The sequence below is a fragment of the Lactuca virosa genome, chromosome 7, assembly GCF_052849685.1.
Source record: "Lactuca virosa cultivar CGN04683 chromosome 7, Lactuca_virosa_CGN04683_v6, whole genome shotgun sequence".
Taxonomy (NCBI): domain Eukaryota; kingdom Viridiplantae; phylum Streptophyta; class Magnoliopsida; order Asterales; family Asteraceae; genus Lactuca; species Lactuca virosa.
The window spans coordinates 158303362-158375450 of NC_136432.1; the positions used below are offsets into that span (position 1 = coordinate 158303362).

At 37.8% G+C, this 72089-nt stretch overlaps 1 long non-coding RNA gene across 1 annotated transcript; it reads left to right on the forward strand.

Moving 5' to 3' along the window:
- The first annotated feature begins 4432 nt into the window (after positions 1–4432).
- On the forward strand, positions 4433–34211 carry LOC145125589 (uncharacterized). Its single transcript, XR_013716065.1, has 3 exons — positions 4433–4946; positions 8493–8569; positions 34139–34211. It is a non-coding gene; the product is annotated as an uncharacterized LOC145125589 (long non-coding RNA).
- The last annotated feature ends 37878 nt before the right edge of the window (positions 34212–72089 follow it).

A 72089-nucleotide genomic window follows, 5' to 3' on the forward strand; every position in this document is an offset into this window, starting at 1 on the left:
TCGATGTACCTTGAAGATATCGAGACTCGATTCAATCACCTTGAAACAAACGAGGATGTTGTCATAGAAGAAACAAAGTTATGGGTGTTTCAATCTAAGTGTGGACCGGCTAGCACAAAGAAAATGAAAAATCTCAATCTAGAGGAGAGAGAACGTCTACATTGGTTTGTACTTGATAGTTTTGAGGAAGTCAGAAAGTATATTGCGTAAGTGTTCTTATCTTTTAATTCATTATCTATTTCTAACTTCTCCTTTTTTACTATATATATATATATATATATATATATATATATATATATATATATATATATATATATATATATATATAGATATATATATATATTTCATCAATGTAGTGAATTCAAATCATCACATCCTGAAAGTGATGAAAAAACCGAATTCCCTAAACGGTTCGTTCATAAGGTCTATGATATGCAAAAACAAAAATCTCCAGAGTTTAACAAGGAGTTATCGGCTCTATAAATCGGTGCACATGTGAATGCCTTTACTTACACTGCTTGCACAATGAATGGTGTTAGGTTTATGATACTTATGTGCCATGCCCAACAATCAACACAAAACTCGGGGGTTCTAACTGAGGGAGAGAATAAGCAAAAATCTTATGGTCAGCTAGAAGAGATTATCGAGTTGCACTATCCTCATAAATATTCCACCGTACTTTTTCATTGCAATTGGTTCGATACTGCAGGAGTTAAATATGATAATAATTTCACTAGTATCGACCCACAACGCGAATTGAGAAGCAAAGATCAACTCATATTTGTATGCACGCCAAGCAAGTATTTTTTATCCAAGAACCTTCTCGAAATGACGAAAATGACAACCAACAGTGGGTTGTTGAAAATGTTAATCATAGAAGAATTTGGGATCTAACGATGAACGATGCCGACCATGATCCCATTGAAAATGTCGACAATGATTCAACCGATGTCATTCTTAGTAGTGCTTCTTCTAATTTCACTATCTCAATCGACATTAGTCAGTACTTTCAAAATTCTCAATCGGTTGAAGATGATATTGAAGTTGACCCACCAACAAGTATGATCAATAATGTGTCTGATTGAGAGACTGATAATGATGAGGAAGATTTTGATTATGATAGTGATGTTTCAGCAGACACTGAAGTGTCTGAGGGCGAGAATGATTAAAAAAATCTTTACATTTGACTAGTAAAATAAGGTTTGTATTTGTTGTAATCATATCATATTATATGTATATATATTCATATCGTGTTATAATTTTTCAGGATGTCATTTTTTTTTGGATTGCATTGCTCCATCTCATGGCTGCTGTGATGGGCCATGGAGGTGACTGTGGTGACGAACCACCACATCCGTTCGGTGGTCACCATAACGATGGTAATTAATATTTATTCTAATTCATTGTATTTCATATTGTATGTATATAAAAAATTATTTTGACTAATATTTTTTTCTGCAGCGGTGCCTCCGAAACGAAGAGGCATGGGAGTAAATAAAAAAATGCACAAACTATTTGCAGCTAACGGCGACCGGCCTCTGAAGATAATATTCGACATAAATACTAACATGCCGATTGGGGAGGTATATGAATGTTTTATTCGGGATGTTGGGAGCTATATGTGGCGGGACATCGGTTTTGATAAGGATACATGGAATGACGTTTCTGAAGCCGAAAGGGTTGGCATGTTCTAGTATCTTTCGGTAAATTATTTATAAAGTTATATATTTAATATTGTTTAATTTGATTTATTTTTAATTTCTCTATTTTTTTAGACATGGTTTGATTTTGGAGCGTTTATAAATGATCTCATGCCTCCAACTTATTGGGCATCACTGAACAATCGGATATGTGCGCGGTATAGAGGCCGCAAAAATGTTGCAAAAAATCATTTGACTGGTTTTGTAGGGGATGTGGAGGCAGCAAGGGCTCAAGCCCCTCCGGGTATGGATCTGTAGCGTTGGAATGTTGCTATTAACCACTTCTTAACAGAAAAGCATCAAAAACGGTCCGCTGGAAACAAAGAATTCCGGAAGAAGCAAGTAGTTAAGAATCGTGGATGCACGTGCAACTACGGTGGTGCTTGTTTTAAGAAAGTAAGTTACAATAATGCTTGTTTAGTTATAACATATTTTTTTAATGTTTATTCAAGTATAACATATTTTGTAATGTTAAACAGAATTTTAATAGACTTGAAGCATTTCATCGTGCGCATGTGAATAAAAAAGGGGAATTTGTTGATCCTTTGGTTGAAGACCAATATGTAAGTTATTATTACTTAAAAATGAAGTAAATTGTTGGTTTTTTTTGTTTGTTAGTTTTAACATATGTTAAAAATCTTTGTGAAATACAGAATGTCTTAGTTGCTGAGGTTGCTCTACAGACTCATCACATAGCCGACTCTAGTGGTGATCCAGACACCATTGATTGGATCGTAATATTTGAGAAGGTGTTAGGTAAACGAAGGGAGCATGTGAGAGGCATTGGGCCTAAACCTTCTTCAATTGCGGGTACAAGTGCTCCATCCCAATGGCAGTCACAGTCACAAGCACCGCAACCAACACAAGTACATATTAAATTCTTAAAGAATTTTGTAGCTTTGTTACATTGTTAAGAACTTGATCTATTTGTAGTAATTTTTGGTAGCTCGGTAGTTTTGTTAAATTGTTAAAGACTTAATTGATTTGGTCGTTTAATAGTTTGTTAAATTGTTAACGACTTAATTCATTTGGTTCTTTGATGGTTTGATAGTTTGTTGAATTGTTAATGAGTTAATGTGCTTGTGACTTAATTGTAGGATGTTGATGTGAAATCTTTTCTTCAAAACCCGACATTTGTGATGGCCATTGGAGACATTATTCGTTCATTTAAAAACCAAGTCAACAACGAGGAAAACAACGGCGGGGAAGACGAAGACACATAGTATTTCTTGTTTTATGTTATGAATGATGTTATTTTGGATTTATTAGATAGTTTATGAATGATATATTAGATGTTTATTTGGGATTTATTAGATAGTTTATATAATATGGTATGTTTGATGTTTTATGTAATGTGGTATGTATGTATTTATTTATGTATTTTTATCAAATATGCATTTTATAATATATGTAAACTAATATCATAAAAAATATGTTTTTTCTCAAAAAAAAAAATTAATAAATAAATAAAAATAGTAGCGGCACCTTTAGGGACGACGTGGACCAATTGCGACGATCCGTAACTCCGGGAAGCTCTGCCGGAAAAACTCCGGCCGGTGGCCGGAATTTTAATAGAGATGACATCAATAGCGACGACAAACGAGTATTAGAGACGACACTATTTGAGATGACAAACGAGTATTAGCTACGAGGTATAGCGACGACCCTTTAGAGATGACATGTCGTCGCTAATAACTTTAGCGACGACAAGGGACATCAATTGCGACGATTTATGTCGCCGCTAAAGGTTATGTTTTTTGTTGTGACATCACACCATTTCTCTAATTCGGAAAAAAAATACACTAATAATTATATTCTTATTTTGAAATATTCTAATTGTGAGAACACATCTCCACTCATCAAATTGAATTATTCAAAGCAAGCACCATACGTTTCTTACCTTTATGGTCAAGGGAGAAAACGATGTTTGTGAATTTTCCCCATTAATCTATGGCGCAGGTTTGACTTGGGCAAACGTGAGAACGATTAATAGATGAAATCAACAACCAATTAACACGTATTATGAATGGTACTTTTTTTATGTAGAGATCATATTCTTCATAGTTGTAAGACACAACGAGACATGATAGAAAGTTTGCCACTCACTAAATATGACATGTATTGAACTGAAAACGAAAAAGACTATCAAAATACTTGTTTAAAAATATTAGACGTAAATCAAGTTTGTATCAAATCATAAGGTCAATTGTTACTTAATGGTGTTTACTAGTGCAAAGTAAGAAATGTTTTAAAAGAGGCTGAATATGAAAATGCGTCCATAGGTGAGGTTTTTCTGATGATCCGGTGACAGTCCACGTTATCTCAAACTATTAGGATTAAGTGAAATTGGTTTGTAATGGGGACACATCCAAAATAGTCATTGAGTTGACTTCTAGAAACAATCATACAGGGTTGTAAGGCTGAGCCACATGAGAGCTATGGTAGGTCAAAATTCTCATATATATGAACAAATACTGAAATCGTGGCTGTATTCGGTAAGAATTGCACGTTTTTCCGTAACGTTTTTTTGTACTCGGATGGTCCTTAGGTTTTGATTTTGTTACGTGTTTGGTCACTTACACACATGAAAAGACCATATTGCCCTTATGCTTCTTTTTTAGTTTTTTTTATCTGTTTATTATTTATTAAAATTAAGAAATTATATTAAATGATTTATGAATATGTGGACCACCCCTAAAATAAAGAGTCGATCTCCCTCCTTTCACATTTTCCTTTCTTACTTTCTTCAAACCCACAACCATCACTTCCCCCTCACCGACGACCACTCCAAGTCTGGAGAACCCAAGCCCAACGACCACTCCAGGTCCGGCGACGACCCTTTCAAGATCTGATATCTTTCTATCCCGCTCTCTTCTGTAAACTCAACTATAAAATCCACCCATTTGAACCTCCTTTGATCTATATCTCTAAAGTAATTAGAGTTCTGCACCTTTAAAGTTATTTTCGTTAGAGTTTTGCACCTCTAAAGCCGACATCGAACCTACACCTATAAAGCCGACGGATTAGAAGGGTTATTTGATTTCCAGGTTTGATGTGAGATTATGTTTTGAGGTTAGATGCTTTTGTGTGTCACCCTAGCTTCTCTGCTTCCTCCTCGCATAAAAAATGTTAGCAACAACCACCAACGTCTACTCTGCTTCACATTTACTCAATGTCACAGCCCCAACTCTACAAATTGAAGTGCCTTTGTGTGTGTACATCCCTAACTCCGCAGATTGATCCTAGGTTTGATTCGGATTTCTAAAATTTGAAATAAAGACACAAGTGATTTCGATTTTCATCTCTTGAAATCACGTTTGGTGTTTTATTGGTTTGTTCTTGATTTTCATCTCTTGATTTCTGAAATTTGAATAAGAAAACAAAATTGGTTTTGATATCGATTTTACTGTCAGGAACTCATGTTTGTTGTTTAATGTTTGATTTAGGTGGTTTGGTTTGTTTATCATTTTGGTGTTTGGTTGTATAAAGAATTAGAAATACTCACACATGTGTTGGGTTCCGGAGGTAAAAAGGGTGGTGGTTGAAGAGGTAAAAAGGGTGGTGGTTTTCGGAGGTAAAAAGGATGGTGGTTGCCGGTTCCTTTAGCAAGATGGTTGTGGTGGTAGTGGTTCCTACTTATTCATAAATCACTTAATTTATTATCTATGTATAATATATAATAAACAAATTTAAAAAAAAATCAAAAAAAGAAGTATAAGGGCAATATGGTCTTTTTGGTCTGCAAAGGACCAAACACGCAACCAAAATCAAAACCTAGGGACCGTCCGGATACAGAAAAACGTTAGGGACCAAACATGCAATCGTTACAAACCACAATGACGATTTCAGTAATTAATTTATGTGGGTGTGTGTGTATATATATATATATATATATATATATATATATATATATATATATATATATATATATATATATATATATATATATATAGGTTCCAGTTCCGGTGATGACTCTTTTTTCAGTAAGGACACCTTAAAAAAAGAAAAATAAAAATACAAATCATAAAATCGAGCATAGTACAATATTGGAGAGAAAAAAATTGGAAATTTTTTTTGGATCATTAAAATTGAATCATGGATCATAAAAAGTGAGTCACGGATCATAAAAATGATCCATGCTTCAATTTTAATGATCCAAAAAGAATTTCCAATTTTTTTCTCCCCAATATTGTACTATGCTCGATTTTATGATTTGAATTTTTTTTTAATTATTTTCAATTTTTTAAGGTGCCCTCACGAGTCCTCACCGAAATAAGAGTCCTAACATGATCCTGATTCTATATATATATATATATATATATATATATATATATATATATATATATATATATACACACACACACACACACTCACACACACACAATTGTGATAGATATTGTTGGGTTAGATTACTACTTGCACATTTATGGGTGTGGCTCTTATATGGTGGAATACCCACGTCAAGACCTTAGGCATAGACACAACCTACATAATTTCTTTTGGAAGAAATAAATAACATGATAATAACATAATTTTTGTTGTAGGAAGGACATTATAAGAATAGAGCAAGAGGTCCGTCACCTAATTGCGAAAGAGGCAAGCTTGGCATCATATAACATAAGATTTGAGGACCAAGCCACCATATGTCCAAAATTTATAAGCTCTGAGATCAAGAAGATCGAAACATATATCAAGGGGCTACCACTATAGATTCAATGGATCATAGCCACGACCCAACCCGACACCTACAAAAGTGCTAAACAACTAATCTTTAGCCTAAAATAGTTAGGCTCCAGAAAGAATTCGTCAAGTACAAGGGATAATAAAGACAAGGTCAAGGGTTTCTAAAAACAAGTGGGAAGGAGATCCTAAAGGAAAGTCCAGTAGAACTTCATAAGAAAGATATAACGCCCTGTTCTGAATCGTTTCCTAATTCGGGGTTATGGCCCGGAGATGGGTTATCATCGGCCTTAGGGCCTTTGGGGAAAAAGAGATTTAGACCCGAATATGTGTGGGTAATGTAATTTAGCTGATCCAGGAGTTCGAGTTGTGTTTTGAAGCCAATAGGTATATCCATAAAGTGTCATTCCATGCTTTTATGAAAATTAGATTTCAGTTTTTGACGTTTTAACGCAAGTATGAGTTGATAGAAGCGTACGACTTCTCGTTACCTTTTCGTGGATAAAAGGATCGTCGAAAACGGACTTATAACGAAGAAGTTATGGCTTTCATAAGTTTGGTGATTTTTGGGTTTAACCGGGTACGCGGGGCGTACACAAGTGTACGCATGGCGTACTAGTAAGAATACCAGTATGTGGGGCGTACATTGACATTCGTTGGGCATAATAAGAAAAATGATCCGGGATTCTTTAGGGAGTATGTTGGGCGTACCAGAAGTACGCATGTCGTACTCCGGTCAGATCCATACCCTAATTTAGGGTGTTGGACCCTATTTAAGCTCCTTAACTCACCACCAAATCCTATTATCTTCAGCCCTCATCCCTCCAAACCGTAGAAACGAAACCCTAGCCCCCATTTGAGTGGTTTTTGAGCTTCTGGAGATATTTCATGCTTTTTGGCGCTCATAGAAGAAGAAGGAACTTCTTGGAGAAGTGTGAGATTGCTTAAAGCTTTTGGATCCAGGCTTGTTGCATCTTGATCTACATGTTGGAGATATAAAGTTTCTATATTGATGACATTAGCTATTAGATCTAGTTTAACGAGTACTTTGGGTTCATTTTGGTCCTTAGAGTCATCCTTGTGAGTATGAGCTACTCCAAAAGCTTAGAATGTTGGATCTTGGCCTTTGGGAGGTCCCTTGTTCATTTATTTTGGACCATGCATGAGTTTGGATGTTTATTATGGATGTTATTAAGGATTTGATCCCATTAAGCCATGCAAAATAGTAAAGTTTCCAACTTTACGTGTTAAGACCTCTCTTTAGGGTCATATCTGAGTTTGGAAGTCATTGTCTTAACCATTAAGAGCTTAATATGCATTTTGGCTCTCTGCTGAGTACGTTGGGCATACCTAGGAGTACGCTCAACGTAATGCATTGTTTGTGCATCCGCGGCTTGTATATTGTGCTTCGAGGATGGATACGCGGGGCGTACCGTTTAGGTATGCGGGGCGTACTCTCCAGTCTGTCTTTTGGGCTTTCTGACATTTGGGCCTTGTTGGGCCATTGGACTTCTAACTTTTGGGCCATGGATAGACTAAGTGTTTTCTTGGAAGTAGGTCCATGATGGTTTGGGGCCCAATCGGGTTATTGGGCCATAATGGGATTTTGTTGCTTTTGATTTGGGGCCCAATCGGGTTATTGGGCTTTTGTGATTTTGGGTTGGACCATGGTTTTGGAACAAGTAAGAAAAGGGTAATATGGTCTTTTATGCTTTAGGAAGTTGGTTTATTTGGCTATCATATGGTATGGCTGACCGCGGACTGAGGTGAGTTTCATCACCATGTTTAGCGAGTCGAAGGCACCAATGTCGGCCCATGGTTTGTTATGTTAGGATGCTAGATGTCTATATGACTCTTGCATGTGTATGTGCTTGTATGCTTACTGGTTCGGGCCCGACAAATATCGTGTATGCTATTACCTGTGTTATACTTGTATGTTTTGTATGTTGGACGGAGCCCGTTATACCCATTGGGCGGGCCCCGTTATACTCATTGGACAAGACCCGTTATACTCATTGGGCAGGGCCTTTTATGTTCTTGTTATGTATGGTATGTGCCATTTTGGGGAACTCACTATGCTTTGTGCTTACAGTTTTATGGTTATGGTTTCAGGTACTTCCGGTTTGAACGGGAAGGGCCCGACTTGATCGCAGCGCATCCACCCATGTTTCCGCATTATGATGATTTTGGTATTGTACTCCGATAACTATTTTTTTACCAAGTACTTTTGAATATTATGAAAAGGAATATTGAATGTGGACTTAAGGATAATTAATGTTTTGCTTGGATTAAAAATGAAAATTTTACCTTATAATTTTGGATTGTTTCAAAAGATGGGACATTAAGACATCCTGGAACAAATCAACTACTCCACCTAGGAGATCCTTGGGAAGTTTCCCAAAAAATTTCCGTCACTGTATCTGAATAGGACATAAGGACCAACAATGTCGGAGTAGGTTAAACGCTAGAATAAGGATAGATACGAAGAACGGATGTTCAAAGTAATAAAAGCAAGGCCATGCAGAAAGATGCTACCCAGAAGCTAGGCAGGTGGAGAGATACTTGAAGCATGGTATTTGGGAACGACATAAAATATGTAACCTAGAAATTTGTTGAAACACTAGAAAGTCCTATGTAAGATATCTATGTGTTAAGTATGTTCAATAAAAAGGAATTGCAATCGTTGAAGTTTAAGAAATCATAAGATCGGTAAGATACATGATATACAACTACAAAATTTATTCCATTAAAAAAATGAGAAGTTCGATGTAAAATCAACGTCTATATTTAGAGACGAGATCATGAGAACCTCTCTAGAGGATTAACCTGACTATAATTGTTTGACTTAACCAATATAATCCAATGAAATATCAAGGACTGATATCACTTACTTCCTATCATCTAAAGATCTTGAAGAATTAGAAATAGAAGCGATAAAAGCGAACATCAAAAAGTAATACAACCAACGAAGAATCAGGTGTTCCAACTAAAGAAAACGCTATGAGAGAATCTAGCATAGGTTAAGGAACAATCCTCCCAGTATCCTAGTGCGAAGCACTAGAATCTAAATTTCAGTACGTAATTCTTTAAACAGTGGAGAATGTGACAATTACAAAAATTGGCACCAGCCGCTAATTACATTAATTATAAAAGATTTAAGATGTGATAGTTAGCAAACTGCAAAGTTTCGAGGTCCAACATGTAAGAAAAACGAGTTAAAACGTACGAAAGTCTTGAAAATAAGTTCCCAAAAAAGTTGTATTAAATTGTATGGAAAATAATATATTCGAAAAGTATTTGTCCACACAATTCCAGAAATATAGGCTACGAAAGATCTGTCTTCGTATAGAGAAGATATCATTTTTATCAAATATAAAAATCAACTGTATATATATATTTACATGGTAAAAGTGTATGGAGATACCGGTTGAGTTTTGGCTAAAGTCATAAAAAGGAAAATCATTGTACTCCTCGCGATAAGAGTTTTGAGACAAATAATGCCAAAACGGAGCCCGTATGGAGGAGTCATGTTTTTTATAAAATTATTTTAGAATACCCCCACCCCACAAAATAGCACGCTAAAAAATAAAGTTGGAACTAGCTGAAATAACCTAAATAATAGTTGTAGTACTCTTCCAGACCAACACATGAGTATAAAGAATAGTGAAAACAAGATTTCTATGAAAAAGATACGAATTTTATGAAAACATAATCTTGTGTGCATCACGTGTGCCAAGCGTGGAGTGCACATCTGACGAATGGATTCGCTGAGATACGAGAGACGTGCGCGAATGAGAGAGTGACATGTGTAATGTTTTGAATGGAGCGACCCACGTGTGTGTGAAACGCACTAGAAGGTGTGTCACGTGCGCCAAAAAATGCCCACTATCAATAGAGGCTCTTGCCTCTTCATTGTTCACACCTCAAAATACTCTCTCCTCTCTTCTCTTATACTTGGGCTGAACATTTTCCTTACTCCCGGATGGCTCAAGCCTCCCGATGCAAATGCCACAAACCAGTCAAAACACGCTACAAGGGTGAATTCACGGCCCCACTTTTACGATTTTCAACAGTTTTATGAGGGGGGGATACATTTTAGATAAATGTGTTATTGATTTTATAAAATATTAGTATTTATATTATATTAGAAATTTATAAATTTGATGTAATGTTAGGATGATAGTATGCTCGGTAGATACCCTCTTAATGTTCTAGGAATAATATTATGCCTAGTCGTTATGCTGCCCAAAACCTTAGGATAATATTATGTCTAATAGATCTGCTCAAAATCTTATGATAATATTATACATAGCCGTTACTCTAACCAAATTTCTAGGGTAATATAGTACCCACTCATTTTGCTAGTCAAATCAAAAAGATAGCATTGTACCTAGTCGTTATTCTGCCCGAATATCCTATCAAAATAACTAAAATATGATATATATATATATATATATATATATATATATATATATATATATATATATATATATATATATATATATATATATATATATATATATATGTGAGAACACCTAAAAGGTTGAGAACGCGAGAACATGTATATTCATTTGTGATTCCATGTATTCATTTGTGGAGAAATGATAAATTTTTACGCACAATCAACATGAATATGTTTTTTCTCTTTAATTGAAATTAAAGGTGTAAAAATTTATTATTTCTCCACAAATGAATACATGGAATCACAAATGAATACACTTTGTTCTCGCGTTCTCAACCTTTTTAGTGTTCTCATTTGATCCTACTCCTATATATATATATATATATATATATATATATATATATATATAAGTAAAGTATATATACCAGTATAATTATGGAAAGAAACCAAAATAAAGGAAACTAAAACTATAAGATCAAGAAAACAAGAAGTATACGATAAGGCTAAAGAAGACAGATGCCTAATGAGAACGGTAGTATTTATCCTTTAGCCGATTGATTTTCAGTTAACCTCGACCTATATCTATTAAATCTTATGTGAGCAGGAAATATATGTATAGATCTATATGGGGCTAACACCCCCACCAATGGTGGTTGGCTACAACCTTAATGGTCGAATCACAACAGACACAATTTTCTAAACTATTTTAGGACTTTCAATGAAGCGTCCTGCAGGGCAAATATCAAGTCGAAAGCTCGATTATAGGAACTCATTGTAGAATTGTTCGGCTAGCCTTAATTAATTAAAATACTTAGAGGGGAACGTCTTGAAGTAGTTATAGTACACTATAATAAGTGAAAGGATTGAACAACTATATAAGAGAAGTATGCAAAACAGCGAATACTATAGAAAAGTTACGACATTATGATTAATAATATTCAATATAAAACAATATTGTTCTGGTATAAGTGTATAAAACTATCTTTGAAGAATCTAAGAATTACGAAAAAAGTGTGATAAATATGAAACCAATATAGTGACGGTATGAAATATAGCTAGGAACAATGTCAGTACTATTTTAAACATCTTATCGAATATCTATTCATAAACAAACATCCTATATTGGAAACTATTTAAAGAGTATTTTCAATGTTTATAAAAACCTTTGAATTCACAAAAATTATGTTGACCATTTAAAAAATTACATGTATTCCTAGTAAATCATAAGGGAGAGAAGATCACAACATGAAGAGTCAATTCGCAAGGTTGTAGATAGTGTATATTACAGAAAGATGAAATATATTCTCTGTTTTAGTAATAAAAGATAATATCTATTGTTCTGTATATGACTGTAATGTTAAACGAACGTCCATCAGCCTGGATTTTGCGTTGTCGGTCGGGGGTGTGACAGATGGAGATCTATTAATAATATAGCAAGCCGTGCTAACTATTTCTGCCTAGAAATGCTACGACAAATCAACAGGTAATCACATGCACTGAGCACACTCCACCGGTGTTTGGTTCATCTGTTCTGCTACTCGGCTTTGTTGTGGTGTTAGCCATATTGTATGATGCCTCATTTTACCTTCGGTTTTGATCTGATTCTTTCTTTCTTTTCTACACAACAAAAAATGACCTTTCCCTCTAGATGCATATCCTAGAGATATGCAGTTCATTTCCCTCGACTCCAGTTTACCATCATTTGCATGAGATAAGCAGGTCATCCAAAGATTCGTAAACCAAAATAACTCGAGGGTTTCCTAGACCACACCTCTTAAGTAGTCTTACAATCACTTACATTTGATGTAGATCTATTCACCATATAGCAAGCCGCACTAACTACTTCCGCCCTGAATTGCTACAATAAATCAGCAGATAATCACATGCCCTAAGCACGCTCAATCGGTCTTTGGTTCATTTGTTCTGCCACTCCAATTTGTTTTAATGTTAGCCATATAGTGCTCTGCCTTACTGTACCTTCTGTTTATTATAAGTTTTCAAATGAATCCTTGCAAAATTTCAACCTGTTTTGTTTTCTAAGTTACCATACTTGGTTCCCGGTCTATTTTTCAATCATGGTCTTCCACTCCATGAACCTCCCAAACACTTCATCTTCATCTTTTTTCTTCATAAATTACGCCCATGTCTTCCTTGAGTAATCAACACTAAAATTCACAAAGTTTTGATATCCACCATAAGAATTTATAGGAGAGGGACCCCATAGATCGGAGTGAACACACTTGAGCATCTCCTTACTGGAGGGTTGAACCGAACTGAACTTCACGTATGTTGTATCTCTTAAAAGCAAGCTTCACCAAGTTTATCATTTCCAGTTACCTCACAACCAAATAACCTCTTCTATCTCATATATCCCAACTTATCATGCCACAACTTTCTTTTATCGTCACATTGATCCAAGGATTAGGATACAGTCATCGTTCCTCTTACCGTAGAACCTTCCAGGAAATACATCGCATGATTTATTTTCTCCTTCGTAACCACCAGGGCACCCTTAGAGACTCTTACCCAGTCACCCTTTCCAGAATACATCAGTCCATCCATCTCCAAAAGCGCCAAGAGAGATCAAGTTATGTCGAAGATCTGGGACAAACCACCAATCTAGCTTCCTGACCATACCATTGTGCATCTAGATATGCATTGTGTCAGTAACCTTGATACTACTCACCCAATCATCGCCCATCTTTACTGTTCCATTCAACTCTTTGAAGAAGTCGAACGAGTCACGATTATATGTTATATGATAGGATGCTATAGAGTCTAAGACCCAAGCATCAATAAAACTAGTTTTACATACAGTCAAAACTTCACCATCATCCCTTTATCAAAATTTCTTTGAACCATAACAACATTATCGTTGTTTCTTGATTCAACGCCATTATTCCCTTTCTTCGTCAATGAACAACCTCTTCCGAAGTGACCATTTTCCTTGTAGTTATAACATCTAATGCTGGCCATAGATTCGAAACTTGACTTCCCTTTGTTACCTCCACCTTTATTGTAACACAGTTGTTCCATTATGGTTCGGTTTAGGGATTTAAGGAGTCAAAAGCTTGGTTTTTTGAGGAAAACATGATGTGACCATAGGGTGGTAATGACATGTGTCACACCCCGGCCGAGGCGGCAGAATATGTCGGGCTGTGGGACTAAGTTCATGGATCACAAATAAACTGAATATATCGCACAAGTAGAACAATTAACAATACAACATTTGTATTCCATCTTTAAGTTTGAATACAGAGTTCTTACAGATAGTAATAATACATGAATTGAAGAGATCATTAAGCTCTATAGTAAAACACATTTGGGATTTCTCTTAGGTGGATTTTTAGACAATATTTTCATGAAAAAGAAGATCATTATTTCATCCCTTACAATTGCAATATGGATTGCACCCGACCCCACGTCTGCTTGGAAGGAGAACGAAGCATTTCCTTATAAGGGGTATGGATACTTTCCCTATCATAACGCGTCTTAATTACGTGAGTGCAGTAGATCCCATAAGAACTCTACAGTTTAGCATGCATATGCGAGAGTAATTCAGGGATTAGCGAACACCCTAGGATGTTTTCGTATCGAGATACCAAAGTGGACAATATTGTGATATGTGCCTGATGGGGATATTACAAATGGTATAAGAGCTGGGGCACAACTCGATGTATTTGACATGGATGTCGAACCCTATAATGGGGGGTGAAGGTGGATTGAACCTGATCCCACATCGGCTTGGCAGAAGAACAAAGCATTTCCTTAAAGGGGGTGTGGATACCTTCCCTATCACAACGTGTTTTACAGCTATTAGGGAAGCAGATCCCATAAGAACTCTATAGTTAAGCGTACATGGGGGAGAGTAATTCAGGGATGGGTGACCCCTAGGAAGTTTTCATGTCATGAGCCCAAAGTGGACAATATTATAATGCGTGCCAGATAGGGATGTTACACGCAACAAGTTTCACCGTAGGCTCGCACTGAAACGTCCCGCCATTACGGTGAAGTCTACTATTATTACGGTGAAACTTGTTCCAAAATAATTGTTTTTCGCCTTTATGTTTAGAAACCTTCTCAAAACCTTTTAAGCATATATTTTTATCATACTCTAGCTTCAAAAAAGTTGACATCCTTAAGTTCTTTTAAACTTCACTCACATTGTATAGGTGGTGTCTAAAGAGTGTTTGCTCATGGATTAGATCTTGAAAGGGTAGCAATCTATATTGTTGGCCTAGTTGGGTATGTGTTTGCATTTTTCCATTTTGGGGTTCTTTGGCAAAACGATTTTATGATAATGAAATACAAATACTTTCGTATATGAAACATTTTGAAATGAAAGTGTTAAATACCTTTGAAATGAATATTTTGGAAATAATATCTTTAAGATAAGATCATTTTGAAATCACAAGATGTTTTGGAAGAATGAATCTTCTAATAACATGTTTGAAATGTTTTTAAATATATATGTTTTACTTTTGAATTGAGTATTAAAAGTAATATGTTGGAGTATTTTGAAGATAATGTCTTGAAAACAAGAACGTTTTGAAGGCTATTGATGTTTTGGAAGAATGAATGTTTTGATAATGTGTTTGAAATGTTTTGAAATATATATGTTTTACTTTTGAATTGAGTATTTTGATACTAACATATGGAATGTGTAAAGCATGAAAAGTATGGATAGAAATGTATCGCTCGAGAAAGATATTTCCGTAACGGGATATAGATGAATCTATCAAAGTGATGCTACCCCTTTGCGAGATAGATTACCTACCATATATAATTCTAGGGTGAACGATTATGTTCTTTTCAGCTGGGTATAGACTTAGGGGTATTGCTAGACCCTAAGTATAAAAATGGCAATGGTTCAATACCAAAATTAACCTTTAATGATAGAAGGGAATGGAATGTGGAAATGTCTATTTGAAATATGTTTTGTATAATGAAATATTTTTGATGAAAATGTGATAAATGTTTAGGGGAACAAACGAACATATCTCACTAGAATTTATTGTCATACACATATCTTTTATTTCATGTATATAAAGTTATACACAAGGATAGAGTGATGATTGATAGAAGTTGGATGATGTGTCATAATAGATGGTGTGGAACTTGTTGAGTTCTTTAATATTGGTATTCATGCAATTCGTATTTGCTTGTTATTGTTTGTATGATGCTTACCGGTAACACCCAAAGTTTTAATTGTAAATTTTTTGTGGGACAGTTTTTTATTAAATGTGGGTTAGTAACCGAATGTTTTTATAACCATAGTATTTAAAAACATCGAAATTTTTTGGTGGTTACAAATTGCTTTGGGAAATTTTCTTTTAGCTGTCTTTGTTGTTCTGATGTATTTCTTGTTGGATGAGAAGATGTTGGTACTATAATTTGTCTTGCAAAACACATCATTACAATTAGGACCTCGTGAAAATGTTGATGAATCGTTTTTGTGGAGTGTTGAAATCTTCCTTTAGATGCTTAAAAACTTTCATTATGTCATCTAACATGTAAAAATATAGCCATCTTCTTTTCAACGTTTAGTGTCCTACTACATTGCAACCAATTTCATTGTGTCAAATGATTGCATAATAGTAAAAATGCATCTTGTGAAAGACACATCATATCGTAACATTGTGTAGGACATCCTTGTATCAAATCTTGCATATATGCATACTCATTTACAATCAATTTGTTAGCTCTTATTCTTCCAATTCTTTTTTCCTTTTTCGGACCATTATCAACCAATACAAAGACATAAAGGTTGATTTCGTCACATCAACTTGTGGAAATTTTACATCAAGAATGATTTCATCACAACAGTATTTCAGTTTTAGTTGGTTAATTCGATTTTAAAGAACATGTAGACAATAATACTTAGAGAAGGTAATAAGTAGGAATAAGGGAAGTAGTTTTGAATATAATCTCATAGTCCAACAAGATTAATGAGGAGTATGAATTTGATAGAAGAAAAGAACATACCCGAGGAATAAATAGTGAGGATGAAGAAATTGGTTGTGGGCATCATTCTTTTCCTTGCAACATTCCTCTAATAGGGTAAAATGGACACATAGTTTTTTTTCACTAATCGAATGAATCCTACCTATTTTTCAATCAGACAAGATTGGAAGTAAATGTAAGGTCCGAGTCCCATGTTTGGAGGGAGTCCAATGAGACTATGCAAACCAAACACTCGATTTTAGACTGAGTCCAAAATTGGACTCAATCGAAAACGCATCACTCAAACGTATCAAACACGCCCTTACAAGCTCCTCAAAAAGTTAGGACCCCTTAACTTTTCAAGATCAACGTTTTTAGGGGGTAGAAATATGTCAAAAAGTTGGTAAATAAGAACTTATCAATATTTATATATATTTTGTATTTATTGGATTTTTAAAAAAACCAGTAAATCAATAAAATATTTTGAAACTCAATTTCAAACATCTTGTAAGTCTAAAATATGTATTAGTGGAAGATATTACGTCATACATGGTGGGGTGAAGAGGGGATGGGACTTAATTCAAATTACATATAGTTAAATGGAGGGAATTAAAAATAATTAGCGGGAGGGATTAAATGTAATGCCCTAAATTTCAACCAAAAATTTTCAATTAAAAATTTAAGTGTTTATTGAAATTACAACTAAAGATCTTAAAACATTTACCAGAGTATCATTAAAAGTTACCATGTGCACAAGCGCCCATTGATGCGATGAAATCGAGTTGTGCCCTTCCTTTAATATGAGAAAACCTGGAGACTATCAGCAGTCCCAGAACACAATATCACATATTACAGTAACAACAAGCAAGGTGCACCATGCACACTCTAAAGTACTCAAACACACCTTCTTTTAGCTCACAAGGCTCAAACTAGGGTTAAGGTTTCATGGGAGGGTGTTGGAGAGGCAGAGGTTGAGAATGGAGTGGGTTTGGGGAAGTTAAGGAGATTAAATAGGGCTCAAACCACGAAAATAGGGTTTAACCTCTGATCGCGTATGCCCAGCGTACTCTTGGTATGCCCAGCATACTTAGGGGTCCCCTAGTACGGCCAACGTACTTTCCCGAACACCTAGCGTACATGGCTTAACACAAAACTGCCCAAACTTCAAATGATCATAAATTCTTCGTTTCAAATCCGATTTCAACGATCTTTATATCCACTGAAAGGTATTGAGGAGCTCTACTGTCTAATTACTTTTGATTTAAAACATGTCGAACTAAAATCCATAATTCATAAAAGAAGTGTAAAATACACTTTTCCCATTTTACCATTAATCTACGTTACCCACATCCAAATGGGTTTAAACCTCCCTTTACCAAACCCCGAATCCTTATGATACTTGATCTTCAAGTCACGTCCCACATTATGAAACGACCAATAATAGGGTGTTACAACCCTCCACCACCTAAATTAGATTTCTTCTTTGAAATCATTCATTACTATCTCTTCTACCGAACCAAACGATCCTGACTGAACTCCTTGAATCACGAAGACGACTGTGAAAGTCACCTCACTCCGAGACCCATCCAGCCTTACAACCGTCAAACCCAAAATAGTGGAAATCACAAGCCCTAACGAACAATGGACATCAACTTTCCCTAAGCCCACGAGTGTCCAACCACTTTCCATGAAACTGAAAACGTTGATCGATGTTTGACTCCCAAGAAGACAGAACCACTCCAAACATTCCCACAATGATTCAAATTCATATCCCGAACTGCACAAACCTATCCGTCCTGAACAAAATTACGCATCCCTGAAATATATACGCCCCAACCACTTACCGGTACCAAAAAATCCCCATCAAAAAAGCAATCAGCTCCAGACTTAAGAACTGAACAAGCATAGGTGGTCCTGGTCTATTTGACAAGACGACTCCATCACCCATTCACTCCCAATGAAGGACAACTCAACAAACCAATGCTCGAACGATCACTAAGTCCGCTTAATCCAAGTGATGGCTACAAACCGAACCGAGTATTCACATCACATTTGGCCCTAACCCAACCTACGATTCCCCAAGTATTACAAATGTTGATGCCAACTCACAATCCTGTGATGATCTAAATCATCCTAGAGAATGCCACGAGCCAATTCATAGACTTCCATCACTGTTACCACCGCCTACCAACCTAGTGAATGCCATGGCTGCTCTGCAGTCTTATAATACTTCCACAACCGCATCTTATCCTAGTGAATGCTATGGCTGCTCTGTAGTTCTTACATAACTTCCACAACCACACACTAACCTGGTGAATGCTACGGCTGCTCCGCAGTCTTACATCACTCCTAAAACCACACACTAACCTGGTGAATGCTATGGCTTCCCCGCAATCTAACATCACATAAACAACCACACACTAACCTGGTAAATGCTATAGTTTCTCCGCATTCTTACATCATATCCACAACCATACACGAACCTGGTGAATGCTACGGCTGCTCCGCAGTCTTATATCACATCCATAACCACACACTAACCTAGTGAATGCTACGGCTGCTCCGCCGTATTACATTACATCCACAACCACACACTAGCCTAGTGAATGCTATGATTGCTCCTCAATCTTACATCACTTCCACAACCACACACTAACCTGGTGAATGATATGGCTGCTCCGCAGTCATATATCACATCCACAACCATACAATAACCAAAAAAACACTGGGAGTCAAAACCCCGCCTATCAGACTCTATCAGGTGTCCGGGTCCTGCTTCAGACCCCAAAGCCTCCATTAGACAAGAACAGGCAGAGAGGTCCTAACACAACCCTCAACCTGATCCTAGTAATGATTTCATATCATTTGATCTGATGCTCACCACTAACCAAAGAACACTATTCCTTGCTTAACCCTGAACCCCCTTGCAACCAGAACTGGATCTCTAGTTGACTTAGGATCATACCATATTGATTAGCCTTCTCAGTTAATCATTAATCAAACAATATCCTATCTGTACCACCCGATTAGTCTTTCAAGGCCCCACCGTCCAATAGTAGTTTGCTCCACACTCATAATCCTGGCCAATCTTGGATCCTTCCCAACCTCAAGGAACCCTCGCACTCCCTCCAAATATACCGATCCAAATCCCTAACATGGGCACATATTCTACAATGGATCGCACTTGGAATTATCCTAGCGGTCCCAAGTGACCATTCTTCACTTGTATTCATCTACATTCTGATAATATCGTAATCATTGGATTACCTTGCCATCCCACAACCTTACAACTCAATTACCACCATACTGAGCTTACTGGACTAAGATCCCATGATCAAATGATATCGAGTGCTCATACCCCAAACTAAATGAAGCACTTTACTACTCTCGACAAAGATTGTTGTATCCAAGGTACCTTCCCTTGATACAATTCTAGATATTTCTACAATCTCAACTATTGACAAGGAACCCAAAAGACCCACAATTAGAAACACATAGATAATCACTTCAATGTTCTTCCTACTACAAAAACAAACTCGAGTATGTTGTAAACCATAATTCCACAATCCAGCAACTCAGGGCAATGTACCCAAAAGCCAAGTTATACCATAAACAGAACATGATGATTGGTTGTCACGATCAGTGACCTCTAATTATACAGCTCAAAACCTTCGAAGCATCCCCACCCATTGACGATGAACGAGAACAACCAGCAATCGTGAATGCACTAACAACAACCTGATAATCCGATGTTTTCCAATGAACTAAACTCATGCAGAACTACATATACCCAACCCTGAAGTTGATCAATAGATCAACCACTGCTTATCTTAGACTATTGGTAGCAACTTATACATCGAGATGACAAATCCTTCAATGACCGATGGTTAACCCGAGCGACCTAACCACCTCTTGTATAGATCATCGGCCTTCCCGAAAGGGACCACTGGCTACAACGAGCTCCTTGACCAACAACTTCCTATCGCAAAGACAACTCATGTATTTCTGAGCACATGTATTTGATGGCAACTTGCTCGGCACCCTCGACTCAAACCAAAGTCTTGCATACCTGAACTATCGATCCCTACAACCCATTTCTCTAGAACCACAAACTCAAACAGTTCGATGATCTTTCAAGTAGCATGCCCAGTTCTCCACCACTTGGTTTCGAACTATCACAAACTGTTGTTGCAGAAAAACTACACTTTGAACCAACTCAGCCAGATACATCCCATCCCTCACTCTTGGTATCTATTACACAACGCAAGATAATCTCCTAGATAAGGACCTAGCAACTCAAAAGAATTCTGAATAACAGATGGAGAACTCAGAAACTTCCTAGTCATAAACGCCACTATCATCAACAATCCCATGTAAATGCATAAGCAATAACTTTGATAGCCCATTCATAGCACCGAATCTCCATCTAAGAACAATTGGGCTACCACACACTTCGCCTCTGAATCCATGACCTTCACTCAATCGCGAGACTCAATCATAAAACGTGAGGCATCATACTCACAGTCGACATATAACATAGACAACGAAAGTTGTCGTTCTCGATTCACTTCTCCTGATCAGCTAGAACAACCTGCCAGAACACGCTCTATCTAAACTCAAGGAAAGCATACCCTCGGTCCTCATCTTATACATTCTCCACAAAAGTGACTCTCTTTCTACGCATGAAATTTTTGCGAGGCGATCAAACCACAAGAATCCTATCGTGCATTTCCACCTTTGTCATGGATACCGCAATCATCCAGTTTTCCCCACTGGGTCGTCCTCAGATCTTTGCAATAATGCACTTAGTCTCTCTTTCAACCAACATAGAAAACTGGAAGAACACAATCCTCGTTATAGAAAAATGAAATCCTAAGCCATCGGTCGGTCACTCAACCTCAATATTGAAATCCTCAAGCCGCTCATCCTAATCGTTCCGTTCTTGAGTCCCGCGACTCCAACTGTCACTTCCACAAGTAAGTCTGCTATGAACTGGAAATTAACTACTCATCCAGGTCTGCACTATTCAACTCCAATTGACATGGCCACTAAGGCCCAAACAATCACCCGACCCGTCTTCTTCCCAGACAGCCATAACTGAAAAGATGATAATACCCAAAATGTTGCAACAGATTCATGATGCCAAACCATGTTCCTACCCTCAACCAACTTCATAGAATTTTCGGGACTTTCCTTGATTCGAGTACAGTTCCTATGCTTCCAGTAGTACGGGCCCAATACCACCTTTCACACTTATCCGTACCTTCCTCAGAATAATCCTAAATCCTCTAAGTCTCTTCCTCATAATGATACCCTCCAAAATCTGCTAAACAAGTCATCACTCGCACTAAAGCGCTTCCTAGGCTCTCTCAGGATTCCCACCTCACCCTGCCATCAGCTGCTGAAGGACTCCCATCGATGTCAGCTAACTACTTTAAGAGTACAACTATACACAACAAAACCTAAATAATCGTCTAACTAAAAGACCCAATCCTACAACAGTTATACCCAGATAAGAGTTGCATAGTAGGGCCTGCTCAATCACTCTTAGATTATTTAACTTTTGCAGCATGTAACTTAACATATTAATGCAATAATTAACTAGCATCAATATGAGTCCTACAAAGTACAAAGCAAGTACCATTAGAGCATCTAGAACTAAAAGCTTTACATAAACAAGCAGTCCTATCTCATAAGCTCCTGAAGATCTTTCGGCAGTAGCATGCATCATTACTAGCTCATACAATAGACATAAAGGCATCTCATCTAATCAGGCATCATACCATGCAATACTGAGCATATCCTTATCCCTAATCTAGCATACAGTTCTCATATACTCACATCACACATCATTCATATAAGACGCATGGATATTTTGGGAAATACTTACTTAAGGTCGGCTGATTGCACGCATCACACCCCTTTTTATTTTAAAAACTTTATTAGAAAATCATTTTCTTTTAGAAAAATTTACCAACTCCTCAGTTTGATTTCAAGCATACCCGAGAGTATGCCTGAATCACTCAAACCAAGGATTTGATACCAACTAGTAACGCCTCAAATTTCAACCCAAAAATTTTCAATTAAAACTTTAAGTGTTTAATCAAATCACAACTACAAGATCTTAAAACATTTATCAGAGTATCATTAAAAGTTATCATGTGCACAAGTCCCCCATTAATGCGATGCAATCGAGCCGTGCCCCTCCTTTAATATGATAAAACCTGAAACATGTAAATCACAAATCGTACACATAAAGCTTAATGAGTTCCCCAAAATACCACATGCAACACAACACAAATAGACAGCTATGGGTTATCAGCAACCCCGGGGACTATCATCACTCCTAGTGGGCAACAACACGCTCAGAGGGTTATCAGCAGCCCTGGAGACCATCAGCAGTCTCAGTCGGCTAATAGCACGCTCGGTGGGTTATCAGCAACCCTGGAGACTATCAACAATTTTAGTACACAATATTACATATCACAATAACAACAAGCAAGACCCAACTAGTCATCGCACACACATACACACACACACACACACACATATATATATATATATATATATATATATATATATATATATATATATATATATATATATATATATATATATATATATATTATCACACATGCTCATACAAACATGCAAGAGTTACAAAGACAGCTAGCATCTAACATACACAATTTAGTGAGCCGATATTGGTGCCTTCGACTCACAATGGAGAAGGCTCATCTGAATCGAAGAACCTTGAAACACTACGACACGATCCCTTTTCTGTACTTCTTGAACCCGTGAATCTACTAATACCAGAACTAGATAAAATCTTAATTAATAGCCCAAAACCCTCAAGTTTGACCCAAGGTCAAACTTGGTCAAAAAGTCAACGGTCAACAGAAATCAAAGTCAAGAAGTCAACTTTAGGTTGAGTACGCCCAACATACTTAGCTCGTACGCATGGCGTACTCACCATCCAGAAACGGGACCCCATACGAGTATCTGTAGAATAGTCAAAGGTACACCCAACGTACTCGGTCTGATAGCACTTCTCCGTTAAGTGCTTAATCTCTAAAGCCATTTCATCCAACACTTAGATCTAGTCCCACAACATCATTCTAAGTCATAAAGTTTCCACCTTTATGACTTTCCATGTCTAAAATAGGTTGAAAAGCCAAAACCTTAACTTATTAATTCATTAAGACATCATGACACTTTCACGGAAGGAATAGAAGGATCAAAATCACATTTTTATGGATCCTAATTGCTCCATAATGGATAAAGTGTAACATCCCGATGTTAAGGTACTTCTAAATTCAACCCTATAATTTAATAATGTTGGATTTTGGTCTCTAAGTTCAAGAAAGTATGCAAAAGGGCCTTAATGGCATTGTTGTAAATTTTGGTATTCGGAGTATGCCATGTGTACGTGGTGTATGCTAAGCGTACTAGGGCGCACCCTAGTATGATGGGCGTACTTTCCAGATGAGAAACCCTAATTTTTAGGGTTTGGTTGGTATTTAAGCACTCTTATGGCCTCATTTCCTCCACCTTAATAGCCTCCACCCTCCCATACATGTTTGTAACCCTAATATCCTCTTGAGGAGCCATTTCTAAGCTTTTGTGTGTGTTTTTGTGCTTTTGAAGAAGGAAGGAAGAAAATACCACCTTGAAGGAGTAAAGCATTCTAGATCCATGATCACACCACCTTTTGACATCATTTTGAGGTATCAAGTTCTGAACTTGGTGTAGTTTCTTGTAGCTCTTGTTTTGGGTTATTTTTAGGGTCTTTTTGTCCCAAATGTGGTGTTTCATGAGAAAATCATGTTCTTTACCCATTAAGCTATTCGTTCAGACCCTTGGGAGGGTCTTGAGTCATAGAATTGGGTTCCAAATCGTTAGTTTTGCTTCATGCATCGTTTAAAAGGTCTTAATGGAATAAGACCTTGTGGTAAGCACTTATTAGACATGCTAGGTCATAAAGTTGGAGACTTTATGACTCCTAAGAGTATTTAGCCATGGATCTGAAGTTTGTACATAACAGCTTAAGCCATTAAGCTCTTAATGCGATGTTTTAACTTGCGAGGGTATACCCCACGTACTCGGAGTACGCCATACGTACGAGGTCTACCACCCCGATAGTGGTCAACATGCAAGGACAAAGTACGCCCAGCATACCTTCAGTGTACGCCCCTTGTACTCACACTGGGTCAATTCGGTTGAGTTGACTCGGTTGGGTTGATTTGATTGGGTTGACTCAGTTGACCTAGTTGGTTTGACCAGTTGACTTTTACCAAGTTTGACCTTAAAGGTATTTTGTGTATTTTGGGATTTTGATGGAAATTGGTCATTGGTAGGCATAGGTGTCTATTATAGAGCTGAGATTCGGGGTCGAGACCTCATCAGCTTCTGTTAAGATTGTGAGGTGAGTTTTCCTCACTGTACTTGCGGGTCAAAGGCACCAAGGCCGGACCATTGGATTGGATAACCTATTATGTGATAGTATGTTATTATGATGTATTGATCTATTAGATCGGTATCCTGGTATATATGATAATGCTATGCTTAGTGATCAGTAAGATCTGTCTGTTGACTGGTTATATGTATGTATGTTTATATGTTATGTATATGTCGACATGTTGTGTGTGGTTGGTTGAAGTGGACCAGTGTAGACTGAAGGCCAAGAGACCCTACGCGGCCCAGATAAATCCAAGGCCTGTGAGGCGGACCAGTCAGGCCGAAGGCCTGGAGAACGGTCCAGATACGTTGAAGGCCCGGTGAGGCAGTCCAGTCATACTGAAGGTTCTGTGAGCGGTCCAGATAGTCTGTAAGCCCGACGAGGCGGTCCAGTCATGATGAAGGCTATGTTTGTATGTTGTTTGTTATTATGTTGTGTGGTGGTACTTTGGGGGATCTCACTAAGCGTTGGCTTATAGTTTTATGTTATGTTTCCGGTACTTCAGATGACCGAAGGAAGGCAAAGGCATGACCATATACATCCTCGTGTTTTGTCTTATGATTTTGGGAGACTCTGATGTTGAAAATGTTTTGAAAGATATGTTTGTAAACTATATGTGAACTTGGGTTGGCTTTAAAAAGTTTAAATTTCTTGTGATTTTTATGGGTCTTGTAACACCCCAAAAACCAGATAAAATTTTTCATTTTAAAAATAGGAATTACAATCGTAATTTGTTTCCAAAAGTCTATTACATCATATCATGTCAAAACATCAAAGTATCAATATCAATAGATGCGAAAAATGTTGGAGAGTGAATGCTGTTCCATCAAGTCGGTTGATTCCTCTTAGTACCGAAAGTACTTGAAAACACCCAAATGAACTTTAATAAAAACTTAGTGAATTCCCCAAATATCACATAACATACAACCATAGAATACCATGCAACATACACATAGTTTCCATGGGCTACCCCCATGGTCTTTACCTGGAATGGCATAGGCCCCCCATGGTCTGACATTCAAGTACTATGGGCTACCCCAATGGTCTTTACCTGGAATGCCATGGGCTACCCCTATGGTCTGACTTCCAAGTGCCATGGGCTACGTCATGGCCTTTACCTGGAATTCCATGGGCTACCCCATGGTTTGAAACCTAAGTGTCACGCGCTACCCCCGGGATCTTCAGATAATTAAATACATAACAATTGTCAATCCACGTGTCAAATAATGGGGCGTCATTGGTGCCTTCGACCTAATGATATAGTGAGAAGACTCGCCTTAGACAACTGATAAATAATACTGCTCGGCTACCGATCCAGAAATCTCACACTGAATAAATATCAATTACCCTAGTTAGAATTAGGACACAAACCAATCATGGGCCCAAAATCTCTAAGTCCAAATTTTCCTATTAAGGCCCAAAATCCTTTCTCCTTTAACGGGCCCCACTATCCTTGATCTAAAAGCAATAACGGGCCGCAAGGCCTAATAATGCCCCTAAGGTCCATTAACAAGACACACAAGGCCCATAAATGAAAACTAGGCCCATTTATCCCAAACGGGCCAAGTCCCAAAACTAGATAAGGCCCAATATGATATTTTGGTGGCCCAACATGTAGACTTAAACTTCTATTGTAACATCCATAAACATTTCATGAAATTTAAACTTTTCAAAACAACCATTTTTCTATAGAAGTGTTTACAAAATCAAATGTTTCCAAAACATTATTTAAAAATTAGAATCTCTTTCAACATAATTTTCAAAACATTCACATTATTAGAGTTTCCCAGAAATCATAAGTCCAAAATGCGAGGATGTGTACGGTCACGCCTTCACCTTGCCACGATCCACCGTAGTACCTGAAACCATAAACCAAAATTGTAAGCACGAAGCTTAGTAAGTTCCCCCAAAGTACCAATACCCAAACAGATAACATATACAAATAACATCATGCATACAGAGCCTTCAGCATGTCTGGACCGCCTCACCGGGCCTTCAGCCTATCTGTAACACTCACAAAACGTTCGACATGTATGGACCGCCTCACCGAGCCTTCAGCCTGTCTGGACCGTTCTCTGGGCCTTCGGCCTGACTGGTCCGCCTTATAGGCCTTCAGTCTATCCTGGTCGACCTGGGTCTGTTGGCCTTCAGCACAAAGCAGGTCCGCCTCAACCCAACCATACACACAACCCATGTCGACATATACATAACATATAAGCATACATATAATGTACCAGTATGAACGTTATCAGGATTGTTGAATGGCACCACAAAGCAGTACAGTCTCAACCCAACCACACTACATCAACCCATGCTACTGGAAAACGTATAGCCAAAACAGATAACAAGCAGATCTAACAAATCACTAAGCATAACATCATCTTATCTACCAGGATACAGATCTAACATATCACCACAGTACTCAATCATAAGATAAACCATGATAACAATCCAAAGGGCCGACAATGGTGCCTTCGACCCGTAAGTACAATGAGGAAAACTCACCTCGAATGTATTAGCTTCCCGAAAGAAAATCCTTAGCTGCTGCCCTGCCGGCTTCCTGAGCTATCAATACCAACAAAACACCCAATTAGCAATTGGGTTCCATGCTATAATCTAGAATCCATACTTGGGGTAAAATGACCATTTTAACCCTGACCCAACATGAACCAAAACTAAGGCCCAAAACCAAAAGATCCACAGAGGCCCACTAATGCCCCAATTTTCCAAATTGGTCCCAACCCCTTATGGGCCTTAGCCTAAGTCCATAATTTTCCTTATTACAATTCATATTATTTCCAGCACCCCTTCGGACAACCTTGTCAAATACATAAATCGAAAGTCAAAGTCAACGTTCCAAGTTGACCCAACTCGTGACCGGGAAAACCAGGTCAACTCGCCGAGTTCCTCTATCAATCTGAAAATGTCGGTGACAATCGAGCCAACTCACCGAGTTTAACCAACAAATTTGCCGTGTTCTCCAAAAACCCACTCTTAACACATTAAGCGTTTAATCCATGAGCACATGACTCCAAAACATAGATCTGAGTTCCTTGAGCTGGAAAACCACGTAAAGTTGCCAACTTTACGTTCATGCATGTCTAAATGAAGCTCTTAAGCTTGGAATGGAATAATGCATGCATGACACCAAAATCCTCATAAAGTTTGCACCTTTACTCCATCATCATCCCAAAAAGAGTTAAAAACACAACAAAACCCCAAAATAAGGAGATCTAATCATCCATAAGTCAAGGTATGAACTTGAGACATTAAAGTGACTGCAAGAAATGGAGTGATTATGGATCCAAAACTTCCTTCTCCAAGCTAGAAATTTCAAGGTCTTCTAATTCCTTCACAATGCACAAAATAACATCAATATTCCTTCCAAGGCTCCAAAAACTTGATAATGGAGGCTACAACTACATTTAGGGTTTGAAGAACAATGGAGGTTGATAAGGAGGCCAGAAAAGGACCTAAAGACTTTAAATAGGGTGCAAAACCCTAAAAATTAGGGTTTCCTTCCCGGATGCCAAATCGTCGAGTTGAGGCTCCCCAACTCGTCCAGTTGGTTCATTAAAACCCCGCAATCCATCCATCTTCAACACGATGAGTTGGTCCCTCCAACTCGTCAAGCTAACCTAGAAATGGGGTTATTCTCAACAATTTCTCTTCAAGATTTCATATGTTACAACTCTACCCCACTTAAATTAGATTTCGTCCTCGAAATCGATCCTTACTAACACTCATAAGAAAACAACACTTGAGGAATGCACCCGAAAATTCTGCACATAAACGACCTTCCCAAAATGATCAATCCCAAATAGAAACTGCCAAACTAAAGAAGAAAAACCCTTAATCCCAAGCAAGGACCCAACCTTATATATCCGAGCTTGGGTATCGAACTGGTCAACTCCCTGAAAAACCTCCCAAACTGAACCAATTTCTAAAACCATGGCACTTATCCAACGAACAATCTATTCAACCTTAGATGATAACAATTCCATAAACACACAAGAGATACAAAATACAGACTTCCACGACTGTCAGGCCGATACACTGATGCTAAGAGCCCGAAACCTCATCACTTGCCCTTCATTAACCAAATGAAGCTACCCTAGAGCGCATACACATAAACTAGACTCTGAATCCTCCAACTGATGCCTTTGATAAACAGATTTCTTAACCCCCTCCGCTCTGTATACGAACCTAGCATGGTCCCACTAGCAATTCCCAACACGAGTTTCCACCAAAAGCCTGCTCGAAAATGGCTACCCATGATACCTCCTCACAAAACTTCCCTAAAACTGATGAATATCGATTTGAATCTACCCACAGTCCCTAACTGGGGCATTACCAGAACCATGAACAATGATCCTCGAAACACACTAACCGCGAACTTATCCCAAAACCAAAACATATGATAAACCCAAAATCTTAACATCCTTGACTCTTTGCTATGCCATTACCGACCACTGCTTTGACGAGCAACGACGATCAAACCATGAACTTTTGCGATACATCCAACCCTTACCGGTTCCGGTTTACCCCACCTGGGCACCCAATCGATATAATCACCAAGAACTTCATAACTTACGACTGCATACGAAATTTACAGCTTGAGAATCACAAATCTAACAACCGGTTGCGGACAACTAGAATTATTGCATACACCCTGCAAAGACTTTCTGATACCTGACTGATACTTCCCTCAATCCTTACCGTTTCCTTTATCCAACCAACATATTACGATTCGCTCAACCATCCATCAACGCGTCCACACCAAAAGCACTACAAGCAGAAGAAATGAACCATCATGATCACTAGGCCACAGCTTATGACTGGAATACCTTCGATAACCTACCGACACTGCCGTCCTCGCATCATTCGTCCGACAATCCGGGCCTGAAGATACCCACCTCATTCCATTACCTTAAAGAGACCTAAACAACTCCCTTACAATTCCAACTAGGCACCACAAAAAGCTACCAAGCAAAACCTTACGAAAACAAAGTCGCACACAATCCGTGGATAGGATAAAGGTTACACTTTTGGTCGAAATCGGAAGCTATCACCCAAAAGAACCATGCACAAAATTAGAACCAAAAGCCCTAATGCCATATTGCCCAGCTCACACGGAACACCCCCATACACATACTTAAGAGACCCAAAATCTCATCTGAAGAGAAAATAAACACCAGAGATAGTCGAAATACCACCTTAATCAAATAGAAAAACATCTTCATCATCGGTCAAAACAAGATACCATACTGGACTGAAACTGAACGGATTCTATCACTACACCACTAGCTCGAGAAAACCCCCAAGATGATCCTAAAGGTTACCAAAACCAGAGTCTACTATGAATCAAGCTCCTACTCTACCATTAAGGGTAACCACACCTGAAGACCGAAGTAACATAATATATACAGAACAAGAGGGTAGCTGACGCATTCCTTTACCTTTAACTGGCACCATTTAGATCCTTTGGAGAATTCCCACTGAATAACGAACTCAACGGCCAATGGTCTAGGACAACTTGACACCTACACCAGAGAAGCCACAACCCACCTGGAGATGAACATGCCTACCTCTGAAAAGGGTTCACCGACCAACATCTACCCAACAAATCTGAAAGTAGCAAACCAAACAGCGAACTGACAGAACCCTCCAAATACAGATTAATGACTGACGCTCAACCTGAGAATCCCAATTCTCCCCCACTTAGAACTCGAACCACCGCCCATTGTGTGACAACCGTCAAATTTCGGTCAAGTCAAAGTCAAACAAAGTCAACAAGTCAAACCGGTCAACTCCAATAACCCTTGTATGTTAGGGTTTACGTTATGTAATCACTATACAATTCGCTATTTTAATGAGAAATCATCATTTGGAAAGTTCATGTGTTTGATTTTCCTTAGCCTTAACAGTGCTAAACAATGAACCAAAACGATAAAACATTATTTCACACTCATTGGGAGTGTGTACGACACTAAAACACGGTTTAACGGGGTTTACGAACCTTGCGTTATGAAGCCGGACACTCAAATTAATCACAAACGAAACCTCTCTAAATCGTTTTCACTCTATCTCTTTCTATTTGAAATCTCTCCCAAATCTCTCTCAAAAGTTCCCATAACTTTTTGGAATCATTGGGTCATCCCGACCCTTAACCGGGTCAAAAACCACTTGAAACAGGGTAAAAACGGGTAAAATAGCCTTAAGGACCCAAAACAGAAACTTCAGGACCGAAGCCTCTCATCCGAGGCCTCGGATCCGAAGCCTCTCATCAGGACCGAAGCTGAAGCCTCTCAGGAGACCGAATCTGAAGCCATCAGACAGCAGCCTCGCATGCGAGGGTCCGAAGTCTCGGCCCCCATCCGAGAGGTCTCGCAGACGGCCCCTTTTTACCGGTTTTTCGACTACGACTTCGTTTTAACTCCGTTTTTCATTATTTTAACGTGGGATTTTCACCCAAAACTTTATTTTATAAACTAAGGCCCCAAAATATATAAATCTCCAGGGTTTTTATAAAAATATATTAAAAGAATTAGTGGTTGAACTAATTATTGAGGGAATATTTGCTTTTCCTTAATTTATGGCAAAAGCAAACCACCACCACCTCACTCTATGATTATCCACTCTTTCCCACTACCCCTTGTCACCTTAGTGGACCTTTACACCCAATCTCCAGCTCTTCCCACGTTCTAAGAGCTGGAGAATTGGTCATCTCTCCTCATTCTCATTAACTTCTTTCATTCTACACTTAGCAACCAAAGAACACTCTCCAAAATTCTCTCATCTTTTCTCTCAACTTCAAGAACTTCAAGGCTTTCTCCAGTGATTTCTTTCTTCAATTAGTAAGTATCTTCATCATTCATATAATTATTACACTCCATTCTACTCAAATCATCGATATCTTACACAAATTCCATCTTATTCGGTGTTAGATTCTCGAATCATCAAGACATCTTCTTAGTGTTCTTGGGTTGAACACTTCCTCTCTCTTACTTTCATCTACTGAAACCACATAGGGTGAGTTCATACCCCTACATTTACATGTTTTTCTTAAGTTTTAAGGGGGGAATACAAGTAAAATCATCAAGAACACAGTTAAACATTTTCTATCAGATTACATCAGAAAAGATGAACTTCGATCACGGACTGTTTTGGTCAACTTAAATATTTTAGTTTTCAAAACTGTTCCAGGTGCAAGTAGTTCAAACTCTTAGCTTTAAAATGGCTACTTGCACATCTCCATATGATTTTTCTACAATTTATGGTGAGTTTTACAAAACTGCCTATCATTTCAGAGGCAAACCCGGACCAGTCTGTGATTATGAACATTTTCACCTCTGTTAGAAATCACTAAAAATCATGATAAAATTTACGAACAAACTAGACTCATATTCCAAACTGTCAGAATTTGCGGATTTGGATTTGGAGCTTTGATGATTTTTCTATAAATTTTCTAAGAACAGTAACAGAAACTGTATTCAACAAAAAGCTGCTGTCAATTTCATTTCACCTTGTAACATGTTGAGCAAGGTGTATATCTTTTTGTGATTATATGTTATTGCAATATATGACATTTTATCTTAATATTTAGACACACATCAGTTTAAAAATGGATTTGGACATATAAATATAAAGAATAACAAGTTATTATAATCAAAGTACAACCGATACATTCAAACATTTAATAAACTATTTTGAATATAGTTTGCATACATTGCAACGTACTACCCTTGGTTGATAAACTATAATAGGTATAGTTTATGATACATTACATAATACATACATTTAAAAATGGTACATTTATACAAAGGATATTTTCATTAAGCAAGGTACGGCCATACGGTACCAAGTTTTCATAACACGTAATTCCGTTAATGACTTTATGAAACATTACATAACACATACATTTAAAAAGGGTACATTTATACAAATGATATTTTCATTAAGCAAGGTACGGCCATACGGTACCAAGTTTTCATTACACTACACGTAAATTCGTTAATGACTTTGTGAGACATTTACTTCAAATTACCATTAAGTCCTGTATTGTAACCAGAGTCTCCTTGAGGGAGAGCGTGATAGTTGTGTATAGATCTATATTGGGTTTGACAAACCCACACCTAAACTGCATGCAACAGTTAGACCGATAGGTCTGGGGTGACAAATGTCATAACATTTCCGACGCCTGAAGAACGTCGTTTCAGGCCAACTAGGTCATAGCATGGTTATAATAACTCACATGTGGTATTAACAAACATAGAATTTACGGGGATTTCACTAAAATCAAACGAGTTTATGTCGATTTAAACTTGCATTGTTTTACTATAAGGAACGAACACTACTTGTACATTTCGGTCTTTGGGTTTTAAGACTACATTTACACATTAAGGAAAATATTGGATTTTCTGGAACGAACACTACTTTTACAAGAAAAGGCTTTAATAAACTCACATAAAGTATTAATGAATATTGGAATTTACGGGAACTTCATTAAAATTAAATGAGTTTACGTCGATTTAAACTTACATTATTTATTATAAGTAAGAAAAGTTACTTATACATTTCGGTCTTTGGATTTAAGACTACATATACATTTTAAGGAAAATATTGGATTTTTCTAAAACAAATACTACTTTTACAAGAAAAGGCTTTAATAAACTCACATAAAGTATTAATGAATATTGGAATTTACGGGAACTTCATTAAAATTAAATGAGTTTACGTCGATTTAAACTTACATTATTTATTATAAGTAAGAAAAGTTACTTATACATTTCGGTCTTTGGATTTAAGACTACATATACATTTTAAGGAAAATATTGGATTTTTCTAAAACAAATACTACTTTTACAAACGAAAGGCTTTTAATAATACCAAACAAAAGCTTATGAACTCACCAACCTTTGTGTTGACACTTTTTCAAACAACTTGTATTCTCAGGAAATCATTAAACAGGTAACCAAGTGCTTTTGAGGATGGGACGCTAAGGTGTCTACTATTTCATATTTTGTCAACATATTGTAATTGATTCGTAAACATGTAATTAATACAATGATGTAACTTTTTCAATTATATATATGTTGGTTGGGTTTGCTTGAATTACTATTACAATTGTTGTTATGATACTATACATGAAGTCCTCCACCCCCGGACATTTCCGCCATCCTTGGTTTGGGGGTGTGACACATTGGGCGTGAAACCAAAACATAAGCCAAACAGCCCAACCAGGTACAACCATACTTGACCATGAAATGAACATCATCCACAAAATGGTTCTCCAAATACAGATCAAACGAACCCCACGAGAAACCTGAATTACAACTTAAAACCTCAGAACTTCCCATAATAACCACTTAAAAAGCATAGGCAACTACCATTTATGATCGAAACATACTCCCCTACGTGCAACCCACACGACAATCCGGCACCTGGCTTTCCTATCTCCCAAGAATACGGCCCTTGCTCGCACCGCCAAGGCACCCATTCCACGTCAATCCATCTGTGCACACCGGCGCTGAAGCACTGTCTCCAACTACAACGACCAACAGACCCCAACCTGAGAATCCAACCTAACTTGGGAGATCACATGCCTACCCACTCTTTCTAACACAAAAAAGAACAGAAGAGCTAGATCCTTGCCATAGATAACTACAACCCAATCCAACAATCCGCCACTTAAATTACAGATGCGATTTCCAAGCCGATCATATCAACCGCTTTCTCCCCGTGTCTCGAGGCACGAACTTTAAAAAAACTCTCGAGACTTCCAATCAACATACTAATTTGGGTATGAACCACTTAGCCCACATTAATTTCGCCACATGGCCTGAAAAAACACAAAACCCATCCTCAAGAGCAGCCCAAACCAAAAGATCAACATATACGGAACCACTGCCTCGAACCATGGTATCCAACCATGCAATCTTCCCTGACCAGACCTCAGATTCACCGAAATATTCCTTGAATCGAGTATGGATCCTCTTATTTCAGTAGTACGGGCCCAATACTACCTTCCATACCTATCCATACTTTCCTCAAGAATTATCTCATGTCCTCTACAACCTAATCATAAAATATTCCTAAAACCTGCTCAATAGCGAAACAACCGCACAAAAGGACTCCCTAGGCTATCCAAGGGTTCCACACTTCTCTGCCATCAGCTACTAAAGAACTCCTCACAATTTTAATAGTCATTCCATGAATACAATCACATGCAATAAATCTCAGATAATCCTTCGAGTAACAGACTCATCCTTACAACGGTTGGACTCAAACGAGATCTGAGCAGCAGGGTCAAATTCGTCACTCTGAGATTATCCAACCTTTTTCACATGTGACTTGACATATTCACTTAATAGCTAACTCACATCACTCACAAGTTCCACAAAGAACAAAGCAAGCATCATTCAAGTACATGAGCCGACATACACTAAATGGAATAAGATCAGACAGATACTCCTACGAAATCCTCGCTCTCAGACTCCCAACATCTCGTGCACATCTTCACCCTGCCCTTACTCTCTCAAGAGTGGCTAATCCTTCCTCGTGCCAACCCGCAATGAATCGCACACAAACCAGGGAAACTACCGCTACCTTATCCAATAACGCTACTGGCCGACTGACCCCATACGACTCACCATACCACACTTGCCACATGAATCTCCATTTGTGCCAGACGACTATCACATGAATACAATCACATGCCCTACAATTTAAACAATCTTAGGCTAAAAAAATCAATCCCACAATGGTTGGACTCAGACAAGAGCTGCGAAGCAGGACAAAACCCCTCAGCCAAAAATCCTTTAAACCATGTAGCATGTGACTTAGAGTATACAATCAATAGCCAGTTCACACGCAAAAGAGTCACACAACAGCCAAAGAAGGGAACTCTATAGAAACTAAGGCATCACATAATCAGGAAATTCTATCATGCAATTCCTAAAGGTCCCTAGCCTATTACTAGCACGTTGTTCTAACATATCACAATATCGAATAACAGTATGGTATTTTGGGGTCTACTTACTGCCTCCGGCTGATCGTGCACATCGAATCCTCCTTAAGTATTTTGAAAACCATTTAAAAATCATTTTGAAAATATTTTTCCTTAGTTTGAGACTGGATTCACACGAGTGTTCCTCCAATCCACTCAAACCAAGGCTCTGATACCAAATGGTAACATCCATAAAATTTTCATGAAATTTAAACTTTTCAAAACAACCCTTTCTCTATAGAAGTGTTTACAAAAACCGATGTTTCCAAAACATTATTTAAAAATCAGAATCTCTTTCAACATAGTTTTCAAAACATTCACATTATCAGAGTTTCCCAGAAATCATAAGTCCAAAACGCGAGGATGTGTACGGTCACGCCTTCACCTTGCCACGATCCACTAAAGTACCTGAAACGATAAACCAATACTATAAGCACGAAGCTTAGTGAGTTCCCCCAAAGTACCAACACCCAAACAGATTACATATATAAATAACAACATGCATACAAAGCCTTCAACATGTCTGGACCGCCTCACCTGGCCTTCAGCCTATCTGGACCGCTCACAAAACCTTCAGCATGTCTGGACCACCTTACCGGGCCTTCAGCCTGTCTGGACCGTTCTCCAGGCCTTCGGCCTAACTGGTTCACCCTACAAGCCTTCGGTCTATCTAGGCCGCCCTGGGTCTGTTGGCCTTCAGCATAAAGGAGGTCCGCCTCAACCCAACCATACATACAACCTATGTCGACATATACATAACAGATAAGCATACATATACTATACCAGTATAAACATTACCGGGTTTGTTGACTAGTAGCACAAAGCAGTAGAGTCTCAACCCAACCACACTACAACAACCCATGCTATTGGGAAACATATAGCGAGAAAAGATAACAGGCAGATCTAACAGATCACGAAGCATATCATAATCTTATCTACCAGGATACAGATCTAACAGATCACCACAGTACTCAATCATACGATAAACAAGGATAACAATCCAAAGGGCCGGAATTGGTGCCTTCGACCCGTAAGTACAGTGAGAAAAGCTCACCTCGAATGCAGAACCTTCTCGAAAGAAAATCCTTAGATGCTGTCATGCCCGCTTCCCGAGCTATCAATATCAACAACACACCCAATTAGCAATTGGGTTCCATGCTATAATCCATAATCCATACTTGGGGTAAAATGACTATTTTACCCCTGCCCAACATCAACCAATACTAAGGCCCAAAACCAAAAGATCCACAAAGGCCCAGTAATGGCCCAATTTTCCAAATTGCTCCCGACCCTATATGGGCCTTAGCCTAAGCCCATAATTTTCCTTATTACAACTCAGATTACTTCAAGCACCCCTTAGGACGACCTTGTCAAATACATAAATCGAAAGTCAAATTCAACGGTCCAAGTTGACCCAACTCGCCGAGTTGTCCTTGAACTCGTCGAGTTTCTCCATTAATTTGCACACATCGGGAAAACTAGTTCAACTCACCGAGTTGACCCACCAACTAGCCGAGTTCCCCTATCAATCTGAAAATGTCGGGGAAAACGGAGCCAACTCGCCGAGTTTATCCAACAAACTAGATGAGTTCTCCAGAAACCCACCTCTTAACACATTAAGCACTTAATCCATGAGGACATGACTCCAAAACATAGATCTGGCTCTCTTGAGCTGGAAAACCACGTAAAGTTTCCAAATTTACGTTCATGCATGTCTAAATGAAGCTCTTAAGCTTGGAATGGACTTAATAATTGACTTAATGCATGCATGACACTAAAATCCTCATAAAGTTTTCACCTTTAAGCTCAAGGATACGAAAACCAACACAGATCTGAAGGAACAACCCCTAAAATGACTTTACTCCATCATCATCCCAAAAAGTGGCCAAAACACAACATAACCCCAAAATAAGGAGATCTAATCATCCATAAGTCAAGGTATGAACTTGATACCTTAAAGTGACTGCAAGAAATGAAGTGATTTTGGATCCAAAACTTCCTTCTCCAAGGTAGAAACTTCAAGGTCTTCTAATTCCTTTACAATGCACAAAAGAACACCAATTTTCCTTCCAAGGTTCCAAAAACTTGATAATGGAGTCTACAACTCGATTTAGGGTTTGGACAACAATGGAGGCTGATAAGGAGGTCAAAAAAAGGACTTAAAGACTTTAAATAGGGTGCACGACCATAAAAATAAGGGTTTCCTTCCTAACTGCCAACTCCTCGAATTGGTTCATTAAAGCCTCGCGATCCATCCGTCTTCAACATGACGAGTTGGTCCCTCCAAATCGTCGGATTGACCTAGAAATGGGGTTATTCTCAACAATTTCTCTTCAAAATTTCAGATGTTACATCTATGGTCCAAAACTAGGCCCAAAACCGAAAGCCCAAACATCGCAGCCCACTGCTAAGTACACGGGTCGTACTCAGCTTGTACGCTAAGAGTACACACTTAAGGGCATGTACGTTGTGTGTACGAGCTTGTACGCCCAACGTACTCCTCAGATTCACCAAATTTTCCTTTTAGCTATTAATTTATTAAGACATTAGCCCTAAGACTCATATCTGATTCTCTTGAAGTGGTTTATCAAGTAAAGTTGCCAACTTTACATGCATGCAAGGCTTAAAGAGGTCCTAAAGCTCAAAAGAGCTTAATACATGACTTAATACTTGCATGGAGGTCACAAACACCACTAAGTTTGTACCTTTAAGCTTAAGGAGTCCATTAAACATCCATATCTACAATATTGACATCCCAATTGGTCTTAACTCTTCAAGATCAACCATAAAGGGACCAAAAGGACCAAAACAACCCTAAGAAGAGATTTAAGCAATAGATAAGCAAGGCATGAACTTTATACCTCGAAAGGCTCCTTAAGATGTTATGGAAGCTGGAAATAGATGCTCAACCACCTCCAAGGCTTGAGGTTAGCAACCTATCGTGTTGACATATTCTTGTTTCTGTGGCCAATCCAGTTAAAGTTGACAATGCATGTGAGTTCTATGAGTTCTCAATTGTATGCATAACAACCTGGAAGTAACGGCAGGCCGTGTGCTGCCAAGTGGCAAGAAATTAAGATTGAACAAGTTCAGTCCATATGAGTTTGGATTTGTCACTAACCTTGTCTTGTGATTATGGTTATGACAAATTCACATGGATAAGAACACATACACCATAAAATCTAAGTGTCATAAGGTTTCTCTCCAATTCATTAAAATGATTGTGAGGAATCACTTTCACTAAGTAGAATTTAAAGAGATAACAATTGTGACATTTTCATTCTCAAATTCAATTATGATTATAGGATCCCTCTTCATAGTTCAAATTGTGAGATATGGCAAAAGGTCTAAACAGTTGAGACTTATTGTTGTAAGTTCTAAAATTGTTTAGACACACATGTGAGCTATAAGGAAAGGTATATGAGTTTGAGAAGCCTAGATAAAGTCTTATCGAAGCATCTCATATCAGAAATCTAAACATTGGTAATGAATGTCAATAGGTATTGATTTCTAGAGGTCCAACTGATTTCTGGGTACATGTCAAAGCTAGTGGGAGCATAAGTGTTATGCAAATAAGAATATAATTATTATGCTAGTGTGAGCGTAATTATTATGGTAAGTGTTGCAAGTTAGCAATGTTAGTTATAGAAAACAAAAGTTTCAAATTGCACAGTTGCAGGGATTGAAAAGTTGTTTTGCTATAATTAAGGGAGAGGAATTCATACTTCATTTCCAATCTAAAATCTTAGATTGAGATTTTAATCAAATTTAGTCAAGAACATTTATGGATGTTATGTTGAAATGGTTCAACATAAGGAAATTCTATATGTAGAAATATTATAGCGACAGACTGGTAAAGTATCATGTATTTATGTGAAACATTATGTATCGCATCCCATATGCTTCGGGTATAGGATTGACTACATATGCTATAACATTAATTTGTTCTAATTTTGCAAATGCCTACGGAATTAAGAGGGAAAAAGACTCGAACTGGATATGACTAAAATGATTAAGCAATTATCGAGGACAATCTGAGGTTTACCAAAGATTGATTGCTCATGGACAGTTGGAAGTATAGTGTAAATTTTGGAAGGACCATATTGACATATTCTGAAAAGGGGCAACTCTTATTCAGAAGTGATAGTCAAAATGGGAATATGGAAATGTTTCCATAAGTGGTATTTATTCTTTAAATCTGTGTAAGATTAGAAAACTTAATGCAAGAAGGATGTTCAAAGGAATGTACTTTGAATGTGAGACTTCATTTCCATGGAATTGCTCTCCATTGGAATACTTTGTAATGTCTGTTGCCAAGTCTCTGTGACTTTTGGGCATAGTCATTACAAGAGGATCATTGCATATAAGTTTAAAATCTAACAGATTATAGAGAATGACAAGAATTTGGTATTGTTACATTTATGATAAGGATTTGGAATTGTGAAATAAGTGTCATTGAAATGTTGTCAATTGATTTATTTCACAGAGAAAGGACCATATGCAAACATAGTGTGCATGCTTGGAGCATGGCATAACTATTGTTTTAATTCAAGTATTAAGTTGATCAATCGAAACATTATACAATGAATAATGTGTAATCAATATGGGTCGAATTTGCATAGCTATTGTTTTAATTCAAGTATTAAGTTGTTTTAATTCACTTTGCATGCTTTGACTTCCCGAATAACTAGGTTATTCAAATTATCCACAGTCGATCATACTTTGGAAGTAGGTATAGAGGCAAGACTTTCATGAATGGGTATGTAGGATTGTCTAAGGTCTTAGACATAGCACAAGTTTGCTACAGTATTCATGAGTACTCCTGTAATAAGATTTGAGTATGGATTCCATCCACGCTCATTTGTATCACTTCATGGATTATATCACGAGTGATCATGAGACGATAATATCTTATAGTCTTGAAACCAAGACATGTGAGTTGTAATTTACAAGTTTGTTGCGCATTGACATATGTAAACACGACAGTAACTTGGTGTTATAAAACATATTGTTGTGTGCGATTTTATGAGTAAGTACAAGCAAGCATATGAGTCAAATTTTATCCGTTCCTTTTACCCTTAGAGGGATAAAAGCGATATCTATGGGCCCCTCGATGATTTAGTGATGACAACCCTAAGAGCTTGGCCAAGACTGGACTGATTTGATTTGTTCAATTAGCCGGTCGTCATAAATCGGAAATCGGGAAACAAAAGATGGACAAAGAGAATGATTATAATCCATTTCTCATGTCCATACAATATCTAGAATGGAGGAATATATGATCCCTTATCTAATGGACACGTCATTGACTAGCTCAGAGTTCGACATCGGCTTTTAAAAGCTACGATTCCTAGTCGAGTTGTAGAGTTATACTTGCAATAATAGTTATTAGACTTATGCAAGTGGGAGACGGTTGGATTAGGTGTCTAAGCCCATAACTATAATTGGTATGTACTTGACCCGAGAGTAGCATGGTCCATTTCGGGTTGCATAACACCAGGAAAATTTGATAGGATGGATACTTGAGTAAGAGGTTACTTATGATTTATTAATATATTATAAGTTCTAATATATTAATATGAAATCATATTATTTAATTAGTATTGATCAAGAATTAATTTGGAATTAATTATGTGATCAAAAGAGACTATTTAAATATATGGGGATTGTTTTGGTAAATCAATAATTCTTATAGTGTGGGCCAATTCTTTTTTACGATGGGCTAAACCAATATGGTAGTCCATGGATAGTCCATGGAGGTTTAACCCATGGAGCCTAAGTAATATGAAAGGTCATGGGCATTAGGGTTTGCATGGATGTATCCCTAGACTTTGCCACACTATAAAAGGACTCCCTTAGCAACCAAAATCATAAACTAGAGTTCTTGGAGTTCATTAGAGCCGATTTTGGAGCTAGCAACATGTCTCACAAGTTCTCTTTTGTCCTAGGTTTGTTATGAACCGTTTGAGGAATCACACTTGGTGTGCTAAGTTCTTAACGGCCAAATACAACAAGTTCTACAAGCTACATAAAGAGGTAAACTCCTAACTAGTATTTTATGCTGTTTATGTAAATTGTATGCTAGTTGTACACTTAATGCTTTGGAAACAATATTACATGTATAATTAAAGAAAACATAGATCCAAAGCATTTAGGGTTGTATGTGCACCATAGGATGTTGTAGTATGCTAAAACCCAACAGATTACGCCTCCACTTCCGTTGAAGGTTTTAGGTTTTCCGTTGGTGAAGTCTTTGTATGAATACTCCATGGGGTGTCCATGACTTTCTCCATGGTTTGAGTGGTTAGTACCAGTTCCCGCTCCACTGGCGCCGCTTGCGTTTATCTGTGTTATGGAGGCTGTTACGGCAGCAGTTACCGCCGCTTGAAACATAGCGGGGTCATATTGTGGATGTGGTGGCGGTGGTGGAGTTGGTGGAGTATTGTTGAAACGTCTGTTGGATTTATGTGGAGGCATCTTTCTGACAAAGAGTTACAAATGAAAAGACGATAATGTTGGGTTTTGAGCATTCTAACACTCCTATGGTGTACATGCAACCCTAGAAACCTTGGATCTATGTTTTCTCAATTATACATGCAAATATTGATTTTTCCAAGGCTTCATCCTATCTACCATATCATGAGGTATATGTAATATAAAACTAGTAGAATGACATACCTTTTTCTTGTTGCTTGATTCCTTAAGACCTTGTGAGCTTAGCAACCCAAGTCTGATGCCTCAAATGTTTCACACAACACCAAAACTCTTGGAATAACTTGAGAATTGAACACTTGTATGCAAATTTCGGCTAGCCCTCTCTCCTTTTATCTAAGTGCCGATTTTGCTCCATATGAGGCTCCTTATATAGTGTCATGCAATTAGGGTTACACCATGCAAACCCTAATGTGCATGACCTTTCACTTACTCCATGATCCATGGGTTTTAACCTCCATGGAGCATCCATGGAGCACCCTATGGGTTTTAGCCCAATCTTATGAACCATAGATCATAAGCCCACTATATAAGAATGATTGAGTTACACAATCAATCCCCATACATTTAATTAGTCTCTTTTTTATCACAAAATTAATTCCAAATTAGATCTTGATCAATACTAATTAAATAATATGATTTGATATTAATATATTAGAACTTATAATATATTAATAAATCATAAGTGTCCCTTTTCTTTCTCATTTTGTATATCCAATTGTTGTGATGCCATGCAACCAAAATGGACTATGCCAAGTCGGGTCAAGTACATACCAAATATAGTTATGGACTTAGACACTTTATCCAACAGTCTCCCACTTGGATAAGTCTAATAACTATAGTTATCGGTCTGACTTCAGGATCCGACCAGTAAGCGTAGCTCTTTCAAAGTCTCGCGGAACTAGGATGATGCGCCATTTAAGATAAGTGATCATACAATCCTCTATTCTCAACATATCAGCTGGACAAATACATGGAACACCGTCGTACTTATTGTCTAGCAGTTTGTTTCTTGATTTCCGATTTGTTTGACATAGAACTTAATCGAACACATCAATTTAGTTCTGACCGGGCCCGGCACATAAGTCAAAACAAAATCAACGAGGGGCCCAAGATATCGCTTCTAATCCTCCAAGCACTAAAAGGAACAGATAAGCTTCGACCCATATGCTTGTAGTAACTATTCATCAAATTGTACACAACAACACGTTTTATAGCATCAAGTTACTGATGCGTTTTCGTACTATCAATGTACAACCAACTCACAGTTCAACAAATCATATCTCTTGGCTTGAAGACTCATATGATATTACTGTCTCATGATCACTCGAGATGAATTCCATGAAGTGATACAAATGAGTGTGGGTTGAATCCAATACTCAGACCTTATGAGCACTCATGAATGTTGCAGCAACCAATGCTATGTCTAATACAATTTAGACAAATCTACCAACCAAATTCATGATAGTCTTATTTCAATACCTACTTCCGAATTATGATCGACTGTGGATAGTTTGAATAATAAAATTATTCTAGAAGTCAAAACATGCAAAATGAAACAATAGTAAATGATTGACACAAGACAGTACCATATTAGTAAATAAAAAAACACCTTTTATTTAAGCATCAAATGTCAATTAAATTTCAACTATTACAAGTTTCTAAAGCTATCTAACTACTAAAACTAATATCATCCTTCAGCCCGATGCGCCTCGCATGCTGTATATGCTTAACCCTACTCAGTCCCTCCATGAGGGGATTTGCTGGGTTCTAATCTGATGATACCCTCTTTGCCACGAGGAGTCCTTTTTCTATACGATGTCTAATGAAATGGTATTTTCTGTCGATGTTCCTAGATCTGCCGTGATCCTTTGGTTCCTTGGCTAAGGCAACTGCACTCTCGCTATCACAGAAAATCTCCATGTGCTCCTTTATAGCTTGTACAACTCCAATGTCTCCAGTGAAGTTCTTCAGCCATATCGCCTCCTTAGCCTCCTCGCTTGTTGCTATGTACTCTGATTCGCAAGTAGAATCAGCTACTGTCTCCTGCTTGGAACTTTTCCAAGTAATTGCTCCTTCATTCATGGTAAAGACCCAACCCGAATGAGAGCGGAAATTATCCTTATCAGTCTGAAAGTTGGCGTCGCTATACCCCACCACTCTCAAGTCATCACTCCCACCGAGTGTAAGGACCCAATCCTTAGTTCTCCGCAGGTACTTGAGAATGTTCTTTACTGCAGTCGAGTGAGCCTTGCCAGGGTTCCCCTTATATCTGCTGACCATGATCAAAGCAAAGGCCACATCAGGGTGAGTACAAGTCATAACATACATGATCGAGCCCACATCGGAAGCATTAGTACATGACTCATCTCAGCTATCTCAGCCTCTGTACTCGGACTCTAAGTCTTACTCAGTTTGGCGTTACTCTGGATCGGTAAGCTTCTTTTCTTGGAATCCTGCATGCTGAACCTTTTCAGCACCTTATCCAAGTAGGTACTCTGACTAAGTCCAATTAGTCTCTTACTCCTCTCTCTCAATATCCTTATCCCTAGGATATAGGTAGCTTCTCCAAGGTCCTTCATAGCGAAACACTTCCCAAGCCAGGACTTTACCTCCTGCAAGGTTGGGATGTCATTTCCTATGAGTCGTATGTCATCTACATACAATACCAAGAAGCTAACTATGCCCCCACTAGCTGTGACATATACACAGGACTCATCTTCGCTTCTCAAAAAGCCAAACTCTTTGACTTTCTCATCGAAACAAAGATTCCATCGGCGAGATGCTTGTTTCAATCCATAGATGGACTTCTCAAGCTTACACACTCTATTAGGGTACTTGGCATCGGCAAAACCCTCTGGCTGATTCATGTAAAAATCCTCAGCCAGCTTTCCATTAAGCAAAGCGGTTTTGACATCCATTTGCCATATATCATAGTCATGAAATGTAGCTATGGCTAGCACAACCCTAATAGACTTAATCTTTGCTACTGGTGAGAATGTTTCATCATAGTCAACTCCCGGAGTTTGAGTAAAGCCCTTCGCAACCAGTTGCACTTTATAGGTGTGTACCTTCCCATCCATGTCGATCTTCTTCTCGAAGATCCATTTGCACCCGACTGTCTTACGACCCTGTTCATTGTCAACAAAGTTTCAAACTTGATTTTCATACATGGACCGAATCTCGCTGTCCATAGCCTCCTTCCATTTAGCAGACTCGGGGCCTGCCATGGCTTCCCTGTAATTATTAGGTTCATCCAAATCTACCAGTTTACTATCACTGATAAATGTATCACCTTCTGCAGTCATATGATAACCATAATAAAAATCAGGAGTGTTCCTAACTCTAGTGGAACGTCTCGGAGGTACAGACTCGTCAATTGGCTCAACAGGAGTTTCTTCCTCAGGTTGATTGCTAGTGTGTGAGGTTCCTTCACCACTTGACTCTTGAAGCTCTTCAAGGTCAATTTGTCTCCCACTGTTTCCTTGGCTATGAACTCTCTCTCATGAAAGACTCCTCCCCTTGCCACAAAGAACACATTTTCACCGGGTCTGTAGAAAAGGTAACTAAAGGATTTTTGTGGGTAGCCGATGAAAATACTCCTCTCACTTCGAGGTGCGAGCTTGTCGTGAGACTCGTGCCTCAAGAAAGCCTCGCAACCCCAAATCTTGATGTGGTCCAAAAGTGGGAACTTTCCCAGTCCACATATTGTGAGGTGTTTTGGCAACCTTTTTAGTAGGGACTAGATTTAGGATATGGACGGCAGTCTCTAAGGCATACCCCCAGAATGAGATTGGTAACGAAGCTCGACTCATCATGGAACAAATCATGTCCAACAAGGTTCGATTGCGCCTCTCAGCCACACCATTCAATTGTGGTGTCCTAAGAGGTGTCAATTGTGAAACAATTCCACATTCCTTAAGATAGTCAAGGAACTCGATGCTAAGATACTCACCACCCCGATCGGATCGGAACATCTTAATCTTCCTGTCCAGCTGATTCTCCACTTCCTGCTTAAACTCTTTGAACTTTTCAAAGGTTTCCGACTTATGCTTGATCAAGTAGATACATCCATATTTGCTGTAATCATCAGTAAAAGTCACATAGAAGCGGTTAGCATCCTTTGTGGCGGTTCTATAGGGTCCACACACATCTGTGTGTATGAGGTCCAACAAACCTTCACCCCTAGCACAAGTACCAGTGAAGGGTGACATTGTCATTTTTCCAAGTAAACAAGATTCGCAACTATAATATGATTTTAGGTCAAATGATTCCAAAATTCCAGCCTTTTGGAGTTGGCCTATGCGCTTCTTGTTAAGTTGTCTAAGACGACAATGCAACAAGGATGCTTTATCCAAACTAATGGAAGAATAAATATATAACACATTATTTCCTAAGTTGTCTACAATCAACACAGTTTCATATACACCATCACAAGGTAATGCTTTAAAATAAAATACACCATTATAAAAAGCATCAATACCACCAATCTTATTATCAAATGAAAAGGTAAATCCTTGCTTGTACAAACTATGAAAGGAAATAATATTTCTCGCCATTTCAGACGAGTAACAACATTTATTCAAATCTAATGTTAACCCATTACTAATCAATAAAGAATAAACTTCAATCTTGGTAACAAGTGTTGCTTTCCTATTGCCCATAACTAAGCTTATCTTCCCGTGCTCCACTTCTTAATTTCTTCTTAGGCCCTGCAAATCAGTACAAATGTGAATACCACAACCTATATCAAGAACCCAAGAATTAGTATGCGATGAGTTATTACACAATATAGTGTAAATACCTGCATGGGTGGGTTTTACTTTCCCATCCCAAACATCCTGCAAGTATTTGGGGCAGCTTCGCTTGCAGTGCCATTTTTCCTGACAGTAGAAGCATTGTGCTTCCTTTGGGTTTGAAGAGGGAGTGATGGAACCACCTTTGGTTCCACTTGAAGAGGATCCATCAAGAGACTTTCCCTTGGTACCCTTCAAAAGTCCTTGAAGTTTGTTAAGTTTGACCTCCTCCTTGTTCATATGATAAGTCATGCGGAACTGATCATCACTTGGAGGTAAGGAGTGTAGAATGATATCAATAGCCATATCTTTAGGAAAGTCCACATTTAGCTTTAGCAACCGGTCCACAAACCTTTGCATTTTTTGCAAGTGGCCGGTGATGGGTTCACCATCCTTCATCTTGGTTGTTATCATGGAAGAGATGATTTCATACCTCTCTTGACGAGCACTCTGATGGTACCTTTCCATCAGGTCTTGGTGCATCTCAAAAGGGTAGAAATCTTCATAGGATTTCTGGAGTTCTGCTGACATGGTAGCCAACATGATGCTAGACACCTCAGTGGCATCTTTCTCATGGCTAGTGTACTCAGCAATCTCCTCAGGAGTAGCAGACGACTCATCAATAACCTTAAGTTCCTTATCAAGGGCATACTCATTGCCGTCATAGCGAGTAATCATCCTGATGTTCCTAATCCAATCATTGAAATTAGTTCCATCAAAAGCGACTTTCACACACAAGTTCATGAGGGAAAAGGAGCCTGTAGGGTTTGAGCCAGTGGCAGTGTTGGACGACATCTGAAAAGAATGAAAGACAAGTTTAGATTAGATAAAGAGTCCTTAATAAGTCACCCAAATGAAATATTAAGGCTAGGACCCAACACACTATCTTATAACTTGGAAGAGGTATGTCGTAATCCAAGCTACAAAATATTTGAAGGTAGGCAAATGACGATTTACCAATTTCCACCATGAAAAACAGGATAAATTATTAAGTTTTAATTGGATTGAAACTCCTAGGTCTTTTGAGATTCATTGAACGATTCAATGGCATGTTTAAATCTCGATTCTGCTCTTCAAGTTTGTGACTGGGATGCCGAGGATCACAAACAAGGTGTGAATAACCATGCAAATTAACTTGGTACTCTTAATTTTATCACCTAACCGATGTGTCGGTTAACCACACACGCTCCACCGATCTATGATAAACCTTAAGCCATCCTTTTCCACCCTTGTTAGTCGAAATTAGTGTGCCGGTTAACCACACACGCTCCACTAACGACTTAGCAAGGTGCAAAGTGTAATTTCATGGGTTAGCATCAATTGCACATTTTCCTACAGTAACTAAGATTGGGAATTTTAAAAATTTTAGTTACTTTATATCTATCATTATACTTTTAATGAGAATTATAGTCTTTGTCCTACCCGTTCGGCTAACGACCCTCCACCAGTCAAGGAAGCAGTGGGTGAGAGTGGACACCCATTAAGCTGCCATTTTATAGGCAACAACCTTATACCCCCTTATAGACCGGCTTCATGAATGAGGCCTACCAATGGTAAAACTGACTTGATCTTATATATATATATATATATATATATATATATATATATATATATATATATATATATATATATATATATATATATATATATATTATTAACTTATAATATTATAAAGTATAAGGGTTGAATTTTAACCTTTTAAAATTCTAGGGATTTGGAATTAAAGTTTTCTAAGTGGCTTTACAAATTCCAAAACTTGAGGGCAAGTTTTGAAACTATTCAAAACCTTTCATTTCTATAACTTATGAGTTTAATGGCTCATAAAATGAAGACTCTTCATTTTATAACCTATGAGTTTTATTTAATGGCTCTTTAAAGGAAAAGGACTTTTGGTTATCCATAACTTGAGGATAAGTTATGGACTCCATTAAAACATATGCATCATGGATTTAATTAATCATAATAATCAAACAAACAAGCATGATCATATTCAAACTCATAGAAGCAAGACAATTCATATCATCAAAGTTCAATACATTTGCATAATCATATTAATCCAAATCTTGAAATTATGACAATTACCTTGTAAATAGATTAGGATAATCATTACCATATCATAAAAAAAACATTTTAAATGATTGAAAACAGTTACAGGTAATGATCCTAACCCAATTCTAGCCAAAAAACTCGAACAACATGATGCCTGTTCATCAGACTCGCAGAGTGCAAGAACAGACTCGTCGAGTCCATGAATAAAACCATCAACTCGTCGAGTCTGTTCATGGAATCGACGAGTTGATCTGTCAGACAGCATTCCACCTTTGCAAAATCACATATAAATAGCAATATAACAGAAAACAAGCCTAGGCTCTGATACCACTATTGGGTTTTGAGCATTCTAACACTCCTATGGTGTACATGCACCCTAGAAACCTTGGATCTATGTTTTATCTATTATACATGAAAATATTGATTTTTCCAAGGCTTCATCCTATTTAGCATATCATGAGGTATATGTAATATAAAACTAGTAGAATGACATACCTTTTTCTTGTTGCTTGATTCCTTAAGACCTTGTGAGCCTAGCACCCCAAGTGTGATGCCTCAAATGTTTCACACAACACCAAAACTCTTGGAATAACTTGAGAATTGAACACGTGTATACAAATTTCGGCTAGCCCTCTCTCCTTTTGTCTAAGTGTCGATTTTGCTCCATAGGAGGCTCCTTATGTAGTGTCATGCAATCTTATGAACCATGGATCATAAGCCCACTATATAAGAATGAATGATTTACACAATCAATCCCCATACATTTAATTAGTCTCTTTTTCATCACAAAATTAATTCCAAATTAGTTCTTGATCAATACTAATCAAATAATATGATTTCAAATTAATATATTAGAACTTATAATATATTAATAAATCATAAGTGTCCCTTTTTTCTCATTTTGTCTATCCAATTCTTGTGACGCCATGCAACGCAAATGGACCATGCCAAGTCGCGTCAAGTACATACCAAATATAGTTATGGACTTTAGACACTTTATCCAACAGATAAGTCTTCAATAATGATTGTAAGTTGGGTGTTAATAAACTAATTATATTAGTTTCAACTTGCTTCATGATCCAACTTATAATGTGTTTCGTATTTGATTCAAAATATAGTTTATGTTAAAATAAACTTATGAAATTCGATAGTAATACTTTCAATCAAGTAGAATGCTTGTTAATTTCTTTGATATATTGATACATCATGTTTTGGAAAATTTGACCTTCACACCGGTCTAAAATACATCAAAGTTTAAAGGAAAAATCTTGACAACATTACGATTCCCTGGATAGTGTAAACACCTAGACACAGGGTTGAGTTTATACGTAGATAAGAGTAATATTTAACACCTATCTGCAGTCCTAGTCTATATCAAAAATGTGAGTAGTGTAAACACTACTCATGGCGAGTGCTACCCTGAGTACTAGACTCTGCCGCATCATGTTCTGCTTCCCTCAAACGTCGCTCGAGTGTACCCTGATGCTCCCGAAGTGCTCTAATTTCAGCTCGGGCAGCAATCATTTCATCTTGAAGGGCTTCGGTGTGGTTCCTGGTCTAATCATGGTCTTCGTCGAGATGGCGAAGACGGATAGTAGTAATCTCGGCGGTAGCACCAACCTCCATGATTTGGTTGGCAGATGCCCTTTCCTGTCCCCCTTGGTTAGCGATGCGGCGAACTATGACTGGGAGAGCTCGATCTGCTGCACCTCCTTTGGAGAGGTTATAGAAGCCTCTTACCATCCCGTAAGGAGGGCGTTGGCCTTGTTCTTGGCTCCACCTTTGTAAGTCTACGACCCATCTTGGTGTCGGGCCATGGAAATTCTGTCTGGTTGCGGGGTACCTTTGGTAGGTACGATGAAAACGAATGACTCATAAATTTCCAACAAGATATGTATTTTGTTAATGAAAGTATTCATACATGAAATTTTTACTCCTTTCGTTATGTTTATAATATATAAAAATAATCGTATTTTTATATAATCGTTTCTTTGCCCTGAAAGGGTAAAATTATGTGAATGTTTCTCAAACTATGGCTAATATAGTTTAAAAGATATTATTCTGTTGAAAATGATAATTTTTTCGTTTGAACGTGTTTTGCATGTAACCGTTTGAAAATTTGGTAATAATGTTGTTCCGCATGTTTGATATTTCTACGTAAAGATACTTTAACGTAATAAAATATAAAACAATAATTTGTATATTACCACAAGTTTCTTGTGTTTTACTTGTAGGGGTATAAACTCACCTCGAATGTGATAGTGGTTTATTTTACAGGATAGGATCAGTGAACTTCGATTTACAACCCGAGACAATAGTCGTATCCTAATGTTTAAATACATATTAATGTGTAAATATTTGAAGAATCATGAATTCATGTGTTGAGTAAACACTAAATCAAGGGGAAATGCTTACCAAAACTTATAGCTATAACTATATGGAAGAAGATTATCTCCTGGAGTTGTCAACTTTTAATCTTAAGAGAAAAGGAATTTGGTTTGCTATTTGTGAGAGAACTGAGATGATTTCGTATGTATGAAAATGAGGAAATGAGCTTATGTGTTACTTATAAATGAAGTAAATATGAGGAGGTTGAGTTGACGTTTGCATTGGTAAATGGAATTATCACCTAGGGAAGTTGAATTAGGATAAGATATTAAGATATTTTAGGGAGTTTACTGTCATGTTGTAAGTGTTTACTCCCAAAATAAGAGGGTTTACGGACAAAGGGTGGTGTTTATGGCCAACATGAAGAGTTTATCGTCAATTGATGGGGTTTGTGGCCAAATGATCAAAGAGTGAAGTGTTTACGGTCAAGTGGTCAAAGAGTAAAGGGGTTTACTGTCAAATGGTAAAAGAGTAAAGGGTTTACGGTCAAATGGTCAAAGATTGAAGGGTTTACGGTGAAATACCTGTGTCATGGGGGTGTTTTCGGTCCTATGTGGCCGAAAACTCCAAGATAGGGGCCTAGAAGTCAAATTCCTTTAAACAGTGTAATTCCTTTACTTTGTGTTTACCACTTTGGCCCCTTTAGTTTTGTTAGTTTGTATTTACTTATTTCCTCATGGTTTTAAATATGTAATATATATAACTTACATAAACATGGAATTCGATTTATATTAACATATACAAGTTTGTATCCTTGACATCCAAAGTTCTTATTGTATCATTGTTATGGTGATACTTCACTTGTACACGGTGGTAGTTTAAACTTTTATTTGGACATGAAATTTACATTGATTTGAAATGACGAGTTGTTACACTCACTAAGCTTCGGGATTACAGTTTCGGGTTTTGTTTCAGGTACTTCAAATGATCGCGGGAAAGCGAAGGCGTGACCGTGCACATCCTCACATGTTATGATTTCGATTTTTGGGATACTCTGATATGGAGTATTTTGAAAACATTTGTAATAAATAATGCCAACCCGATGGTTGAGGGTCGGGGGTATTCCAACCTGATGGTTGATTGGACCCATAGTATGTTGGCACTCAAATTCGATGGTTGAGGGCTGGTGGTATCCCAACCCGATGGTTGACTGGACCCATAGTATGTTGGCATTCCAACCCGATGGTTGAGGGCATGTGGTATTCCAACCCGATGGTTGATTGGACCCATAGTATGATGTTTGATATTATATGTGTATTTCTCTGTATGGGTATTTTGGGGGAACTCACTAAGCTTCGGGCTTACAGTTTTGGATTTTGTTTCAGGTACTTCAGATGACCGCTGGAAGGCGAAGGTGTGACTGTACACATCCTCACATGTTTTGATTTGGATTTCTGGGATACTCTGATATGGAATATTTTGAAAACATTTGTAATAAATAATGGTTTTGAATATCTTAAAAAGTTTTAAATTTTACTATAACTTTATGGGTGTTACAAGTTGGTATCAGAGCCTTGGTTTGAGTGAATTGGAGAAACACTCATGTGAATCCAGTCTTAAACTAAGGAAAAGTTTTCAAAATGATTTTTCAAAATGGCTTTCAAAATAAGTAAGGAAATGTGATGTGTACGATCAGTCGGAGCCAGTAAGTAGACCCCAAAATACCATACAATTATTTGATATTGTGATATGTTAGAACATCATGCTAGTGATAGGCTAGGGATCTTCAAGAATTGCATGATAGAATTTCCTGATTATATGATGCCTTAGTTCCTATAGAGTTCTCTTGTTGAGATGATATGTGACTATTTCGTGTGTGAACTGTCTATTAAGTGGATATGCTAAGTCACATACTGCATGGTTTAAAGGATCTTAGGCTGAGAGGTTTGGTCCTACTGCGCAGCTCTCGTCTGATTCCAACTGTTGTGGGATTGAATCTTTTAGCCTAAGATTGTTTAAACTGTGGGGTATGTGATTGTATTTATGTGATAGTCATCTGGCACCAATGGAAGGTAATGTGGCAGTTAGTGGTAGGACGGATGAGTCGTCTGGCAGTTAGTGGTAGGACGGATAGTCATCTGGCACCAATGGAAGGTCGGGAGCTGTGTCACATCCCCGGCCGAGGCGGCGGAACACGCCGGGCTGTGCGACTAAGTTCATGGATCACAAGAAAATTGAATATATAGCACAAGTACAACAATAAACAAAATAGGATTCACGTTCCATCTTGATATTTGAATACAAGGTTTTTACAAATAATAATAATAATACATTAATTGCCTCAACAAATAGGCATTTAATACAACAGTAAGTAAATTAGGTCACCTGTAATCCAATCTGTCTTGAAAGCTTGTTTAGTGTTTTCCTGAGAATACATGTAGTTTTGAAAGTCAACACAAAGGTTGGTGAGTGTCACAGGTTTTCTGCTAACGCAGTAATACTTTTAATAAGTCTAAAAAGTATTATCTTTGTATGTATAACGATCGTTAAAAACAGTATTTGCAAAGAGTCTTTAAAAGCCAAGAATGTATTTTGATATGAGTAAATTCATGCTTTTAACATGTACTTGTAATAACTCATTGAAAGTCAAAATGAATGCTTTGTATAAGTAACATCCATACTTAAAACTGCGTTTGTAATGAATCTTTGAAAGCCAAAACGTTATGTTCCATAAGTAATTTCCATACATAAAATGTACTTGTAATGACTTCTTAAAAGTCAAAATGAATGCTTTGTATAAGTAATTTCCATACTTAAAAATATACGTGTAATGACTTCTTAAAAGTCCAAATGAATGCTTTGTATAAGTAATTTTCATACTTAAAAATGTACTTGAAAGCAACCAAACCTATGGTTGTAGTAAGAGAGAGAGAGAGAGAGAGAGAGAGAGAGAGAGATTCGTGTTAATGTTTTTAGTGAGTTCTATAATCGAGCTATGGACGAAAAATACCCCTCCCTACGACGCTTCATTGGACGTCGTACTAATGATCGTAGACACATATCACCTGCTACGATTGATCAGTTGATGGTTGTAGCTAGCAACCGCATGTGGGGTTGTCGACCCCATATAGATCTATACATATGTATCTCGCTCCGAAGATTAACGATTATAGCAGTGTGGGGCAGGCTAAGTAATTAAACTCAGGTAATGATTAGTAGCGTCTCACTCAAAAACCATTAACGAAAAGTTGTGAATAACTCTCAGCCCTAACTTAATTAAATTAAGTGCCAGGCATAATGAATTTCATAGTATAGCATTCGTAAAAGCCGAGTATGCTTGTCTTATTTATAAATGTATAAATTACTTGCTTTTATATAGAAATGTAGTTCAATATAATGGTCTTTTATAAGTGTGTAAAGCCCCATGCATAAAAGTATTCATGTATAAAAGTCTTTGAAACTTTTAAATACTTTAAACTTGTATATGTGTGTAAAGCCTTATGCATAAAAGTATTCATGTATAGAAGTCTTAAAACTTTGGAATACTTTAAATTGGTAGTATGCATATCATATAAGACTAAAAATGAATGTTTCAAATTAATGAACATATGTACATGTATAAACTTTATTCATATAAACATATAAATATACATGTATAGTAATATCTTGAACCATTGAAATACTACACAATTTCATAACGTACTTGTTATAATATAAAATTTATAAAACTTTGTATCATGTAGTATTTGTTGTGTGAAATGGTTATTTCACAATAAAATAACCATAATACATATACGGAAATTTATACAAGTTTGTTCGTAACAATATAGTAAATTGTTAAATAATAATATTTTTATAAACTAGGTTTTTCGCATAAAAAGGTAATTGGTTTGTATAAACAAAATATATCGACACATGTATTCCCCCCCGAAGTAATTGAAATATTAAAAAGGGGCTGTAAGCACTCACCCTTGAAGCGTGAGTTCCAATCGTTCGAAGTCGGTTCCTTTTGAGAAACTTGTCGTGAGATTTGTTACGTGACATTCCTCGTTCGTAAGACGAATCACCGAGTAGATTTGTATTTCCTAATAAACCAAATGGTAGTTTTGGTATTAATTATTAAGCATATGGTGGTCTTTCTTAAAATGAATAAAATCTATGGTTTGATTTTGCCAAAATCATACTTCAGGGACTGATATTGAGAAACTATTCTCAAGACAGGGGTTAAACATGTGCATTTGAAACTGATTTAGGGTTTTAGGACTGATTTTGAAATAAGGTTTTAATAATGGGGTTGTTTTTAATAAATTCAAATGAAAGTTTGTGTTACCCTTGACTTTTGACTAGGTCAACCTCGGAGCCCGTTTTCTTTTCTGGTTGAAGCTCCATACCCGCCTACTGGATCCAACTAAAGGAGATTAGGGTCTTTAAACCCGTTCCATTTATTTTGATCGGGTAAGAAGATAAACGCGATACAATCGTTCAAACTTCAAAGAAGTCTCGAGGAACACAGATGAACGTGAGGAAGAAGAAGGCGATGTCTCAGCGGTGGATGATTTGTGATGCAAGGGGGAGGTCGCAACTATCTTCGGCGACCCTTGTGGCTTTCTACTCGTCGACGGCAGCAGAGAGGACCAAAGGAAAGATCCTCTCATGTTCGTCTTCGTCTGATCGAGATGGGAAAGACGAATGGGTCGAAGCAAATCGAAGGCGAGAACAGCGACATTGTGGATCGATGGTTCGGTGGTGTCTGTTGGTTTTCATCGGACCCAGTGGTTGTAGTGACGAGGTGCAGGTCGACTGCCTCAATGGAGCATTCACGATCTCCGATCCTTTGCTTGATCGAGGAAGGAAAGACGAAGGTTGCCCGTAGGTGGGCTGTTTGTTGATCGGGAAAGGAAGCTTATCAACACAGGCAAGGTTCCTCTTTCTTTCCTTTTCTTTTTGATTGTTTTTGATAGAAATCTGTGGAGGGAAAGGATGTTTAGGTCGATGTTTCATAGTGATTGATAGGGTTGTTGGGTTTGATTTTTGATAGGAAAATTTGAGGGAAGATAGCAATCGTTTGAGGTTTTTGGTAATCTTTTTACACTCTCTTCTTTGTTGTTTGGTAGTTAACACGAAGGGTGATTGAAATAGGTAGAGAAATCATTGATTAAAAGGAGTGTTTGGATAGTTTGTCTTTGAGTGTTCATGTTAATATTTGTACATGGAAGTGAAGGAGAAGAAGAACATGAACAAAACCTTTAGGGTGTTTTGGGTGTTGCTGTGAAACCCGTGGGGAAGAAGAAAGATCGAAAGAGTGTTGTTGCCGTCTTGAATGAGTCACTGGCAGCAATTGAAGGACAAACAGGAGAAATATTTTTGTGTGAATTTGTTTAAGTTAAAGGTTAGACTCAACAATCCGAGTAGTACAAAAATTTATAGTGTACTTGTTTGGCAAGCTGTCAATTGAAAGAGTAAAGAATATAAAGAATATAAGTTTCATTTCAGTATAATGTATTTGTTTCATTATGAAATGTGTAAAATTTGTAATTAACAAATTTTCATAAGTATTTTGTTTGGTTTGGATTTAGAAGCATTGTAATAACCCAATTATTTGTGCATTTGGATGAGTATTGATTTATTTATTTATTTGTATTTGGTAGATTAAATATATGTATTTGTGTATGTATTTATATATTGTATTTGGTCTTTTGGAATTATACACAAAACACAATCTTATATGTAAATGTATTTAAGTTTTCGAATATAAATATAATTATATATCATCCATGTATTCGGGTATTTTCAAGACTAAATAATATACATATAAATTTGAACTTATATATATTAGGAATGAATATTTATTAATTTGTTAAACCTTGGTTGGTTAAGTTTAAAATGCAAACATATATACTGTATATTTATGAAAATTTAACCAACCACATGTAATTGATCGTGACACGCATTCATACCCGAATATACATTCATACATATAGCCATTCACGAAATTATTGAATTTGGGCTATTTGATTTGTTTGTCAGATTACATAATTGGAAGTAAGATATCATCTGATATCTTATAATAGATGAAATAACTCATTTATTTTACGTTAGATTCACTAAAACTCAATGAATAAAATTACCAAGAAATTTACTGTGGCTTGACCGTTCACAGTCTTTGACCTAAATTCTGGGATGTCACATTACCTCACCGTTAAGGAAATTTCGTCCCGAAATTATTTTGTTCTAGAATATTTTGTTCCATTATTGTTTTGTTCTACTAGTATTTCATTCAACTAGTGGAGGGAGCATCGCTGAAAAATTGTGGATGCTTTTGTGTCATTTGATTCTCACGTTTCCAAGTGCACTTCGGCTCTCTACTAGAGTTCCATCGGGAATTTACTATAGGTATTTGGATTTGTTTGAGTCTTTTGATTTCTTGATCCAGGATACCTATCGGTTCCTTCATGTCGCGAAGTTTAGTTTTGACCCAGATCTTATTAAGAGGAATGAGAAGCTTCTCATTAGAGATACTTTTGAATTTACATACATGGGAGGTGTCGTGAACTTTATTTAGTTCTTGAGGTGAATTGATTTTGTAATCCATCAGACCAATCATTGCTAGGATTTCACAAGGTCCGATATAACGGGGGATTAGTTTACCTTGTTTTCCCAAATCTAATGACATTTTCTATAGTGCGACCTTTAGTAGGACACGGTCTCTTACTTTGAATTCTAAGGGTTTATGTATGACGTTAGCATTTGTTTTTCAGACGGCTACGTGTGGTCTTTTAATGGTTCCTTTACCTGAACGATCTTCTGTGTTGTTTCATGAATAATCTCAGGGCTAGTGAATAGAGTATCTACAACATGCTTATTAGCCAGTTGGGTATCCCCAACTTCTATCCAACATATCGGAGAATGACATTTGGTCCATATAAGGTCTCGAATAGAGTGTCCTTTATGCTAGTATGCTAACTGTTGTTATATGAAAACTCAGCTAGTGGTGAGTGAGTATCTCATGCATTACCGAAGTCCATCCCACAAGCGCGGAGCAGGTCCTTCTGAGTTTGTATCGATCTTTCACTATGTCCGTCCGTTTAAGGATGATATGCAGTACTCACGTCGAATTTGGTTCCTAGGATCCTTTACAGTGATTTCCCAAACCTGGAAGTGAATCTACTATCTTGGTCTAGGTTCCAAATTTTGTTCATGAAATATCGTGTTCTGTCTTCCTTGAGGTCGAACTGTTTATCCATTCCTCGAAGGTTTTTCTTCCACGATATTCTCGGGTTCGAGTGATTTTAGCTGAGCATCACGAATTTGGGTGTTGAGATTGGAGTTGGTGGTTAGGGTTAGAGCCTTTACACGAAGAGGCTTTGTCTACTTTTTCCTGCTTAAAGCGTCTGCTACAACATTTGCTTTACCAAATGACAACAAATTTCGCATTTATAATCATTTAGCAATTCGACATACTTCCGTTGTATCATGTTTAGCTTCTCCTGGTCAAAGATGTGTTAAAGGGTTTTGTGGTCGATGATCACGATACACTTTGTTCTGTAGAGGTAAAGTCTCCAAATCTTTAAGGCAGACACTACAACTCCTAAGTCTAAGTCGTGGGTTGTGCAGTTGGTCTTGTTTGGCTTGAGTTATCTGGATGCATATGCAATGACTTTATTCTTTCTATATCAGCACGCATCCCAACCCTTGGTAAGAGGCATCGCGAAATACTACAAAGTCTTTTGTTCCCTCTAGAAGAGACATAATTGGTGCACTGCACAATAGTTGATTCAATTTCTAGAAGGCAGACTTTTGTTTGTCTCCCCAATCGAATTTCTTGTGTTTCTAGCTTTTTGCGGTAAAAGGCTTGGCTATTTTTGAGAAATTCTCTATGAATCTCCTATAATAGTCTGCAAGCCCTATGAATTGGTGTACTTCATTTAGAGTCAATAGTCAGTCTGAATGGAATAACCAGAAACTTATAGTGACTGTACCGAGTCTTGAATGTCGTCTTTGGAATGTATGCTTCTTACACTCTGAGTTGGTAGTAGTCGGATCTTAGATCGATCTTTGAGTAGTAACGGGATCCTTGTAGCTGGTCGAACAGGTCAACGATCTTCGGGAGTGGATATCGGTTCTTGATAGCGAGTTTGTTCGACTCTCGATAGTCGTTGCATATCCTGAACGATTCATCCTTCTATTTAACAACAATACCGAAGCTCCTCATGGAGAGAAGCTTGACCGGATAAAGCTTTTGTTAAGAAGTTTTTGGAGTTAGCTGGATAGTTCTTGGATTTCCGATGGAGCCAGACGATAAGGAGATCGTGCCACCGGTGCTGCACCCGAGATTAGGTCAATTCGAAATTTGACATGTCTGACTGGGGGTACTCCAGGTATATCCTCTGGAAATATACCCGGGTAATCGCATACTAGCGGTATGTCTACGATTTCATTACCCTTGTCTTGTATATTCACCACGTGGGCTAAGAAAGCGAAGCATCTCTTCTATAAACACCTTCTTGCCTTTATGCAAGAGATGGTTCTTAGATTCTTTCATGATTTGTCTTTCTAAATCACAAGAGCTTCGTTGTTGGGTATAGGTAGTCGGACAACTTTTTGTAACATTAAATCTTTGTTTGATGAAGTGATAACGAATCCATTCCGATGATCACATCGAAACTTCCAATGGCCGTAGGTATTAGGTTGACGTGAAAGACGTGGTTATTCGGGGCCTTTCTGCAAAACTTAGAGTTGTGACCTCTCAAGTTACAGATGTTGCAGATCACACAATTTCCGACAGGGTGGAAATTGCACTTGGTATAGTGAGGTATAGTCCTACAGTAGGGCTTTGATTGAATGGGTGTGTTTATGATTATAGTGTACACAACCATAGATTTTGGATTGGGTTTGTGACGCTTGAAGTTCTCCTTTGACTTGTCATGGAACTTCCTTTTTGTACTCCCAAACTATTTCTTTTTAGTTTGTGGGATCATGGTACCCTGACAGATACATTGTTCTATCAATTGATAAGCCAATTGCTTAGCACTATCAAAGGTAGTGAGTCTAGATGCAGTAACCGGACCTTAAACTGGTGAACTAATCCCCAGATGTACCTTTCAGTATTTTTGTATTCCGGGTTCACCTTTCATGGGCAAATGTTTGTGAGGTTGTTAAATTGGGAAGTATAGGCAGTCACCTCTGATCCTTTCATGGTAAGGTTCCAAATTATAGAGAGTGTTTGATTCTAGAAGTCCTATAGATTTCCTAGTCATAGAGAGTGAATTGAAATCCTACCAATTTCAAATGATAGAGAGAGAAGTTTGGAGACTATTGATTGATCGATTGGGAACAATGGGTTTCTCTGCTACGATGGTAGCGGAGCCATTGGTTCTTTGTTCTTCCTTGGGTTTAGGCAGATTAAGAAAATCTAAACGTTATCCAAGATTTTTAAGTGTATTTTAAAATATATACGTTGTTTTGGGGTTGGTATAAGGTTTCTAAAGTACTAGGTTTCCGTTGCGAATCTTGAGAACATCCTTCAATCTCTAAAACTTTCAACCATTGTAATCTGTCAAACTCCTGGCTCAAGGTTTGTTGTTCACCAGCCCGACCATAAATAACATAGGCGTACGTTCCAGGTTTATTTATGGTATGGCCTATGTATGATATTAACCTTAATTGAGGCGTTTGACCTAAAGGGTTGAGTTGGTAGTTTTAGTTGGAGGAATGTTAGAATTTTATTAAGTGTTCTCATCGCGGGTCAGAGTATATATAACTATTATATGTTATTCTTGGTGGGGTTTTCAGTATTATTAAGTTTAGTTTTGTACTCCAAGACTACCGAGTATAAACGAGCGCCGGAAAGGAAACACCGGAGGGCAGGACCATTTTAGCAATTAAGCCATTCTGAAATCCGCCTTTCAAACCAGATTCCCCGTACCGTAAGTAGTCAAGAAGTAGTGTAATTAATATTAATAATACTTTTATTAGAAGCTAGTTGCTATAGTTGCATTCCTCTTTAGAGGATACAAGTTCTCTATAGCCAATTTAGCTCTGATACCAATATGTCACACCCCCGGCCGAGGCGGCGTAACACGCCGGGCTGTGCGACTAAGTTCATGGATCACAGGCAAATTGAATATATAGCACAAGTACAACAATAAACAAAATAGCATTCATGTTCCATCTTGATATTTGAATACAAGGTTTTTACAAATAATAATAATAATACATTAATTGCCTCAACAAATAGGCATTTAATATAACAGTAAGTAAATTAGGTCACCTGTAATCCAATCTGTCTTGAATGCTTGTTTAGTGTTTTCCTGAGAATACATGTAGTTTTGAAAGTCAACACAAAGGTTGGTGAGTGTCACAGGTTTTCTGCTAACGCAGTAATACTTTTAATAAGTCTAAAAAGTATTATCTTTGTATGTATAACGATCGTTAAAAACAGTATTTGCAAAGAGTCTTTAAAAGCCAAGAATGTATTTTGATATGAGTAAATTCATGCTTTTAACATGTACTTGTAATAACTCATTGAAAGTCAAAATGAATGCTTTGTATAAGTAACATCCATACTTAAAACTGCGTTTGTAATGAATCTTTGAAAGCCAAAACGTTATGTTCCATAAGTAATTTCCATACATAAAATGTACTTGTAATGACTTCTTAAAAGTCAAAATGAATGCTTTGTATAAGTAATTTCCATACTTAAAAATATACTTGTAATGACTTCTTAAAAGTCCAAATGAATGCTTTGTATAAGTAATTTTCATACTTAAAAATGTACTTGAAAGCAACCAAACCTATGGTTGTAGTAAGAGAGAGAGAGAGAGAGAGAGAGAGATTCGTGATAATGTTTTTAGTGAGTTCTATAATCGAGCTATGGACGAAAAATACCCCTCCCTACGACGCTTCATTGGACGTCGTAGTAATGATCGTAGACACATATCACCTGCTACGATTGATCAGTTGATGGTTGTAGCTAGCAACCGCATGTGGGGTTGTCGACCCCATATAGATCTATACATATGTATCTCGCTCCGAAGATTAACGATTATAGCAGTGTGGGGCAGGCTAAGTAATTAAACTCAGGTAATGAATAGTAGCGTCTCACTCAAAAACCATTAACGAAAAGTTGTGAATAACTCTCAGCCCTAACTTAATTAAATTAAGTGCCAGGCATAATGAATTTCATAGTATAGCATTCGTAAAAGCCGAGTATGCTTGTCTTATTTATAAATGTATAAATTACTCGCTTTTATATAGAAATGTAGTTCAATATAATGGTCTTTTATAAGTGTGTAAAGCCCCATGCATAAAAGTATTCATGTATAAAACTCTTTGAAACTTTTAAATACTTTAAACTTGTATATGTGTGTAAAGCCTTATGCATAAAAGTATTCATGTATAGAAGTCTTAAAACTTTGGAATACTTTAAATTGGTAGTATGCATATCATATAAGACTAAAAATGAATGTTTCAAATTAATGAACATATGTACATGTATAAACTTTATTCATATAAACATATAAATATACATGTATAGTAATATCTTGAACCATTGAAATACTACACAATTTCATAACGTACTTGTTATAATATAAAATTTATAAAACTTTGTATCATGTAGTATTTGTTGTGTGAAATGGTTATTTCACAATAAAATAACCATAATACATATACGGAAATTTATACTAGTTTGTTCGTAACAATATAGTAAATTGTTAAATAATAATATTTTTATAAACTAGGTTTTTCGCATAAAAAGGTAATTGGTTTGTATAAACAAAATATATCGACACATGTATTCCCCCCCGAAGTAATTGAAATATTAAAAAGGGGCTGTAAGCACTCACCCTTGAAGCGTGAGTTCCAATCGTTCGAAGTCGGTTCCTTTTGAGAAACTTGTCGTGAGATTTGTTACGTGACATTCCTCGTTCGTAAGACGAATCACCGAGTATATTTGTATTTCCTAATAAACCAAATGGTAGTTTTGGTATTAATTATTAAGTATATGGTGGTCTTTCTTAAAATGAATAAAATCTATGGTTTGATTTTGCCAAAATCATACTTCAGGGACTGATATTGAGAAACTATTCTCAAGACAGGGGTTAAACATGTGCATTTGAAACTGATTTAGGGTTTTAGGACTGATTTTGAAATAAGGTTTTAATAATGGGGTTGTTTTTAATAAATTCAAATGAAAGTTTGTGTTACCCTTGACTTTTGACTAGGTCAACCTCGGAGCCCGTTTTCTTTTCTGGTTGAAGCTCCATACCCGCCTACTGGATCCATCTAAAGGAGATTAGGGTCTTTAAACCCGTTCCATTTATTTTGATCGGGTAAGAAGATAAAGGGGATACAATCGTTCAAACTTCAAAGAAGTCTCGAGGAACACAGATGAACGTGAGGAAGACGAAGGCGATGTCTCAGCGGTGGATGATTTGTGATGCAAGGGGGAGGTCGCAACTATCTTCGGCGACCCTTGTGGCTTTCTACTCGTCGACGGCAGCAGAGAGGACCAAAGGAAAGATCCTATCATGTTCGTCTTCGTCTGATCGAGATGGGAAAGACGAATGGGTCGAAGCAAATCGAAGGCGAGAACAGCGACATTGTGGATCGATGGTTCGGTGGTGTCTGTTGGTTTTCATCGGACCCAGTGGTTGTAGTGACGAGGTGCAGGTCGACTGCCTCAATGGAGCATTCACGATCTCCGATCCTTTGCTTGATCGAGGAAGGAAAGACGAAGGTTGCCCGTAGGTGGGCTGTTTGTTGATCGGGAAAGGAAGCTTATCAACACAGGCAAGGTTCCTCTTTCTTTCCTTTTCTTTTTGATTGTTTTTGATAGAAATCTGTGGAGGGAAAGGATGTTTAGGTCGATGTTTCATAGTGATTGATAGGGTTGTTGGGTTTGATTTTTGATAGGAAAATTTGAGGGAAGATAGCAATCGTTTGAGGTTTTTGGTAATCTCTTTACACTCTCTTCTTTGTTGTTTGGTAGTTAACACGAAGGGTGATTGAAATAGGTAGAGAAATCATTGATTAAAAGGAGTGTTTGGATAGTTTGTCTTTGAGTGTTCATGTTAATATTTGTACATGGAAGTGAAGGAGAAGAAGAACATGAACAAAACCTTTAGGGTGTTTTGGGTGTTGCTGTGAAACCCGTGGGGAAGAAGAAAGATCGAAAGAGTGTTGTTGCCGTCTTGAATGAGTCACTGGCAGCAATTGAAGGACAAACAGGAGAAATATTTTTGTGTGAATTTGTTTAAGTTAAAGGTTAGACTCAACAATCCGAGTAGTACAAAAATTTATAGTGTACTTGTTTGGCAAGCTGTCAATTGAAAGAGTAAAGAATATAAAGAATATAAGTTTCATTTCAGTATAATGTATTTGTTTCATTATGAAATGTGTAAAATTTGTAATTAACAAATTTTCATAAGTATTTTGTTTGGTTTGGATTTAGAAGCATTGTAATAACCCAATTATTTGTGCATTTGGATGAGTATTGATTTATTTATTTATTTGTATTTGGTAGATTAAATATATGTATTTGTGTATGTATTTATATATTGTATTTGGTCTTTTGGAATTATACACAAAACACAATCTTATATGTAAATGTATTTAAGTTTTCGAATATAAATATAATTATATATCATCCATGTATTCGGGTATTTTCAAGACTAAATAATATACATATAAATTTGAACTTATATATATTAGGAATGAATATTTATTAATTTGTTAAACCTTGGTTGGTTAAGTTTAAAATGCAAACATATATACTGTATATTTATGAAAATTTAACCAACCACATGTAATTGATCGTGACACGCATTCATACCCGAATATACATTCATACATATAGCCATTCACGAAATTATTGAATTTGGGCTATTTGATTTGTTTGTCAGATTACATAATTGGAAGTAAGATATCATCTGATATCTTATAATAGATGAAATAACTCATTTATTTTACGTTAGATTCACTAAAACTCAATGAATAAAATTACCAAGAAATTTACTGTGGCTTGACCGTTCACAGTCTTTGACCTAAATTCTGGGATGTCACATTACCTCACCGTTAAGGAAATTTCGTCCCGAAATTATTTTGTTCTAGAATATTTTGTTCCATTATTGTTTTGTTCTACTAGTATTTCATTCAACTAGTGGAGGGAGCATCGCTGAAAAATTGTGGATGCTTTTGTGTCATTTGATTCTCACGTTTCCAAGTGCACTTCGGCTCTCTACTAGAGTTCCATCGGGAATTTACTATAGGTATTTGGATCTGTTTGAGTCTTTTGATTTCTTGATCCAGGATACCTATCGGTTCCTTCATGTCGCGAAGTTTAGTTTTGACCCAGATCTTATTAAGAGGAATGAGAAGCTTCTCATTAGAGATACTTTTGAATTTACATACATGGGAGGTGTCGTGAACTTTATTTAGTTCTTGAGGTGAATTGATTTTGCAATCCATCAGACCAATCATTGCTAGGATTTCACAAGGTCCGATATAACGGGGGTTTAGTTTACCTTGTTTTCCCAAATCTAATGACATTTTCTATAGTGCGACCTTTAGTAGGACACGGTCTCTTACTTTGAATTCTAAGGGTTTATGTATGACGTTAGCATTTGTTTTTCAGATGGCTACGTGTGGTCTTTTAATGGTTCCTTTACCTGAACGATCTTCTGTGTTGTTTCATGAATAATCTCAGGGCTAGTGAATAGAGTATCTACAACATGCTTATTAGCCAGTTGGGTATCCCAAAATCATACTTCAGGGACTGATATTGAGAAACTATTCTCAAGACAGGGGTTAAACATGTGCATTTGAAACTGATTTAGGGTTTTAGGACTGGTTTTGAAATAAGGTTTTAATAATGGGGTTGTTTTTAATAAATTCAAATGAAAGTTTGTGTTACCCTTGACTTTTGACTGGGTCAACCTCGGAGCCCGTTTTCTTTTCTGGTTGAAGCTCCATACCCGCCTACTGGATCCATCTAAAGGAGATTAGGGTCTTTAAACCCGTTCCATTTACTTTGATCGGGTAAGAAGATAAAGGGGATACAATCGTTCAAACTTCAAACAAATCTCGAGGAACACAGATGAACGTGAGGAACACGAAGGCGATGTCTCAGCGGTGGATGATTTGTGATGCAAGGGGGAGGTCGCAACTATATTCGGCGACCCTTGTGGATTTCTACTCGTTGACGGCAGCAGAGAGCACCAAAGGAAAGATCCTCTCATGTTCGTCTTCGTGTGATCGAGATGGGAAAGACGAATGGGTCGAAGCAAATCGAAGGCGAGAACAGCGACATTGTGGATCGATGGTTCGGTGGTGTCTGTTGGTTTTCATCGGACCCAGTGGTTGCAGTGACGAGGTGCAGGTCGACTGCCTCAATGGAGCATTCACGATCTCTGATCCTTTGCTTGATCGAGGAAGGAAAGACGAAGGTTGCCCGTAGGTGGGCTGTTTGTTGATCGGGAAAGGAAGCTTATCAACACAGGCAAGGTTCCTCTTTCTTTCCTTTTCTTTTTGATTGTTTTTGATAGAAATCTGTGGAGGGAAAGGATGTTTAGGTCGATGTTTCACAGTGATTGATACGGTTGTTGGGTTTGATTTTTGATAGGAAAATTTGAGGGAAGATAGCAATCTTTTGAGGTTTTTGGTAATCTCTTTACACTACCTTCTTTGTTGTTTGGTAGTTAACACGAAGGGTGATTGAAATAGGTAGAGAAATCATTGATTAAAAGGAGTGTTTGGATAGTTTGTCTTTGAGTGTTCATGTTAATATTTGTACAGGGAAGTGAAGGAGAAGAAGAACATGAACAAAACCTTTAGGGTGTTTTGGGTGTTGTTGTGAAACCCGTGGGTAAGAAGAAAGATCGAAAGAGTGTTGTTGTCGTCTTGAATGAGTCACTGGCAGCAATTGAAGGACAAACAGGAGAAATATTTCCGTGTGAATTTGTTTAAGTTAAAGGTTAGACTCAACAATCTGAGTAGTACAAAAATTTATAGTGTACTTGTTTGGCAAGCTGTCAATTGAAAGAGTAAAGAATATAAAGAATATAAGTTTCATTTAAGTATAATGTATTTGTTTCATTATGAAATGTGTAAAATTTGTAAGTATTTTGTTTGGTTTGGATTTAGAAGCATTGTAATAACCCAATTATTTGTGCATTTGGATGAGTATTGATTTATTTATTTATTTGTATTTGGTAGATTAAATATATGTATTTGTGTATGTATTTATATATTGTATTTGGTCTTTTGGAATTATACACAAAAAACAATCTTATGTGTAAATGTATTTAAGTTTTCGAATATAAATATAATTATATATCATCCATGTATTCGGGTATTTTCAAGACTAAATAATATACATACAAATTTGAACTTATATATATTAGGAATGAATATTTATTAATTTGTTAAACCTTGGTTGGTTAAGTTTAAAATGCAAACATATATACTGTATATTTATGAAAATTTAACCAACCACATGTAATTGATCGTGACACGCATTCATACCCGAATATACATTCATACATATACCCGTTCACGAAATTATTGAATTTGGTCTATTTGATTTGTTTGTCAGATTACATAATTGGAAGTAAGATATCATCTGATATCTTATAATAGATGAAATAACTCATTTATTTTACGTTAGATTCACTAAAACTCAATGAATAAAATTACCAAGAAATTTACTGTGGCTTGACCGTTCACAGTCTTTGACCTAAATTCCGGGATGTCACAAGCTGGCAGCCAGGATAGGCCAGCATTGACAAAGGATCGTGTCAGGGAGATCATCCGTGAGGAGGTGGTGGAGATTGTCAGAGGTTAAATTCCAGAGATTTTTGGGTCTATTAAGACCACGATGATGGGGTACTTTGATGAAAGATACGCAACCATTGCTGAGAAAGTTGCTGATGCAGCCTCCGCAGTCGTGGCGGCTGTAGGTGTAGGGGCAGGTCGGGCCTTTCAGTATCAGGACTTCGGTAACACAAAGCCCCCGAATTTCGAGGGATTTCAGGACCCGATTATAGCCATGAGGTGGCTATATGATGTGGAGGGATGTTTCCTCACTTGTTCCTGCCCTGCTAACCAAAAGGCCAGGTGTGCTCTGAACCTGCTGAGGTGCGGAGCAAAGGATTGGTGGAGGTTGATTATTGGGTTGTATTCTGATGAGCGGAGAGCTGCGGTTACGTGGGATCAGTTTACGGAGCTATTCTGTACTCGATACATTCCATGGGTTGAGCTTGAGCGGTTGGCTCAGGAGTTTTTGGAGCTGAGACATGGATCAGAGACGGTGACGGACATCACCTGTATGTTCACTAAGAGGGCGATGTTTTGCCCGGAGTTTGCTTCCGAGCAGGCTCAGATGACTCCTATCTAAGCATGCTCAAGATGGACATCCAACAATTCGTTTCCACCCAGCGTTGTGATACATTGTTGGAGCTACAGGAGGCCGCCAGGCGGCATGAGTTGGAGATTGAGCTTCAGTTGAGGGAGCGGAGACAGGCCTCGACGTAGTCACAACCTGCGCTGAAACAGTTTAGGGTTGCTCATTCCAGGCAGGAAAGTTAGAGGGATCACACTTGTGGTAAGTACGGCAAGGTGAATGACGGGGTTTGCCGACCTTCTTCAGGATGCCACAAGTATGGCAAAGAGGGTCACATCGCAAAGGATTATAGGCAGCAGACTCCAGGTTCTGGTGTCAGACTTTGTTACCATTACGAGCAGGTGGGCCATATGAAGGCTCAGTGTCCCCTGCTAAATGTCAGGCCAGCGCCGGCTACCTTGAGGATTGCTGACGGGAGTCAGGGTAGAGCAGAGCCCCCGAGGGCTCAGGGACGGACCTTCTAGTGTACTGCCGAGGAGGCCAAGATAGCACCTGATGTGGCGACTGGTATGTCTTTACCTCTTATTTTATTGTTTATGATTGTATTGTGAACTTTCATTTGCCTTCCGGATGAGACGCTAGGACATAGGAGGGTTAAGGGAATTTAGTATCAAAGGATTGTAGATGGTTAGGATCCAGAGATGTATTTGAGGATGAGAAGTTAGGGTAGAGAATCACCATTCCAGGGTAAGTAATTGTAATTTGGAAATTCAGAAGTATTCAGTTGGGATTCAGATTTCTCTTGAAGTTCGGTTGCCCCGTTTCGGAAGGATTGTTCTGCATAGGTTCATCATGTCAGGGCTAAGTATGGTAACACCTGGTTGGGATGGTTAAGTCGTGTATTGGTCTCGCCACCAGTGGATAGTGGTTAGTGTTCTAAGTGGGGGACAATTAAGAATTCTTAGATGGAGCGTCAGCCATCGAAGGTCTTGTCTGTTGTTGTTCGGATAACGGTTTCCACAGTGATTAGGCGATCAAGAATAAGGTCAAGGGTTTCCCCAAGTACGTGCACGGAGTTTATTTTTGGAGTGTATCTGTAGGTGTTCAAGGTAGCATTGGGGTTTGGTTCGACTTACGTGTATGCTTAGGTCGAGATTATAGTCTGTGAATCGGATCAAGAGTTCGAACCCCAAGTGGGGAGAGCTGGTTATTTATGGAAAGGTCACCAGGATGGGTTCAAGGTTTTGCTCAACAGATCTAGGGCGGCCCGGATAGACTGAATGCCAAATGGGGCATACCAGTCAGGCCGAAGGCCCGAAGAATGGTCCAGACAGTCTAAAGGCCCGGAGAGACAGTGCAAACATGCTGAAGGTTCTGGGAGTTGTCTAGATAGGATGAAGGCCTGATAAGGTGGTCCAGTCACGCTGAAGACTCTGTATGTATTCTGTTAGATTTATGTTTGGGTATTGAGTGTGCTGCTATCCTGTGGCGATCGGTAGGTCTGCCTTCTGGCAAGGAGCATGTTACTCTGTGATGATAACTTGTGGAACTGTAGGTTATTTAGACTTGCGGGTTATCACTTTAGGAACGGTCGGTGGTCATGAAGGAGAGCCTGGAAACTACTGAGCAACAACTCATTCTATAAGGCAATCGTGTGGGGTAGGGTTTAAGTAATTGCGGTACTTGTTTGAGGTTGTGAAGGACATTGATTAAACCTTTTTGGGCAGTGGAGGAAGGTGAGTAACTTCAGGCCTGGAGTGTTGGGTGGCTGATGGATTGGCGACAGTATTGATAGTCATCGGGAGCATTCCAGCAATGAGCTGAGGGTCGGGGAGGGCATACTAGACTCATGTTTTAGGCTCAGAGGAAATCCATAACTATGTTGAGGATCATGTAGGAGTATTCCAGTCATGGGCTGTGGCCTTAGAGATAGTAATGGTTCATTTCTCCTGTTGGAGCGCTTTCGGAATCGATGTATTGTTGAGGTTCGGCGAGTCGTGATTAGTTGAGACGAATCAGAGGATTTTGGACGAGATGCAAGGATAGGCCCTTGGATCTCAAGTTATAGGTTTAGACCCAAGTTATGTATATATTGGTATTCCAATGTAGGGTATTCCATCATGAGGATGACCGGACCCTATGATTGATTGGACCTGACGTGTTTGGTATTCCAACCCGAGGGTTGACTGAGCCAAACATGTACGGGATAAAAGGGTATTCCATCCTAGGGATGATTGGACCCATCGTAGGCATGCCAGGTATTCCAGCCCGAGACTGATTGGGCCAGGTATGAGTGTTAATGTTTGTCAGTTGGCTGCTACTGTATGTAGGTTCGGGAGCTGAAGAAAGCATTATCCTGTCAGCACAAAAAGGGTTCATCTCCCAGTCCCCCCCTCCCCCCGTTGTTTGTGTTATCCCTGGAAATTTGGTCATTGAATGAGCTTTCTCATGAAATAATATATAATCTCTTTTCCAGAAGAGAATTATTGGCAGCCGCATATGATCCATGGCTTTCTTCTGGCGAGAACTTCAGGTTTTCAGGGTGTGATCCGCTTCAGGAAGAAGGGAAATTGGGTTCCCGATATATCGGGCCATTTCGAGTAGTTTCCATGGTTATGAAGGCGGCGTATCGACTGGATCTTCCAGAGGAGCTCAGTCAGATTCATAGCACTTTCCATGTTTCGCAGATGTGAAAGTGCGTGTCGGATGGGGATGTCATGGCATCATTGGGTAATATTCAGGTCGATGAGCGCCTGAATGACGTTAAGAGGCCGGTGACCGTCTTGAAAATAAATGTAAAGGTTGTGCGTGACAAGGAGGTACCTTTGGTAAAGGTACCGTGGCCGCATCCGAAGGGATCTGAGTAGACTAGGGAGCCGAAGCCTGAGATGC